The sequence below is a fragment of the Solea solea genome, chromosome 8, assembly GCF_958295425.1.
Source record: "Solea solea chromosome 8, fSolSol10.1, whole genome shotgun sequence".
Taxonomy (NCBI): domain Eukaryota; kingdom Metazoa; phylum Chordata; class Actinopteri; order Pleuronectiformes; family Soleidae; genus Solea; species Solea solea.
In genome coordinates this window covers 148,338-205,081 of record NC_081141.1, presented here as the reverse complement: position 1 = coordinate 205,081, position 56,744 = coordinate 148,338, and the positions used below count along the sequence as shown (strand labels likewise).

At 37.0% G+C, this 56,744-nt stretch overlaps 1 protein-coding gene across 1 annotated transcript; it reads left to right on the top strand.

The window, feature by feature from the left end:
* Positions 1-33,462: 33,462 nt before the first annotated feature.
* LOC131463697 (nuclear receptor subfamily 5 group A member 2-like) lies at positions 33,463-55,897 on the top strand. Its single transcript, XM_058635588.1, has 7 exons — positions 33,463-33,698; positions 35,057-35,175; positions 35,309-35,450; positions 36,423-37,078; positions 49,268-49,387; positions 50,230-50,377; positions 52,341-55,897. The coding sequence occupies exons 1-7, from the start codon at positions 33,677-33,679 to the stop codon at positions 52,592-52,594; spliced, it is 1,461 nt and encodes a 486-aa protein (XP_058491571.1). The 5' UTR covers positions 33,463-33,676; the 3' UTR covers positions 52,595-55,897.
* The last annotated feature ends 847 nt before the right edge of the window (positions 55,898-56,744 follow it).

The following is a 56,744-nucleotide window of genomic DNA, read 5'->3' as shown; positions in this document are numbered from 1 at the left end:
GTCAGTTTAACATTCCATGAGTTAAGGTGACAGTTGGATCTGTTTGATCTTCAATGAAATATGGAGCATACGGGTACGTTTTACAATCATAGACTGGGGATGTATAAGGCGTTATTGCAGGGGAAGGCGAGGGTAGCTAGGTTTGCTGTTTTACTTTTTATTGTTTAGTTTTATTTTTTGACCAAAGTGTTATGCAATGCTTTTTTCAAGCACCCACTGATGGGTACGGGAGCCGATAGCTTCACATGAAAAAAGATTTCTTATCAATGAAGGATCAGGATAAGAAATGAATCAATCTGTGTCAGAGGGGAGCACCCTCTGCTGGACAGAATGTGTATGTTTGCCAGGTTTCATTCTAAATGCTACTAAACATGCACACATTCTTATGCACACATACTATATGCGTAATTCCCAGCCTTTGCTTTTTTGTCAACATGGTCTGATCCACAATACTGATGATTGGTTAACGTATTAGTCCGTGTAATGTTGAGTTAGTCAGGACATTGAGAAAATGCAAGGAATCACAAAAAGTATTTGTCCCATGAAGATTTAATAATTTCGGATCTTCATGAAATACTGAATAGAAAAAGTACAACCAACACACACTGGATCCACAACAGAAGTCAGTCCAGTTCACATAAAGCTGCTGTTGCGCACTCACATCGCATTGGTGAAAATCATCCACACTAAAGTTCTGTTGGCCAGGAGTTTAGACTCTTTCTAGGTCTTGTCAAGTCCAATCAAACATTTGCACAGACCCAAGACCAGGAGTAGTTTAAGATAAACCTGATGCCAATCTAAAGGGCAGGCCACAGTGTGGACCCAAGACCTGGTTCAGGTCTGATTCTCAGGGGGTTTATTGTTACCAAAGATATGGTGGATTAAACCCAGGACTGAGTGTGATTGATGATGAATGGCGGCTAGTTTTAGAGAATTTAGGTGACTTACCTGGGCTTTCATACCTTCTGTGACAGATATGCACATTGTTAAAAAGAAAAAAAAGACAAAAAAAGAAGAAGCCATAGAAAATGGTCTCTATTTTTGAAGTATCAGATGATCATTTCAAAACCACTTGAAGTGTCTTCTTGGTTTCTTCAAGTGTTTTTTTTAGCTGTTTCACGTGTAAGAACAATTTTTGAAATGCAGACAAAATGCAGTTCTCTCAACGACTCTCTTTTTTGCACACTGATGGTGAGGTACAGAGACCTTGACCTCGGCCATTGCCCACCCAGTGTGTTCCTCTCTCTCAGGTCCCTGCTGACCTGGATCTAAACAGGGTAAAGTGAGTGTTATGTATTGCATTCAGGAGTTTCCTCAGTGACCATTGCTGATGTACTTGTAGTATTAGTATTAGTAGGTTCCAGGACATTGTAGGTCCTCTGTAGAAACAAGTGTTTTTCTTTTTCCACTTTATTCCCCCCTGAGGCCCCCGCTACACTTCATCTAGTGAGAATGGGTGCAATTTGAAGGCCAGGCATGCAGAGTGTTTTTTTTTTTTTTGATAATGGGTGAAGCGAGAGGTGGCGGCTTCCATCCACCACTGTGTGCAGCCTTAATTACACCACCAATCCAATGCAATGTTTCTCTTTCAGGACTTTCAATTAGCCCCTTCCATCTTTGAATGTCTATACATTGTCATGTACCTTTGTAGTTATGTTTGAATTTTTGGTTGTTGTTTTTTTTTTGGCTGTTATTGTTTTTTCCTTTTTTTAAAAAGAAGATAGACCCTACTGTTTTCTAATGTTTCAATGGACTTTTGACTTTTTTGGACACGATTATTAACAACTCTTTCCCTTTTTTCCACGGTGGTTTATGGAAAAAAACGAAACAAAAGTATTACTCAGGCAACTGGTGTCAGCCACATTTTATATATCGAGACTGCTGACAATTTTACAACGTGATGTTTTGGTGCCATTGTTGGTTCTCAACTTTAAATTACACCCATTGCGAGTGTTGTCAGAGCAGCTGTGGAGAAATGTGTCTCACTGCACACAGGAACATGTTCATCACACAGATTTCCAATATTAAAGGGTCATTTTACCTAAATTACAACAAAGACACTTGCGTACATTTTCTCAATCACCTATCGTAATAAGTGGCGATGGCATGACACCACTTTTTAGTGTCTGATACCGTTACCAGTCCGATATATTTCATCACTTTTGGCCATTTCAAGCTATTTCAACTGTGTAAAAACATTTTTACAGTCTGTGCGATATAGAGCAATTTTGGAAAGTAGCAGATTCTGACCAGTATCGGACCCATTCTGATACTGAGAATTATATAAATAGGCTCAACCCTAGTAATGAGTCACCATGGAAGTTTCTGCTAAAGATATTTGAATTTTAACATTTTCATTTCTTGTTCAAACAGCTGCCGCAAATTATTTTTTTCACGATCAATCAACAAATCAATTATTTTCTTGATTGGTAAAATATCAAATGCTCTTTCCCAAACATCAAAATGATGATATGCAAACTAAAAATATTCTATTTACTGTTATAGAGGAGAAACAAAAACATGACATAGTCACATTTAAGAAGCTAAAAATCACAGGACTTGCTTTTATTTTATATTTTTGTAAATGTGGTATTGTGACCCTTTAATTAACATACTCTCAGGGACTGATATTTTATGAAGTGGAAATCTGAGTGATGTGATGTTACGGTAATGGAGAAAAACCTGCTAAAATGTTCTTCCACTGCAGAATAAAAAAAGAAAAAGAAACTGTTCAGGGTGGCCAACAACAAAGTGGCTTCATCTTAGAGTAACTCCAGGAATGTAGTGAACATCACAGGCCGCTGAGATCTGACGGTGGAAGAGGATCTGAGGTGGGATTTTTTTTCCCTTTAATGTAGCAGCAAATGCTAATCACCATTCAAAAGAAGAAGAAAGCTACCTTACTGCCACACGTGCTGATGAAAGTGTTCTTTTTATTATTTTCTGTATTTGTGTTTTTTTTGTTGTTGATGTTTTTATTTTGCAGACAAGGGATGTCATTTGCAATTTCTGTACTGAAACTACCTCTATTTGTCTTCATGTTACTTTCAAATGGGTGATACTTTTTTTTCTTGTCTTATTTATTGGTTTCATTGCACCAATGTTCTGTTATGATGTGTCTCTTATTCTGCTCGCTATCTCTCAAGCTTTGGAAAGAAGCATTGCGATGCCTGTTTTGTTCTAATTCTCCTTTTTCATATCCATCTCTGACTCACACTCGTCTGCTGTTGTTGGCAGCTTTTATTTTCATATTCTCCTCTCCAGCTGTTACAACCACACCAAACACTCCTGTTTCAGGGATCCTCTTCTTTTTTATTTGATTTTTTTTTACATTGAATCGCTGTAGTGTCATCTTTTCTTTCACTTTCACTCTGTTGTCCATACCAAAGATGAAAGAATGTCAGTGACAATGTCAGTCTAGTGATTACGCATTCACATGATGCTTAATTTTGCTGCGCTGACCTTTTTCGGAGTCTATCTTTGTTATCTTGTGACTGGTTGTTTGTTGTGTACACTATATTCACCACATCATGATATGTGTGTGTGTGGCTATGTGTGAATGTGTGAGTGTATGTGCATTTTCGTTTCTTTTTTTTTTATCATGCTTCATGGTGTTCATTGGCAGAGGCCTTTCAAGGTAACTTGAAGTGATAAGAATGAGACTGCTATCATATCTGACTCTATCCATGCTGCTTGTGATCGATTATCAATCATCGGAGAATGTGACTGTGGTCAAACTGACATTTTACATGCTTTCGCTTACCTGGCGACCCTGACACTGTGGCACATGACCACAGGCAGTGTCATCACTGGGGTTGGACTCCTATGGCCTTTTTTTAATAGAAGCTAACAGACGTATTAAGTGATGGATGTCATAAATGACCTAAATACACTGGTTTATTTAATGCCTATATTTTATGACTATTGTAGAGACCTGATTAAACCTATCACACATTTTTACAAGTAATGTAGTTTAGTAACCATCTTCACTGGTTATCTATAATCTGGTCATCTGATGGGCGCAGACTATGGGTCCCAAGTGGGTTTATCCGGGTTTTGTGGCAGTCCCACCTGTGTTTGTTACTGAAACCATATGGAACCTGCATCATTTGACCACTTCATGCCCATGCCCACTATGGCTATGGGCTAAAAGTGGGCAAACATGGGTGGAACCATCATGAAAACCAAAGACAAACCTGCTTGGGACCCATATTGGCAGCTTGAATATAACCCTCATAGGGCCCATATGGACATTGTGCCTAGGAAGTCATAGAAATGGTTGGTCATTGACATTATAGCCAGGAAGAATAACCATTTAATAATCCACTGTTAATAAGCTGAAGCACCATGGAGTGGCTCATTAATCGCCATATGTGTTGAACCCCAGTGCTGTGACACTGTTGTACAGGAGCACAAGATGAGAAGACTTTGGGGAAGTGAAAGAGTTAAAAAGAAAAATAAATCTTGATGTATCTCAGGGAAGAAATAGATTTACACACTGTCATCAGCTGTAATCAGACAGTTGAAATGCCTTTATGTTTTCCTCTTTAACTACCTGTGAAGAATGTGACCCATTACGTGTTAAAAGCATGTTTAGAATGTTTTAGGACTTGAAACCAAATAAATGTGAATGTTATGCAACTATACACAGACTGACTCTTACTTTGGAACCTTGTGTATCTACATTTGTATTGCATGATCATCTACTGCATTAGAATTAGAACAAAGGTTCAGTGTAGTAAATGGACATAATGTTTACATCACACAAACACCACATCACAACATTTCTGTCTTTACTTGAATTTGAATTTCAAAAATAGCTGTTTTGAGATAAGAGATCCAGACAACACACTTCTTGTTGCTGGTGTGCCTTCCATGTGTCCAAGGTCATGAGACGTTCCTTACACAGGAACCTCTTTGAAGTCCAATTGCCAACTCACCAACCCCAACATGGGAGTCCAAGGTGGCTGCTAACATATAAACACTGCTACGTTTACCGTTAATAGTACTTTTTGTACAATTTGGTGCTTTTCCATAATACAGTTCTAGCACTACTCAGTCACAACACTTTAACACTTTTTTCACACTCAGGGTATGAATATGACTTTTTATATGTCATTAACCTTGTCTCTTTCTCTCCCTAGTTTGAGTCCTTCCTTCCTTCCTTCCTTCCCTCTCTCCCTCTCTCTCTGTATTCTCATCTTGCAGGTTGCAGGATCAAGATCCAGTTTTCGAGGCTATCCATATCACCATTATTATTGTGCTATAATTAAAAGTCAATATCATTGACTGTATAAACTTGTAACTTGATGAGCCTGGTTCTGTCAGAGATTTCTTCTTCTGTTAAGAGGGAGTTTTTTCTCTCCACTGATGCCTAGTGTTTGCTCATTGTGTGAACTGTTGGGGTTCTCTGCTCTCCTTGATGTTGTCTATGTACAGTGCCTTGAGATAATGTATGTTATGATTTGGCGCTATACAAATAAAATTGAATTGAATTGAATTAAAAGAACCCATGAAACACAGAAACAGCTGATCCAGTAAGAATAAGTCTTGTAAGCCTGAGCTTATGAGTTCCAACCCTGTGGTAATGCTAGTTTTCTTGAGTTCAATATTCAGTCAAAAGCTGTAAGAAAACATGGAGACCTGTAGGACCTGGTGGCTCAGTGGTTGAGAACACTGCTGTCAACTGCTCATATCATATATTTGTATCATAGAGTTTGTGGCAGTGTGCTGTTGTCCTGCTCCACAAGGTGGCAGACTCAACTGTTCTTTATGGGTTTGAGCGTGTGAGAGAGAGTAAAAAAGAGGATGGGCTGAATGAATGAAAGCTCTACTCACACTGCTTTAACATGGAATAAGATTAGAAGAAGGAATAAATTAACAAAAGATGAGTGGATGTCATATGAGTAATTGGTCTCTAATGGGTCCCTGATTATAGACTGTATTCCTCTATGTATTCACACATCCTCAATCATTTAATATCCGTTTTGCTTAGTGCTGTCTATGTGATCAGATCACACAGGCCAGATATTCTTAAATATTTCATCAGTCTGAGGTCTTTGAATTCATGGGTTCTATGATTAAAAGACTTCTAAAGTCAAGGACAAAGCACATGAAGACAAATAGCTCACGTGATTAAGAGAAACAGTTCCTGAGGTCAGGGGTTCAAATCTTAGATGAAGTGAATTTCTAAATACAATATTAGACGCAAAGGGTAAATAGGTCTGAGAAAATGTGATGAAGAGTGTGGAGAGTTAGCTCAGCTGGTTAGAGCTAGATGTTAACGAGTTCAAATCGTTTATACATCCAAGTTTAAGGTTCGACATCCAAAGTGAAGACTGAAAAGCAGCAAGAGCTTCTCAATGTGCCAGGGTTTCGTGGTGTGGTGGATTTGTTCACAACTGCAAAGTTGTTCCACTCTGGGGGTGGCTGGTTCAATTCCACCACGCGCGGTCAAAAAAGTCATGGTATAGTATAACTATTTCGGACGAAATACTATAACATGATTTTTTGGGTGATTTTGGAGGACATACTATACTATTACTTTTTTGACAGATTTTGGACAACCTACTATAGTATGACTTTTTTGACAGATTTTGGACGACATACTATGCTATGACTTTTTTGACAGATTTTGGACGACATACTATACTATGACTTTTTGGGTGATTTTGGACGACATGCTATAGTATGACTTTTTTGACAGATTTTGGACGACATACTATACTATGACTTTTTTGACAGATTTTGGACGACATACTATACTATGACTTTTTGGGTGATTTTGGACGACATGCTATACTATGACATTTTTGACAGATTTTGGACGACATACTATGCTATGACTTATTTTTTTACATATTTTGCGCGACATACTATAGTATGTCTTTTTTGACAGATTTAGGACAACATACTATGCAATTACTTTTTTGACAGATTTTGGACAACCTACTATAGTATGACTTTTTTGACAGATTTTGGACGACATACTATACCATGATTTTTTGGGTGATTTTGGATGACATACTATACTATGACTTTTTTGACAGATTTTGGACGACATACTATACTATGACTTTTTTGACAGATTTTGGACGACATGCTATACTATGACTTTTTTGACAGATTTTGGACGACATACTATACTATGACTTTTTTGACAGATTTTGGACGACATACTATACTATGACTTTTTTGACAGATTTTGAACGACATACTATAGTATGAATTTTCTGACAGGTTTTGGACGACATATTGTACTATGACTTTTTGATAGATTTTGGACGACATACTGTACTATGACTTTTTGACTGATTTTGAAGGACATACTATAGTATGACTTTTTTTGACAGATTTTGGATGACATACTATAGTATGACTTTTTGATAGATTTTGGACGACATACTATACTATGACTTTTTTGATAGATTTTGGAAGACATACTATACTATGACTTTTTTGACTGATTTTGGACGACATACTTTACTATGGCTTTTTGATAGATTTTAGACGACATACTGGAGTATGACTTTTTTGACAGATTTTGAACGACATACTATATACTATGACTTTTTTGACAGATTCTGGACGACATACTTTACTATGGCTTTTTGATAGATTTTAGACAACATACTAGAGTATGACTTTTTTGACAGGTTTTGGACGACATACTATAGTATGAGTTTTTTGACAGATTTTGGACGGCATACTATAGTATGACTTTTTTGACAGATTTTGGACGACATACTATAGTATGACTTTTTTGACAGATTTTGGATGACATACTATAGTATGACTTTTTTGACAGATTTTGGACGACATACTATACTATGACTTTTTTGACTGATTTTGGACGACATACTATAGTATGACTTTTTTGACAGGTTTTGGACGACATAGTATACATGACTTTTTTGACAGATTTTGGACGACATATTGTACTATGACTTTTTGATAGATTTTGGACGACATACTATAGTAAGACTTTTTTGATAGATTTTGGAAGACATACTATACTATGACTTTTTGATAGATTTTGGACGACATACTATAGTAAGACTTTTTTGATAGATTTTGGACGACATACTATACTATGACTTTTTTGATAGATTTTGGAAGACATACTATACTATGACTTTTTTGACTGATTTTGGACGACATACTTTACTATGGCTTTTTGATAGATTTTAGACGACATATTGTACTATGACTTTTTGATAGATTTTGGACGACATACTATAGTATGACTTTTTTGACAGATTTTGGACGACATACAATACTATGACTTTTTTGACAGATTTTGGATGACATACTATACTATGACTTTTTGACTGATTTTGAAGGACATAGTATAGTATGGCTTTTTTTGACAGATTTTGGACGACATACTATACTATGACTTTTTTGACTGATTTTGGACGACATACTAAGTATGACTTTTTTGACTGATTTTGGACGACATACTTTACTATGGCTTTTGATAGATTTTAGACGACATACTAGAGTATGACTTTTTTGACAGGTTTTGGACAACATACTATAGTATGAGTTTTTTGACTGATTTTGAACGACATACTATAGTATTACATTTTTGACTGATATCGGACGACATACTATGCTATGACTTTTGTGACAGATTTTGGACGACATACTATAGTATGAATTTTCTGACAGGTTTTGGACGACATACTATAGTATGAGTTTTTTGACTGATTTTGAACGACATACTATAGTATAACTTTTTTTGACAGATTTTGGACGACATACTATAGTATGACTTTTTTGACAGTTTTCTGACGACATACTATACTATGACTTTTTGATAGATTTTAGACGACATACTATAGCATGACATTTTTGACAGATTTTGGACGACATACTATAGTATGACTTTTTTCACAGATTTTGAACGACATACTATACTATGACTTTTTTGACAGATTTTGGACGACATATTGTACTATGACTTTTTGATAGATTTTGGACGACATACTATAGTATGACTTTTTTGACAGATTTTGGACGACATACAATACTATGACTTTTTTGACAGATTTTGGACGACATACTATACTATGACTTTTTTGACAGATTTTGGACGACATACTATACTATGACTTTTTGACTGATTTTGAAGGACATACTATAGTATGACTTTTTTTGACAGATTTTGGACGACATACTATACTATGACTTTTTTAATAGATTTTGGAAGACATACTATACTATGACTTTTTTGACTGATTTTGGACGACATACTTTACTATGGCTTTTTGATAGATTTTAGACGACATACTGGAGTATGACTTTTTGACGAATTTTGAACGACATACAATACTATGACTTTTTTGACAGATTTTGGACGACATACTATACTATGACTTTTTTTCCAGGTTTTGGACGACATACTATAGTATGAGTTTTTTGACTGATTTTGAACGACATACTATAGTATAACTTTTTTTGACAGATTTTGGACGACATACTATAGTCTGACTTTTTTGACAGTTTTCTGACGACATACTATACTATGACTTTTTTGACAGATTTTGGACGACATACTTTACTATGGCTTTTTGATAGATTTAAGACGACATACTATAGCATGAAATTTTTGACAGATTTTGGACGACATACTATACTATGACTTTTTTGACAGATTTTGGACGACATACTATACTATGACTTTTTGACTGATTTTGAAGGACATACTATAGTATGACTTTTTTTGACAGATTTTGGACGACATACTATACTATGACTTTTTTGACAGATTTTGGACGACATACTAGAGTATGACTTTTTTGACAGGTTTTGGACGACATACTATAGTATGACTTTTTTGACAGATTTTGGACGACATACTATACTATGACTTTTTTGACAGATTTTGGACGACATACTATACTATGACTTTTTGACTGATTTTGAAGGACATACTATAGTATGACTTTTTTTGACAGATTTTGGACGACATACTATAGTATGACTTTTTTGACAGATTTTGGACGACATACTATACTATGACTTTTTTGACAGATTTTGGACGACATACTATAGTATGACTTTTTTGACAGATTTTGGACGACATACTATAGTATGAATTTTCTGACAGGTTTTGGGCGACATATTGTACTATGACTTTTTGATAGATTTTTGACGACATACTATACTATGACTTTTTTGACAGATTTTGGACGACATACTTTACTATGGCTTTTTGATAGATTTTAGACGACATACTATAGCATGACATTTTTGACAGATTTTGGACGACATACTATACTATGACTTATTTGACAGATTTTGGACGACATACTATACTATGACTTTTTTGACAGATTTTGGACGACATACTATAGTATGACTTTTTTCACAGATTTTGAACAACATACTATACTATGACTTTTTTGACAGATTTTGGACGACATATTGTACTATGACTTTTTGATAGATTTTGGACGACATACTATAGTATGACTTTTTTGACAGATTTTGGACGACATACAATACTATGACTTATTTGACAGATTTTGGACGACATACTATAGTATGACTTTTTTGACAGATTTTGGACGACATACTATACTATGACTTATTTGACAGATTTTGGACGACATACTATACTATGACTTTTTTGACAGATTTTGGACGACATACTATAGTATGACTTTTTTCACAGATTTTGAACAACATACTATACTATGACTTTTTTGACAGATTTTGGACGACATACTATACTATGACTTTTTTGACAGATTTTGGACGACATACTATACTATGACTTTTTGACTGATTTTGAAGGACATACTATAGTATGACTTTTTTTGACAGATTTTGGACGACATACTATAGTATGACTTTTTTGATAGATTTTGGAAGACATACTATACTATGACTTTTTTGACTGATTTTGGACGACATACTTTACTATGGCTTTTTGATAGATTTTAGACGACATACTGGAGTATGACTTTTTGACGAATTTTGAACGACATACAATACTATGACTTTTTTGACAGATTTTGGACGACATACTATACTATGACTTTTTTGACAGGTTTTGGACGACATACTATAGTATGAGTTTTTTGACTGATTTTGAACGACATACTATAGTATAACTTTTTTTGACAGATTTTGGACGACATACTATAGTCTGACTTTTTTGACAGTTTTCTGACGACATACTATACTATGGCTTTTTTGACAGATTTTGGACGACATACTTTACTATGGCTTTTTGATAGATTTAAGACGACATACTATAGCATGAAATTTTTGACAGATTTTGGACGACATACTATACTATGACTTTTTTGACAGATTTTGGACGACATACTATACTATGACTTTTTGACTGATTTTGAAGGACATACTATAGTATGACTTTTTTTGACAGATTTTGGACGACATACTATACTATGACTTTTTTGACAGATTTTGGACGACATACTAGAGTATGACTTTTTTGACAGGTTTTGGACGACATACTATAGTATGACTTTTTTGACAGATTTTGGACGACATACTATACTATGACTTTTTTGACAGATTTTGGACGACATACTATACTATGACTTTTTGACTGATTTTGAAGGACATACTATAGTATGACTTTTTTTGACAGATTTTGGACGACATACTATAGTATGACTTTTTTGACAGATTTTGGACGACAAACTATACTATGACTTTTTTGACAGATTTTGGACGACATACTATAGTATGACTTTTTTGACAGATTTTGGACGACATACTATAGTATGAATTTTCTGACAGGTTTTGGGCGACATATTGTACTATGACTTTTTGATAGATTTTAGACGACATACTATAGCATGACATTTTTGACAGATTTTGGACGACATACTATACTATGACTTTTTTGACAGATTTTGGACGACATACTATACTATGACTTTTTGACTGATTTTGAAGGACATACTATAGTATGACTTTTTTTGACAGATTTTGGACGACATACTATAGTATGACTTTTTTGACAGATTTTTGACGACATACTATACTATGACTTTTTTGACAGATTTTGGACGACATACTTTACTATGGCTTTTTGATAGATTTTAGACGACATACTATAGCATGACATTTTTGACAGATTTTGGACGACATACTATACTATGACTTATTTGACAGATTTTGGACGACATACTATACTATGACTTTTTTGACAGATTTTGGACGACATACTATAGTATGACTTTTTTCACAGATTTTGAACAACATACTATACTATGACTTTTTTGACAGATTTTGGACGACATATTGTACTATGACTTTTTGATAGATTTTGGACGACATACTATAGTATGACTTTTTTGACAGATTTTGGACGACATACAATACTATGACTTATTTGACAGATTTTGGACGACATACTATTTTATGACTTTTTTGACAGATTTTGGACGACATACTATACTATGACTTTTTGACTGATTTTGAAGGACATACTATAGTATGACTTTTTTTGACAGATTTTGGACGACATACTATAGTATGACTTTTTTGATAGATTTTGGACGACATACTATACTATGACTTTTTTGACTGATTTTGGACGACATACTATACTATGACTTTTTTGACAGATTTTGGACGACATACTATACTATGACTTTTTGACTGATTTTGAAGGACATACTATAGTATGACTTTTTTTGACAGATTTTGGACGACATACTATACTTTGACTTTTTTGACTGATTTTGGACGACATACTAAGTATGACTTTTTTGACTGATTTTGGACGACATACTTTACTATGGCTTTTTAATAGATTTTAGACGACATACTAGAGTATGACTTTTTTGACAGGTTTTGGACGACATACTATAGTATGAGTTTTTTGACTGATTTTGAACGACATACTATAGTATAACTTTTTTGACAGATTTTGGACGACATACAATACTATGACTTATTTGACAGATTTTGGACGACATACTATTTTATGACTTTTTTGACAGATTTTGGACGACATACTATACTATGACTTTTTGACTGATTTTGAAGGACATACTATAGTATGACTTTTTTTGACAGATTTTGGACGACATACTATAGTATGACTTTTTTGATAGATTTTGGACGACATACTATACTATGACTTTTTTGACTGATTTTGGACGACATACTATACTATGACTTTTTTGACAGATTTTGGACGACATACTATACTATGACTTTTTGACTGATTTTGAAGGACATACTATAGTATGACTTTTTTTGACAGATTTTGGACGACATACTATACTTTGACTTTTTTGACTGATTTTGGACGACATACTAAGTATGACTTTTTTGACTGATTTTGGACGACATACTTTACTATGGCTTTTTAATAGATTTTAGACGACATACTAGAGTATGACTTTTTTGACAGGTTTTGGACGACATACTATAGTATGAGTTTTTTGACTGATTTTGAACGACATACTATAGTATAACTTTTTTTGACAGATTTTGGACGACATACTATAGTATGACTTTTTTGACAGTTTTCTGACGACATACTATACTATGACTTTTTTGACAGATTTTGGACGATATACTTTACTATGGCTTTTTGATAGATTTTAGACGGCATACTATAGCATGACATACTTGACAGATTTTGGACGACATACTATACTATGACTTATTTGACAGATTTTGGACGACATACTATAGTATGACTTTTTTCACAGATTTTGAACGACATACTATACTATGACTTTTTTGACAGATTTTGGACGACATATTGTACTATGACTTTTTGATAGATTTTGGACGACATACTATACTATGACTTTTTTGTCATGTCCCATGTCCATGTATGTCGTCCAAAATCTATCAAAAAAGTCATAGTACAGTATGTCGTCCAAAATCAGTCAAAAAAGTCATAGGATAGTATGTCGTCCAAAATCATTCAAAAAGTCATAGTACAATATGTCGTCCAAAATCTGTCAAAAAAGTCATAGTATAGTATGTCGTCCAAAATCTGTCAAAAAAGTCATAGTATTGTATGTCGTCCAAAATCTGTCAAAAAAGCCATACTATAGTATGTAGTCTAAAATCTGTCAAAAAAGTCAAAGTATAGTATGTCGTTCAAAATCTGTGAAAAAGTCATAGCATAGTATGTCGTCCAAAATCAGTCAAAAAAAGTCATACTATAGTATGTCGTCCAAAATCTGTCAAAAAAGTCATAGTATTGTATGTCGTCCAAAATCTGTCAAAAAAGTCATACTATAGTATGTAGTCTAAAATCTGTCAAAAAAGTCATACTATAGTATGTCGTCTAAAATCTATCAAAAAGCCATAGTATAGTATGTCGTCCAAAATCTGTCAAAAAAGTCATACTATAGTATGTCGTCCAAAATCTATCAAAAAGTCATAGTACAATATGTCGTCCAAAATCTGTCAAAAAAGTCATAGTATAGTATGTTGTTCAAAATCTGTGAAAAAAGTCATAGCATAGTATGTCGTCCAAAATCAGTCAAAAATGTAATACTATAGTATGTCGTCTAAAATCTATCAAAAAGTCATAGTACAATATGTCGTCCAAAATCTATCAAAAAGTCATCGTACAATATGTCGTCTAAAATCTATCAAAAAGCCATAGTAAAGTATGTCGTCCAAAATCTGTCAAAAAAGTCATAGTATAGTATGTCGTTCAAAATCTGTGAAAAAAGTCATACTATAGTATGTCGTCCAAAATCTGTCAAAAAAGACATAGAATAGTATGACTTCCAAAATCTGTCAAAAAAGTCATACTATATATAGTATGTCGTCCAAAATCAAAAAGTCATACTATAGTATGTCGTCCAAAATCTCTCAAAAAGTCATAGCATAGTATGTCGTCCAAAATCAGTCAAAAATGTAATACTATAGTATGTCGTCTAAAATCTATCAAAAAGTCATAGTACAATATGTCGTCTAAAATCTATCAAAAAGTCATAGTACAATATGTCGTCTAAAATCTATCAAAAAGCCATAGTAAAGTATGTCGTCCAAAATCTGTCAAAAAAGTCATAGTATAGTATGTCGTTCAAAATCTGTGAAAAAAGTCATACTATAGTATGTCGTCCAAAATCACCCAAAAAATCATGGTATAGTATGTCGTCCAAAATCTTTCAAAAAGTAATTGCATAGTATGTCGTCCAAAATCTGTCAAAAAAGTCATAGTATAGTATGTCGTCCAAAATCTGTCAAAAAAGTCATACTATAGTATGTCGTCCAAAATCTGTCAAAAAAAGTCATACTATAGTATGTCATTCAAAATCCGTCAAAAAACTCATACTATAGTATGTCGTCCAAAACCTGTCAGAAAATTCATACTATAGTATGTCCTCCAAATTCTGTCAAAAAAGTCATAGCATAGTATGTCGTCCAAAATCAGTCAAAAATGTAATACTATAGTATGTCGTCTAAAATCTATCAAAAAGTCATAGTACAATATGTCGTCCAAAATCTGTCAAAAAAGTCACAGTACAATATGTCGTCTAAAATCTATCAAAAAGCCATAGTAAAGTATGTCGTCCAAATTCAGTCAAAAATGTCATACTATAGTATGTCGTCTAAAATCTATCAAAAAGCCATAGTATAGTATGTCGTCCAAAATCTATCAAAAAGTCATAGTACAATATGTCGTCCAAAATCTGTCAAAAAAGTCATAGTATACTATGTCGTCCAAAATCTGTCAAAAATTTCATGCTATAGTATGTCGTCTAAAATCTATCAAAAAGCCATAGTAAAGTATGTCGTCCAAAATCTGTCAAAAAAGTCATAGTATAGTATGTCGTTCAAAATCTGTGAAAAAAGTCATACTATAGTATGTCGTCCAAAATCTGTCAAAAAAGACATAGAATAGTATGACTTCCAAAATCTGTCAAAAAAGTCATACTATATATAGTATGTCGTCCAAAATCAAAAAGTCATACTATAGTATTTCGTCCAAAATCTCTCAAAAAATCATGGTATAGTATGTCGTCCAAAATCTTTCAAAAAGTAATTGCATAGTATGTCGTCCAAAATCTGTCAAAAAAGTCATAGTATAGTATGTCGTCCAAAATCTGTCAAAAAAGTTATACTATAGTATGTCGTCGAAAATCTGTCAAAAAAAGTCATACTATAGTATGTCGTCCAAAATCTGTCAAAAAAAGTCATACTATAGTATGTCCTTCAAAATCAGTCAAAAAGTCATAGTATAGTATGTCGTCCAAAATCTGTCAAAAAAGTCATAGTATAGTATGTCATCCAAAATCTTTCAAAAAAGTCACAGTATAGTATGTCGTCCAAAATCTGTCAAAAAAAGTCATACTATAGCATGTCGTCCAAAATCCTTCAAAAAAGTCATAGCATAGTATGTCGTCCAAAATCACCCCAAAAAGTCATTGTATAGTATGTCGTCCAAAATCACCCCAAAAAGTCATTGTATAGTATGTCGTCCAAAATCACCCAAAAAAGTCATAGTATAGTATGTCGTCCAAAATCTATCAAAAAAGTCAGTCAATAAAGTCATATTACAGTATGTCTTCCAAAAATAAGTCAAAAAAGTCATAGTATATTATGTCGTCCAATATCTGTCAAAAAAGTCAGTCAATAAAGTCATAGTATAGTATGTCGTCCAAAATCAGTTAAAAAAGTCATAGTATAGTATGTCGGCCAAAATGGAGCCTGGTTACTGAAGGTTCATTGGCCTTCTTCTCTTGTTTTGGTGTAATTATGTGGTGTTACAGCGTCACATAGAGGCCTGACATATGTACTGCAGCATTTAGACCAGTTTGTATGGATGAGGACATTCCTGAATGATGCCGTGCTTACAGAAAGCTTTTTTTTTTTACAAAATTACAAAGTAGAAGATCGTCTATGTTTCGCTTGTGTCTGTATGGATCAAGACTAAGCCTTTGCAGAGGTTTTTGCTTTCTGTGCTTATCATGACCAACACAAATGTTCATCAAAGGGTGTGAGTGTTTTTAATTAAATAACTTTGAAGTCTAATTAGCTCTCACCCAAAAACAAAACTCCAATCTGGTTACACTGACATTTGCAAAGTCTTGACTCCAATTAGCTTAAGTTCATATTATTATACAAGGGGTTAACGTCCTTTCTTTAACCTACACTGTGAATGACTGATTGGTGTATTCACCGTGAAGAAGAAAACCACCATTTGTGTGATATTAATCGAGATACATTATTATTTATTCATAATTGGATTAAAGTTTTAAGACAAATTCATACATAAGGCCTGATTCTATCGGAGAGGTTACTTGTACGCAGCTGTATGCTGATGATCTCTTCTATTCACTGATAGAGTGATACTGAGCTCATTGAGGGACAAAGGCAGAGGGTACAGAGCTGAAAGCTGTGTGGAATGAAGCTGTCCCTGACCTGATACTCAGCACACTTTCTCCACACACACGGACACTATCATTAAAATAAATATTCAAAAAAAGTGTGTTTCAGCCTGTTTTAAACATTAGTCCATTTCAAGTCATGGCAACAAAAAGATGTTTTATCTTGATGGGTTAGTGCGCAGAAACTGCTTTAATGTTTACACTATTTTCACTTTTTTAATGTTTACACTATTTTCACTTAATTTAGCTATAGTCAAACTGACCGCCCGCATGTTTCACTGCGGCAATAGTATTATCAATAATCAATTTAAATTTATATGAGAATGTAGACAGATGGACAGACAGAGAGGTATGATGTTACAATACAAAGCTCATAATTAAATAGATGGAAAAAAACAACAATTATAATGACTAAAACACACAAATCAAATTGGGGAGAATAACAATGACAACTAGATCTATTGACAGGGATATATCAAAATAATATAATGTACACATGATGTACTGTGTGTACAAATTAATTACATTTTCTGCAAAGTTGTTTAATTTTATGATTTTGTATCTTTGAAAGATGGTATACAAAAATAAACATAACCTAATACTTAACTGATAAAAAATGAAAACGTCATATTCACATTTAAAAAAGCTGAAAAATCAGAAACTTGTTTTAATTATTAAAAAAACAAAATACTTCAACTGATTAATACACATCCACACAGTATGGACATAAAGACACACAGACAGACAGACAGACACACAAAACCATTGTCTCACTCTCTCTTGGCCACACACTGAATTTATAGAAATTTATAAAGTGTAATAATAATAATAATAATAATAGTAATAAATAAATAATTTTATTTTCAAGCGCTTTTATGAATACTAAAGACACATAATAGAACATAAAAGCAGCTAAAACAACATCAAATGGTAAAAATCACAAAGAAAAAAGATAAGACACAATGGACTGAGCTAAACATTAAAAGCAATACAGTCAAAAAATACAAATGAGGAATTGACAGAACAGTGACAGAAAAAGACATTTACATTGAGAACATTTTTGTTTACAGTTGTGGCTACCAGTAAAGCTGTTGACAGGTTGGCACTGATTTACATTTAGAGGCTTCAAAAACACAAGATCTTTTTAAAAACAAATGAAGCTTAACAGTGAAAATTGAATGACACGTATACACATCTACACATGTTTGCGCAGCATTCATAGTGAAGACACGCATAGATAATGCATACTACATTCTTTAGCCCCTTACCCTACCCTTAACCATCACAACTGGGTTGTATGTTATGTTACCCTTAACATAACTCTAACCTTAACCCAAATCTAAACCCAACCCTAAAACCAAGACTTAACCCTCAAAAAGGGTTTTTTTAAGAGGTAACAGAATGTGAGGACCAGCCTAAATGTTTATACACACAGTATTTATACATACAGATAGACAGATGCATAAAAGCACACACTCGTGCTTGTACATCTTGTCAGTGAGTGATGGTTGTCAGTGTCGCTGCTGATTGCATCATGAGTGCAGCCCAGGTCAGAGAACCAGGAGGCATCACTTTATCTCCTCAAGGTTGACTGAGTGGCTTTTGACAGGCCGTCCTAACTATCACCCCCCCCCCCCCCCCCCACCCCCCCCCCCACACACACACTCATTCCCCACCTCACCAAAGAAGCACTAATCAGATCAGAGTCAGTCAAGGCTGGCTGCAGGTCCCCCTGGGCACAACAACACAGCTGAGTAGCTGAATGGCTGAGGGTAGGAGATGGTGGGCGGGGGCTCAGAGGATGGATTTCGTACACGAGTACAGGACCTGAGTCCTCACTATCAGCTGTGAGATAACCATCTCACAGGAGAACACACATGTTATTATCAGTGCAAAGTGAAGGGTGTACATTTGCCTGATGTATTGGTGGTTCTGGTCTCACCTTGGCACATGGCATCACAAGCTGCCCTTGACAAGTGCTAACCACTGCACTGATTGTGTTATCTGTACCAAAAGTCCAACATCCTCTTTTTCCTAGATAAAATACATTGATGTTTTTTAATACAGTGATAATTCTAAACAGTCAAAAGGGGACCACACACCCTATAACTGACAGGGAAGTCCTAACTGTGGAGCCACATTTCCACTTCAAAAAACTTTAAAACCCTTTTTTTTCCACCATAGTTTTATGGAACTTTTTGTTTGTTTCGGTGAGAGACATGGAACGATTAGACAATTTAACATCATGGTGTCAACAATACATGGCCACAACAAGCTGTTCCTCTCCAGTCCACCAGGAAGCAATAATGTAAAAGACGATAGAACAACGTCACTATAAAGATCGAGCAACAGAACCTGACAGATTGAATATATCTGATCCTTATACTGCCCCCTGGTGCCTGGTGATCAAGTATGGAAACAGCCAGAGCTGTTGGATGGTTCCAGACCTGCAGTATTACATCTTCAACTTTCCCTCATTTTACTCCAGAGAACGCTTACACATCACAATAAAAGCATGTAAAATAAACAAGATATTTAATTTAATTTGTGAGTCTGAAACAATGCTGAAGTTTGCATCCAGAATCACAGCTTCTGTATAACGCCCCAACCCGTACCGAACTGTACCATGATGGACACATGCCATAATACATACATGGGCACATGAATGACAGATCGACATTGTAATATTGGCAGTTGTGATGACAGAATCGGATCTAAGATGAGAAGCAGCATCAGAATGTCATTTTTCTAACCAAGAGTGGACATCTAAACATGTTTTCCACAAGAGTCAGTTCAAAGTGTGATATAATGAGACATATGAAGAGACAATGCTCAGGATATATGGAGCGCTATACAAATTTGACTACTTTTTGAAAAACTCCCAGGAAAGGAAATGTATCACTGAGGTCACATGTCACAACATATAACAAGCAATCATTTTGACTTTATTCTTCACCTGTCTCATTTATGTCTGTGTGGTCCTCTGGAAAAAAGAATGTTGCCCACCTCTAATCTAAAACAACTGTCACATTTTGGTTAGAGGCACAAGAATAACTAAAGGGGATTTCAACAAATAGAATAAAACGTGCTTGACAAACCAATTACAAACCCTTATTTTAAAGTTGTGGAAGTCATTGATGAAATACACAACCAGACTGTGAAACAAACTCTAGTCTTCCATGTTAGACAACCTCAAGGATTTCATTAACCCAACTAATTAAGCTACATCACCTGTGGGATGAGTACAGACACATGCATGTATTTCATATGTGACAGACGACCCAAGGCAATCTCTCCATCTTACAAAGGGAGCTTTGCCACATGATTTATTGCAATTATTCTCTCACTGTGTGTTTTTATGCTGCTACAGGCCTAGACTCCTGTGGTGGACTCACACTCACCCTCCTCCACTCTGTCCCCCATTTTTCCTTTTAACTAAGCTGGCTGAGGCAGATACCTGCACACCTTTGAGGCAGGCGAGATTTCTTCCTGTGAAATATGATTTTTTTTTTACTGATGCACATTTTGTGAACTGTATGTTGTAATTTGCTGCGATACTAGTAAAAATGTATTTGATTTTTTTAGGTTTCTTTGTGGCATAGGCATTTGTTACCTCTGCTAGAACAGTAATTTTCCCCAATTTTGACAGGCTGTGTATGGTTATCTGGATAGAACAAGAGCCAATAGGAGCCACCCCCTCTCTGTGAACTGTTCTGTGATTGGTAATTGTGATATCTCCTGTCACAAACCACATTTGCACAGGTCAAAACACAGAGGTGCAGAAGTGTAGTTTTCTCTCACTTGAGTAACATTATGGCCAAAGGTTTTAATTGAATTATTGATCAATAAATCAAATCATATCCTGCCTATCTTTGTTTTATATGACAGGAAATTTGAGAAAAAGTGAAAATTCTACATTTATAAACTTATAAACTATGATTTAGGCAGATTAGTCTTCAGGACTAAATTGTGAGGCTTATGTTCATGGTGCTTTTGACACCATTGAAATAATAACAAATAATTCAAAGAAACACACTAGGAGGACAAGTCGTAAACTGTCCATTCATGTGACACAATATACAGATTACCAGCATGCACAACATGCACATGTTATTACTACAATGTTTATTTCGCGTAGAGGCACTGTGTCAATACTATTGCTTGTTATTCAAATAAAACGACCTTGTCCTGTTTAAAGAAACAGCTCTGACATCAAATCGGTGAATTGTCCAAACAAGAAAAGCGTTGTGTCAGACTGTCAGTGGGGAGTGGGGAGTAAGTATTTTGTACTGCTAGATGAAAAGACATCACATTGTACTCATGCTTGACTTATATCAAGTTATAAACCATGCAGTGCCTCCTTATTTTTGACTTTGCTTACACTTATTTATGGTGAATTATGATGCTGAAGGCCTGCATCATTTAAGCTGATGCTATATATAATCTTAAATTTCTTCATCCATAAATAGATAGATTTTATTTCCATGTTATCTAGATGCTGATCACCATACACAGGCAATTGTAAAATGTAACACTTACCATTAACCTATTATACCTCAAAATAAATGATATGATAATGTGTTGTCTTCTTCTACAACAGTACATGTTGCAGTGAAAGTAACACAAAAAAAGGCTAGACTGTTGCCTCACACCAAGAAAATTGCCAGATCACTTCCTGGTCTGGGCCTGAGTTCAGACGAGATTTATCAAGAGCTAGTCTGCACAGCAACGTTAACGCAGCAATTATTTACATTACACTTCTCCATGCTAACGTGACATTTACCCTTCCAGTGACAACAACACTATCACTAACACAAAGCCAGATTGCGTCCATTTGTTTCCCTCCAGGCCCTTATAACCTTTCAGCGACTCCCTGGAGTAAGATGAAGGGAAGTTAATCCAGAAGTTGAAGATGTCAGGATACTGCAGGTCTGGAACAATGCCCTCTCCACCTGTGTCCAACCTCGTAAAAGGCATGTCGGGGACATTGTAAGGATCAGATATATTTAGTCTGGTTTTGCGATATATCGGTTGATCTTTAAGGATTTTAAGTGACAGTGAATGTTGCATCTAATTTCATAAAATTAAGTTTGATATCAGTATCATTTTTTTATCAACAATCTCTGCTTCTGCATGTATAAATTACATTTTAGTAATATGTCATAACTGATTCACAACTGTTGTAGGGGGTGATTCCTCTCAGCTCAGTGGATTCAATAAATTTAGGTTGTGTGTTTTAAAATGATAATAAAACTAATTCTAAATTCTTACTTCAAATTCTGCCTTACAATTTATGTTAGGCCTGTTCTGTATATTAAATAAAAACATACAGCATTAATGTATCCATTGTTGATGAAACATTTAATTTGTATGTGTGTGTGTGTGTGTGTTTTTGTGTGTGTCTGCTTGTGGCCTACAGTAGTTACGTCACTCAAGACACATGTCAAGGCTGGAACTGGCTGTGCAGCTCTGCCTAAACTCTCCCACTTTGGCTTCTCCTGGCTAGCGTTAATCAGAGCGTGTGCTCCACCACGTTCCTGGAGCATGGCTGAACCAGGTGTGGTCCTCCTCCCCTTGCACGCCCGTGCTTCCCCCCTCTCATCTCCCTCTGCTTGACCCTGACACAATGTGACCGAGACACTGATAATAGGACAACAGCCCCGCCATTCCTCACCTCTTGCCAAATGACACACTTCCAGAGGGGGATAACCTTGTTCTAGCACATTTGTAAAGAATAAATAAATAATATAATAATATAAAAAATCCTCCGGATTCCACTGCAGCCTCATTAGGATGTCTAAATGTTACATCCAGACTTCAGTGTCTGAAATCCTTCATGCAGCATCAGTAAACCAGTAACTCCCGTAACCCTGAGCTGTTGCTTTTCTGTGGACTTTGGTGCCAATGTGAACACTTAAACAATAGCTTACATTTAATTATTTAATTATTTAAGACACTTTTAATTTATGTTTTGGGAGCAAATGTTTCAAAAATGAAATGATCTTTAATATACAAAAAATTCAAAAAAATCTAAGCAGGAGGAATAAGTACAAACCTTCAAATGCAAGAAGCCAAAACATGAGGAAGACGGATTAGGACAGAAATGTGGACATGGGGCAGAGCATGAGACATGTTAATGATTAAGCCTCACTAAAAACAAACGTTAATTCAATGCTTGGGCCTATACTTTGTACCTTATGTATGCTTCCTCTAGGGAACATTATTAGAAAGCACAACATACACCTTCATTGTTATGCAGATGACACATTAAGTCCTGGATGACCTGTAACTTTCTACTTTTAAACCTAGAAAAAACTGAGGTCATTATACTCGGCCCTAAACACCTTAGAGAAAAACTTTCTGATCACATTGTCACTTTAGATGACATCACCATGGCTTCCAGTTCCACTGTGAGGAACCTTGGAGTTACTTTTGATCAGGAAATGTCATTTGATTCACACATAAAACTCATTTCCAGAACAGCCTTCTTCCACCTGCGGAACATTATGAAAATTAGAAACATTCTGTCCTTACAGGATGCTGAAAAACTAGTTCATGCTTTTGTTACATCTAGATTAGATTACTGTAACTCCTTATTATCAGGATGTTCCAACAAGTCTGTTAGAACCCTTCAGTTCATTCAAAATGCTGCAGCACGAGTTCTGACAGGAACTAGAAAGAGAGACCATATAACTCCAGTGTTAGCTTCTCTGGCTCCCCGTACAGTTTAGAATTAAATTTAAAATCCTCCTCCTCACGTACAAAGCACTTAATGGTCAACATTTAAACCATACTCTAGGAAGAAGTACAATATAAAATAGGAAACTAACAAGACACAACGAAAACAGAAAGGAAACTAACAAGACACAACGAAAACAGAAAGGAAACTAACAGACACAAGGAAAACAGAAAAGCAGAGAAAATCAGGAACAAAATACTAAAAAACCCAAGGTTTATGGAAACAGAAAGTTCAATAAAAACTATAACAAAAGACATCATTACATTTCCAAAAACAAGTGTGTGGAGAAATTCTCCTCTTGGATGAGAGGTGAAACATCATCAAACTCCTGAAAACTGCAGGAGAGAATGTACTATGCATGCCCAGTGTAGCTGAACGATCATGTGGCACACGTGTTTAGGTATGTTAGAATGGATGCAGATTACTTCTGACATGGAGCTGAAACGCTTGTTTGAACGCAGATAGTTTTTGTATGAAAACACCATTTTCAAATGAAAATGTAGAAGTATGAATTTAGCATGTACAACAAAACTATCCCTTTATATCAAGTACCACAATCAAAAACTGAATTCCATAGACTGGACTTATAGATGGGTATGACACAGGTCTACAAGCTGCAGAATTCAGCCAATGAGTTGTATTCACTGACAAACTGGGGATAACTAGACCAATATATGCCCTCTGACCACCAGACTGATAATTTAATGTGCATTGGAAATTACAAGAAAAGAGACTCAATTGATTTTAATTGAGTTGACACTCTTGCTACTGTGTTTTGTACGTAAATGCATTCAGATATGCCTTCCTCTCAGTGTTTTGGTGGCTTTTCAGTCTAATGTCTCTGGTTTTCTAAAAGCCTCTATTCTGATAGCTAATTACCAACCAGCCTGCAGTGGCCTTGAAACTGAATGTGATTCTGGCATAAATCTACACTTGAACATCTGGTGTCCAGATAATACAATATCTCAGCACTCATGGTCATAATGCAATAAATTAATGTATCGCATAAATAGTGATAATAATTATCTAGTGAGGAAAAGAGATTTAAAAAACTCAAAAGGAGTCCATTTTCATCCCAATGTTCACTTGTTATGAAATGTATGCAGAAACATTTAAGATCTCTCTCCAAATTCTAAGAGGGGAGTATGGGTCAAGGATTTTTATTCAGAAGGGTTTGGAGAGAGTTTGGCAAGGTTTGTGGCAATATTTGTAAACTTGCATTTTTTCCCCTTGACAGTATACAGAATACTCATAAAACAGGTGATGAAAGAATGGACTGTGCTCCACAAACTGTTGAAACACACCAGTGAGCAAAAACCCAGTCCCAAGGATCATATGTTCTGGAGTGTCTGTAAACCACAGATGGGTGTTAGCTCATTCACACCAGCCTGGTTTAGTGCGTGCCCAAGACATCTGAATGAGTATGAAAGATGTGTGATAGAAAATGTGCTGTACATACATGCGCTTGATGAAAGGATGTGAATATGTGAATGGCAAAACTGTAATGAAGACAAGAAAAGCACAATATAAATACAGACCAATTACTTGTCTTGCCCAAGGACACATCTGCACATAGACCAGAGAAGCTGGGAATGCAACCCACAACCTTTCCGTTGAGAGACAACTTGCTCTATCATTGAGCCACTGTCGCCATGATTGACCTATGAACTGGTTTTCACGTCCTCATCCCTTCTTATAGCACGGTCTATCATCTATGATCCTCCACAAATTCTGACATTGTCCAAAGCTGGTCACAATTGTTAAGGTCACGCGTGGATGCTGCATTTAATCTCAACAAACACAATGCATTCATTTTGTATTACTTTTATTTTAATCCAAATATTTTATGCTCACAACTGCCTGAGTCGTCATTGTGTCAAACAGACAGCATTAAATTAAATAAACACCAGTCTGTTCCTTTACAAGCAGTGACTGTTTTACACATGTGAATTCACTCCGCAGCAGCTGCACACTGTGATGGATTGTTATACGTGAGATATATTTAAGCGCAAGGAAGGTTGCAATTGAGTGTGGCCTTAACTAACAGTGTTCTCTTATTGTTGCGCGAGTACAAAAGCCAATATCTGAAAGCAGCGCTGTCAAGAATAGGAACTGTTCAAAATCAACCTTGTCAAGGCCAAGAAGTGGTGGTCATTTATTTCTACCCGCCCCCCGTCCCCACACACACACATCTAGACAATGAATTTAACCATTGGAAACGCATTGTGAAAACAACATTGAATACAATGTAAATGCAACGAGTCTCTACCCACAGCAACGACGTGAGCGAAAATATGTTTATGAAGGTATTTTGGTAGTAAAACTTCTGTCTATTCAAATAAATTGTGTACTTGTATACCAAAATCAGAAATGTGTATCATAATATTTGATTTGTAAATACAACACAGAAGTTACAAGTTGACAAATTATTACAGCCACACAAATCCCACGCTACACCTCACTAATGAAAATCTTCCTACGTTGCGACATATACATAAATATAAACATACACACACACACACACACACACACACACGTATATACATATGAAATACGTTTATAAAACTAACTAAAATGAATAAAAAGTCGCGAAAAAGTGCTACGTTAGTTGTATCTAGAGCTTCCTGCTCTGTTCTTCAGACCACGTCTCCCTGGACGCAGTCATTTTCTAAGCCCACTTTGTCAGATGCAATCTTTTTTTCCTCGTCATGTAAACGTACATGACATTTGAATGAATCGGGCTCAAATTGAATGAATTTGCAGAAAGAGAACTTCACATTTAGACGATTAGGATAGATGGTGTCACTTGCTGTACAGACTGTTAAGGCCTTAATGGCAAATTGTGTTTGTGATGTTGGGCTCCGTAAATACATTTGACTTGAATTGACCATTGTTAATAGTTGTAGTTCAGTGGTGAAAAAGATAGTGGTAACTCAGTGTTTAAGATGTACCAGCAGGGGGCATGAGTCAAACAAGTTAATGGCAGTGCTTTATTGTCCCCACTTCTTTCTGTGCAGTGTTAACAATTACCGTCAGTTAAGCTGATTTGACTAATTGTGCACGATTCTTTTAAAGGATTCATTAATTTGTGTCCTTGTCAGATGATTTTTTTCCAAATTCCTGAAACAGAAGGTATTCATTGTGAAGTTGTGTTCTGGGGAGATAGATTTGGGTTATTTTAGTTCTGACCTTGTAGGATGACACTAAGGAAAACCCCTGCCATGTCTGCTTTCTCGCACTGCTATTGTCGTTCAATTTAATTTCCCTTTTCTAAGTGGTTTGTTATGGTTTGGTCAAGGACAGACATGAGGACACTGAATGCAGACTGTGAAGCACAAAATCACCATTATTTATTTTTTATATTGTGAAACATGAAGAGCTGGTATACTCTCACCTGTTCGCGTCGCTCACTCTTCTGTGCGTTTCAGATTAACCAATTAGTTCAGTAAAAGGTTGTGAGTGTGTATCACAGGTGAAAGAACGACACAGCATTGTTGAGACTTTGTCTTTTAATTGCTGAGACAAATAATGGTATTTTATAATTTATATCATATTAGCTGACATATGAAAAATAAAGTATACAAAAATACACACACTGGAGCAAGAGGAAACGATTTGAATTGCAAGTACTCTGTATTTTTCAAAATTGACAGTTGAACAGGTTGATAAACAGATTTACGTAAAGCAAAAATTCTAAACATTGTACAGTGGCTGCCCATTAGTTTCATGACACTAACCTAACAATTACAAATATTAAGGACTAAGAACATCACCCATTTGGTTGTTTTTAAAAAGTTTCCCGTAAACAGTGTTACACCGCGGCCTAGCGGTAACCTGAGCATAACACAATAGTGCTCTCCCTTTTTCCCCCCCAACTCCCACAGACCAAGACGACCAAAGTTGCAGTCCAACATAAATTTATTTTTAACACGGTAGTTTAAGTTCAGAGTGAGGACAAAAGGACAAAATAGCAAACTATAAAAAAACAACTTAACTATCCACAAATAAATAGTAAAAGAAACTACAGAAATCGTACCCTCATCCTTAACATAAAATAGGAGAAAAAAGTTCCCAAACAAAATGGCTACTCACCACTACATACCAGGACTGCACTAAATAATACACTTTCTTTGTTGACAAACTTTTAACAAAGATTTTCACTTAACACCAATCAAAACAACATGTCATAATGCAGGTCAGCATGGTCAGAGGCAGAGAGTGAGACATCTGCAGCAGGAATCCTTTTAAAGCTGGCCTGATCAGCATCTTCACTCACCACCTGCAAAAATCAAAAGGGAGACACAACACAACATGAGCAGCACCTCCCACTGGCAGGGAGGATTAACTACATAAACACACTCAAAATACACATGATCATAACAACAGCATAGTTTGAAGAAATGTATGCACCCACATGGCACAGAGGTCAGTGTGACACACTGATATTAACTGGACAATCCTGTAAAATGTGGTATGTTTTTGTTTCAGTGCTGTTAGTTAGATGCAGATGGAAAGAAGTGATCCACACATCAATGGGGTCTGTGTGGAAAGAGTACACTCAGACAGACAGACAATTTTATTACTGTAGAACTTTCTAGCAGGCAAAGCTATAGAATTCTTGCAGGTGCACATCTCTGAAGACCTCTCCTGGACTGATAACACCACAGCGGTGGTGAAGAAGGCCCAGCAGCGTCTCCACTTCCTGAGAGTGCTCAGGAAAAACAACCTGGAAGAGAAGCTGCTTGTCACCTTTTACTGAGGAACCGTCAAGAGCATCCTCTCATACTGCATTTCGTCATGGTATGCCGGTTGCACAGCAGCAGACAGGAGAGCGCTGCAGAGAGTGATAAACACAGCCCAAAGGATCACAGGCTGCTCTCTGCCCAGCATGGACGACATCGCCAGCTCTCGCTTCCTCAGCAGAGCTGCCAACATCATTAAAGATAACTCACATCCCGGCCACCACCTGTTTGACCTGCTGCCCTCCAGCAGGTGCTACAGGTCATGCAAAACACGGACAAACAGACTCAGGGATAGCTTCTTTCCTCGAGCTATCACCACAATAAACATGCACAAGAAGATCCACATAACAAATTGGTTGCTGTACTACAACTACTCTGTATACGCATCCCTGCAGAAGAATGATCACAATGTCATCACCAACAACAACAAATGCTAAGTGATTTTCAACGTGGAAATGGAGCAACTTCAACAACCCCGACATGGGATTCCAAGATGACTGCCACCATACAAACACTGCTACTTTTATAGTTAATAGCAGTTCTATTGTATTTGTGTCAAAGCAAATCAGCCGTACACACAGTATTGTTTAATTTTTAACTGTAGACATGTTGCTGTAGTTTGTGTGTGGAAAATACCATGAAGAGCATTGTTATTGACTGTTATTGCTAACAATGGCCAGCCCAAGATATGTTTTTATTCCCGACCTCTGGAACGGGGTGAATTACAGGTCTAACTTCCGATGTAAATGGTAGGCAGCACAAAAAAGAAACACAGTTAAACACAGAAATATGGTTGGAGCACGTATGAAACCAATGTTTCTGTGCCGCAGAGAGCAGAAAGTTTAGCAAACTACAGTTTGCAGCTTCAATTCTCCATTATATTGCATCTTTTTATATTATTATTAAGTTTTTTTTGTCTCAATGTGACTCATGGTTTTTTTTTTTGTACAAATTCGAGTTATTTCATATGGAAAAAGCATAAAACATCAAAAAAAATCCTTCTCTTTAACCTCAAACCAAATATGTTGTATTTAACTTGTAGCAAGATTTAATCGACTGTGTTTCTTTATAATTTAATTGATTATTATCATTTTCTTTTACTGGTATACTACCTCATGTAGTATTACTGTGTATTCCTCATGAGGACAAGGATCAACAAGTTCACAATCTGAAATTATCTGCAAATGGTGCACAACACAGAAACCGCGTCATACTGCTGCTTTTTACCCAGAGTGATTGCTTCACTATCTCCTTTTATCAATAGAGATCCTGCCATTCAAGCAGAAAATGTTTGTGGGCGGGAGGAGGGCACAACATATAACAAAATATAAATGATGAAGTCAAAACATGAGCGGGGCCCTGGTCCTTCCCCCTTTATTTATTGTACAAATATATCTGGGAGACAGAGCTTGTCTGACGCTGGGGCTCTGCTGACCTGTAGCCACAGCACACTTGCAAAACAAAACTGTGCCAGAGAAAAAACAGCAGATAGGCCATATTTCTCAGCCCTGGTGACAGTCGGGTTCCCCCTCCTCCAGACAGTCAGTCAGTCTGTCTTGTTTTCTGCTCTGTGCTCCCTAATAGTGAGCTGAGCAGACATAGGCTAATCGAGGACCTTGCAATTACTCTGGGAGGTCAGGGGTGAAACAGATTGATAGATAGAAGCTATCTGCCTGTGTGAGCACCTTCTGCTGAGCAAACAGTCTGATGGCTCAGATTTGCTGTGCACGCTTTTTTGGTGTGTGTGGGTTCAGGAGGACCTAACCCTAACCCTAACCCAAGGACAGGAGTGTGAGTTCATGAAGATTACTAATCATTACATTAAAAACTGCTTTAAAGTTTCTACATCCAATATCATTTACGACCATGGTTCGAATTATGAGAGAAAATGAAGGGGAGCTTGTCTCTCCTGAATAGGACACAAGCTCCCCTAAAAGTCTACTACCCATTTGCTTATGTGTCAGTGTCTCCACTACTAAACCTAATGCTATTCCTGTTGTTGCCAACCATGTGTGGCGGCAACTGCACCTAAATCACCTACATTTAATGTTGGAAAATGATCGTTAAGAGGGAAATGAGAGAGGAGAGTGCCATGATTCTCTTGAGCACATAGAGGTTTTTCAACAGTTGAGGCTGAATTAAGTACCAAGACTCACATTTCCTTCTGTAGTACTTTTGCTGAATATACTGTACATATATGTATATATATATATATATATATACATATATACGCATATATACTCATATCTTCATCACCACCAAAGCCCAGCAGCCTATGGCCTATTTCAGCAACACAGCAGCATTCTGTTCCTCTCTTGAAAGTGTTTATAGCAGAGGTCAGGATGGATAGAGGAGCACACATAGCACAATGATGTCAACACTATGGCCAGGATTTATTCAGAATCAGAATCAGAATACTTTTATAATCCTAAAGGAAATTGTTTATATAGTCAACATTTGCCACGGTATGATTGTAAAATAGCAATGTTTCTATTCAGGAAACCCAGCCTCATGTAAGAAACACCTTTTTACTCTTGATGAGAAAAATAGTCAGTCATCATCTATCGCTTTATCCTCAGCCAGAGGGTCGCGGGGGGTGCTGTGCCATCGGGTACCAGCTACATCGGGTGATAGGCGGGGTACACCCTGGACAGCGAATGGTCTGGAAAGTCTTCCCCAGCTGATCATGAGGAAGGGGAGGCTTCACATTATTGCAGAGACTGGATCCAGTTCACTGTCCAAAAAGCAACATGACAACACTTGGATGTGAGTTCGCATTCATGTTTCCTGCCTTCAAATTTGTGCCGTGGCCCTCGGCTTTGTTCGCACGTGTCCACACAATGACCCTACAGGAGCCTTTACGGATCCCCAGCAGCCACCCACTGCTTCCTGCCTCACCTAACAATAGACACTCTGACGCTTCATATACGCTTACCAAGCAAAATTCCCTGCCACACTCAATTGTTATTAATGCCAATATGAGCAGGAACCACTGAGCATGCATGTACTGTACGTGCAGATAAATATAGAATTTCACAGAGTTTTTCCAGTCGGCTTAAAAATAAACCCAAAGAATACAAACAATAGCTCTGTTCCAGATAGAATACTGGAATGAACACCAAATTACTATACTGTTTATTTCCGATAATTGTAACTAATAATAAATAAATAACTTATAAATCGTTATATATACATAATCTAATGTGCACGTATTGTCCCCAGGTGATGGTCAAGCCCCTCCCACTTTGCCCTCTGTCTAGGTAATGGCCGTCTATAAAGACATTTTAAATCATTAGGATCTGAGCACACAAAGTTCTATTGAAATATGTTATTATTATTATATTAATTAATATTTATAATTTTTATTACCTTACCTTATTATTTTCCCCTCAAAAGATGTCAGGGCCTAAACCTGCCAGAAAACTCACAAACGTTTGCTCAGTCGTGGTGAAAATTGAATTCACACGGTTATTTTTAACATCTGCATCTGTCTGTGTGTTGAAATTAATACATTTGTGTTGCTATTGTTTGCTGTTAATAATTACACTGAAAAAAATAAAATACTTTATAAACTTTAAAACATTATATAAATTAGCTATATGAAAACAACATGAATGAACTTAATTTGTTCAACATATTTCAGATGTGATTATATGCAATTGATAGCATTTGTGCGATCAGTTAGCACACTTTAAATAACTAGAGGTTATCATGCTAACTAGCTAAAGTGTTTTGTATTTGACTGTGTTAGCTAAACTCGTGTGCACACCTTATCTCTGGTTTGTGTTTTAAGTTATGTTTGATTTGAGGTGTAACACACTATTTCTCACCAGCTGGCAGTGTTTGTGTGCATTATAACTGTGTATTGAGCAATTGTGTTGGTTGTGTTACAATTCTGACTCTGTTTCCAGTGTTGCCAACTCCTCAGTAAGGAAAGTAGCTATTGGCTGTTCTAAAAATCGCTAGAAGTCGTTCAAACGCCATCACCCATTGCATAATTAACGTGATTTGTATGTAATTGTAATTGTTGCTGTAGTAGATAAGTAGAGAGTTTGATTCGTTTTGAATTGGTAAGTCATTTCCCAGAAACGTTTGCTTAATTCATTCAAACTTCATTTTAGGCCTGTTATTTAAACATATACTAATAAAATCTTTAAAATCTTTAAAAGGTTGAGAATATTGTGACCCATCTGTGGGCCTCAACCCAGTATTAGGGAACCACTGTTACCAAACAAATCCATAATTTGTCTAGTCTAATGTACATTTGGGTATCTGGATTAATTTAAACTAAATTAACAAATAAATCACTTTTTGTTTATTACATCTACTGAGTTTGATTCATTTTTCAATTACAAGTGATATTTGCAAAATTAAATATAAATTAATTTTAGGCCTGTTATTTCAAACATATATTCATAAAATCTGTACTAAAGGCTGGACAATTCTGCAAAAAAACAGAGAGAGAGAGAGAGAGAGAGAGAGACCTCCAATCACACACCGCTCACTGCTCCTCTTCAGTACAAGCATTTTTCAACAGAGGAAGCGGCCACGTCACTCGGCCTCCACCAATGGCAGCGCAGCAGCTTAACTTTAGTGATAAGAGATGAACCGTAAAGGGAGAGCGGACTGAATGAGTTTCACTCGGATCTCCTCAGTGCTCACACACAGTGTCTGTCCAGGATTGGAGTGTTTTATTTCCATCACCTGGGCAGTTCATGCGAGGCTGCGGCAGCAGCAGCGGCAGCAGCAGCACCTCCAACACCACCACCACCTCCACCTGCTCCCAGCTCTCCTCATTACACTGCTGTCAGTGAGTGCGTTGCACTGCTGGTCAGATGTTGGGGGACAAGGCTCACGGTAAGTGTGTGCATCTTCATCTACTGCTCTCTATGCTCTCTACACTGTAGTATACAGCTATTTAAAGCATTTATATAAATATGTAAGGCACCCGCAGATCTTTAAATCAAGATCAAGTTAATAACTCAACTACAGGCATCTTAAAGAATAATTAAAACAAATCAAATGACACAAGAATCTCTAATTGTTTGCTTTATTTTAAACGATGAAAAGTAGCGCCATATCGAGTATTTTTTTTTTTTTTACTTAGCCTATATGGTGTTTTGAATACTGTAGAATAAAAAAAAAATAAACGTGTTTATTATTAAGGAATGTTTTTTTAAAAAAAACACGGGCGCGCATTAATTGTTGTAATAGATTTGTTTTGTTTTTCTGTTTTCATGCACAGCTGTTTTGTAAATCGTGCGCGCGGCATCACTTGTCCATTCTCCGCTGCGAGGGCCCGTGGAACAAGAGCGCGTAAATCTTTGATTTGCGCCGAACTGTGATCGACATCGATTCATATATAAATATGTCATGAAAAATAAAATAAAGAGGGGGACTTAAAGAACATGGTATTAAAAATACAAGTAAAGGTATTTAAATAGGTTTTTTTCTGCCTATGGCGCATATATACATTAGCATTGTATGTCGCGTCATATCAAATTGTCACATATCTCGTGTGTATTTCCAAAACTTTTATTATTATGTTATTAAATTGTCCCCTCTCATAAATAAAGCACACGCACAGAAACATTCCTTAAGGCTGTTACAGGCAGATCCACGTAGTTAAAATAGGCTTTTTAAATTACAAATTTTATTTAATAAACTTTTATAAATAATGATATTGATTACCTCTTCTTTTTTTTTTTTTAAATATGATCATATAGTGAAATGTAATTCATGAGTGTTATTACCATGTAATCTATGAGGCCATATTATATTTTTATACATACATTCATCCTCTGAATTTATAAAAAAAAGGTTTAAACGTACAGGGACAGTTAAATTAGAATGACTACATATATTATTGTTGTAGCATTGCTATATACATATATTATAAATATTTATTCGATTTTTGTGCATATTCGCTTGTGGTTGAGCACTGAAAAAAACAAATAAGACATAGTCATTCATGTTCATTTGAATTATAAAACATAAAATTATTTGTATAATTTACACTAATGCCATAATACATTGCATCTCAGTAAATGTAATAAAAAATCAGGAATACAATCAAATAGCGAGAAGAATAAGAATGAAATACTTCAATCACACCCAAATTTAATAACTCGCAATATATGGCATGTGATTTATGCTTTGTGTGTGTGTGTGTGTGTGTGTGTGTGTGTGTGTGTGTGTGTGGTGTGTGTGTTAAGGTGTGACGCTGAAGGTGATGGAATACACATATGATGAGGACCTGGAAGAACTGTGTCCTGTGTGTGGAGACAAAGTGTCTGGATACCACTACGGTCTACTCACCTGTGAGAGCTGCAAGGTATAACGACACATGCATTTACACAGACAGTCCCACCATGCTATCTATTAATGATTGTTCCAAATAGAAAAAATACAATGATTCATATTATTATAAACTCTTCTGAGCCTCTGAGTGACTCGTGTGTTTCCAGGGCTTCTTCAAGAGAACAGTGCAGAACAACAAGAGGTACACGTGTGCAGAAAACCAAGAGTGTAAAATAGACAAGACCCAGAGGAAGAGGTGTCCTTTCTGTCGCTTCCAGAAATGCCTCAATGTCGGGATGAGGCTAGAAGGTAAACGTGGCTGCATGGACCAGTACTTCAACAATTTGCCCTCATGGGTTCATTTATTCAGAATATTACAGTGCGTCTCAAGTCTTTATGGAGGCCCTGAGCAAAATCGCCTCTGCAACCTGTGCTTGACTATTATTGATAGAAATGTAACTATAAATTCAATTAATTATAGTTGTTGTCACTCTTGTTGTTTTTGAGTCTTTTTCTTGTTGCACGTTCATATTCAAAGTGAGGTGATATTGAATTGGAAAAATGATAAAAAACAACCGCAGATGTTGCATTTGCTGTCAACTAATAAATCAAGTTAATGTCTTTGGTTTTTCAAACTTGGAACACATGTACAAATGTGCACTAAGTGTGGAATCTATACTATAATACCAACATACAGTTTATATACAGAATCAGAATAATCTTTATTAATCATTATACTAAGTACAATGACATTTCTTGAGCTTTCTCCTCATGTCTTCAGTGCTTATTCACAGACAGCAGCACACAAGAGAATAAAAGAGTAGCTGCTTTTATATTTGAATCAATATATCTACATGATTACTGTAGTAAAAAAAAAAGTCTAAACATTTCTTGATTTGTGGCCTTGTGCATGGCTCTCATGCTGTTTCCATACACATGGGATGGTGGGATTAATTCCCAGACAGCAATGCAGGATAACACCTGCTTCCGTAGCAGAGAGAGGACACATTCTTGACTTACTGATAAAACCCGGAGACTCCCCTGTTTTAAATCAAAAGCTCTATTTAGGCTACAAGAAGGAGTGGAGCTGCGCACTCTGGGGATTCTTCTCAAGCCCTAAAAAGGCAAGCAAAAAACATATGACTCAACAAGTGTTCAGGGATAGTTTGGATTTCGTTGGGAAAACATGTAACATTGTGACAAAATGTTGGTTTTCTGGTTGTGTATGGGAAATTCATGGCGTGCAAATCTGTTCTTTACCACTTGTCCTCTGTGTGACAGCGGTGCGAGCAGACCGCATGCGTGGGGGAAGGAATAAATTTGGCCCCATGTACAAGAGAGACAGGGCCTTGAAGCAACAGAAGAAGGCTTTGATACGATCCAACGGCTTCAAGCTGGAGAGCGCCGCTGCCCCGCCGGCCTCACCGCTGCAGGCTGACTACAGCTTCACCGGCACTCTGCATACCCTGCCCGCCATCTCCAAAAGTCTGCTCCCCTCCACCCCGAGTTCCCTCACCCCTACAGACTACGAAGCCAACCTGTATGGACCCCCCTCCCTGGGTATGGCCATGCAGTCCCATGTGCCCCTCACCACTCAGTACCAGTACACAGCCTTCCCCAGCAGGGCCATTAAAGCTGAGTGTCCTGACTACACCAGCTCCCCCGAGTCCCTCACAGGATACCCCTATCCAGACATGTACCCGTCCACCTCGCCGCAGCCGCCCAACCTGCCACCGCTCGTGCTGGAGCTGCTGCGCTGTGACCCGGACGAACTCGCGGTGCAGAACAAGATTGTTGCGCACCTGCAGCAGGAGCAGGGCGGCCGGGCCCGACTGGACAAGCCCAGCACCTTCAGCCTCATGTGTCGCATGGCGGACCAGACTCTCTTCTCCATAGTGGAGTGGGCTCGCAGCTGCATCTTCTTCAAGGAGCTCAGGGTGAGTAATAACAAGCTCTTTATCGCGCGCGCGCGCTCGCTCGCACTCGCACTCGCACACACACACACACACACACACACACACACACACAGACAGGGATACTCATTTATTATACTCACATCAAGAGTATAAGGCATCAGCATGTCGCCCCCGACAAATGTTCACCAAACTTAGAAAAAGTAGAAATAAAAACCTAATGATTTATGTACTATTAGATCTTAGGAAAACGTTGCTACTGTGATATTTGTTTGAGTATTATTACATACATACATAAATACATACATACTATTGTTATTATTATTATTATTATAATTATAATACTATTACTATTATTGATATCTTGATCTAACAAACAAACTGCTGCAACTTTTCATTGGGAGTGTTCAGCATTCTCTTTTTATATTGGATATTCATTGAAATGAATTTTTTATTCAATGTTTTCTTTTTTAAATCTCTAATTTTCACTCTCATTTAGTAAACCTTTCATATATTCAGACAATGAGCATTTTTGATGTATCATAGTTAGCTGTAAAATAGGATTTGGCAATATCACGCTCAGTTTAAGGACATAATGTTTGCCATAGATTACAGTTTTGTGTGGGTTATAAAGACAAAGTGTAATATTTCTATCTATACTCTCGCTCTCTCTCTCTATGTATATATATATATATATATATATATATTTATATATGCTTCATTTGTCCATCTTTTATACATATTCTAAAATATCAATATATTTTTTTATATTACATTGTATAAAAAACATGTCTGTGAATGTTCATGTGCCAACACAGCGACTCACTTTATTCAGTAATCTTTTCTTCTTTTTTTTTCTTGCGCTGCACATCACTGAAAGAAGTAATGACATGAAATGAATGAATTGAATGAATGTTGCAAAGAAAGAAATGAGAGCCACATGTACCCTGCTGCAACGCGCTTCTTTTTTTCCCAATGTCATTGCCGTCAACATCAATCCCTCTGATTTTACTCATTAATAAGTCATATTTGAATAAATGAGCTGGCTCAGAACACAAAGCTCCGAAGACCTGAACACCGCATTCAGTGTTTCTGCTTTTTGTGAATGATAATGTCGTCTCCAGCACCTCCTAATGTTTTTAGGGAAAGATTCACAAATTAAAACAGAAATTTGAAATATCAGAAATAGCACAAAGCCCAAAGAGAAACAACAGAGAATAAACACTGTCTTCCATTTTTTTAAATCACATCTTTTAATAAACAACATATGGAAACAACATACAACACATTTACCCATGCAGGAATACTAAAATCATCATAAATAATAACTTACTGGATAAATTTCTGATTTTGAACATCATGTTCTGCTATTTTGAAGATATTGTGGCTCTCCCATTGATTCAAGCTTTGGCAAGGACATGTCACCTCGCTCTCCTCTCCTTTTGTCAATGCACTTTTTTCTGTTTTTCATTTGCAAGTAACGTGTTAGGGTGCTAAAAATAAATGGAATTATATAACATTTTGAAAATGTGCTTTTTAAGACGAGCTGGCTTGTTTTTAGATCTGGGATAATAGAGTTCACAGAGTTTTCAGTGGCAGTTAAGGTGGGGGAAAAAAAGTCATTTTAAATAGTTGACTCATCACTGTTCACTCATCACAGAGAATGCATCTGAACCTGCCCACGTTAACACACACACACATGTTCCTGTGCAGCATTCTTAATGAGGACACTCATAGATATAATGCATAACCCTAACCCTCTAGCACCCTCTAACTTTAACCGCCACAACTAAATGCCTAACGCTTAACCTAAACCTAACCTAAACCCAGTTCTAACCCAAACCCTAAAACCAGGTCTTAACCCTCCAAAAAGTCCTTATAAGTTGGGAGGACCAGACAAAAAGTCTTAATTTTCCAAAATGTCTTCACTCCCTCTGGTTTATATGTTGTTATTGTGTTGTTGTGTTGTTGTTTCTTGGGTCCACATAGAAAAACACAGACACGAAACATGGTCTGTTTGAAAATAAGAATGCTTGAGTTTATTATATCTATGGCTGATATATTAAATTATGCTTCATCATTTAATTCATGTTGATTTTTGAATGAAAAATATCTAAATATAATGGAGAAATACAAATATGGCATATCATCCTGAAGGTCACTGTAATACTAAGTCATTTCCTTAACACTTGGGCTCTATGAGACAAGATATGCTCTTTTTTTTGGATATCATCATATTGCGATCTGTGAAGACTTTTCCCTGGTTTTAAAGGCTGTTGCACTGGTAATCATCATATTTATTATATTGAATACCTTTCTGAAGTACAATAAATATTACACATATCGATTAAAAAATACATGGAATCGGCAAAATTATATTAAACAGAAAGTCACTTAAAAAATCTAACTAACTAGCTACTTGTGTTAGGGTAATTTCACATCACAGCATAAACCAGTTGTTGATCCACTGTGTTGTCATGCACTGTGTGTATGAATGATCAGTTGACTTTGTTGCTTAATTTTATGCAAATCATTACATTTAAACAACAACAGGGGGAAGGCAAACCAATGACCTTTGGCCCCTGAACTAAAGAGTCATCTGCTCTCACCAAAGGGCTAAAAATGACATGTGCATTCTTCATGTGTGAGAACATCAGCTAGGACTCAGATTAATATTTTCATTAGTTACTTTTCTTCCATCGCTTTCACACAAACAAAGGCCACATTGTCGTGACAGCATGCTGTTGCATCCAGCAATAACAAGGTATCAGCCTCAGTGAAAAGGATACTTAGTTCAAAACGTTCTCTCCATTACTTATAGAGGAGAGGGGAGCTCATCTTTAATTATCTTAAAACCATACTGAAGTTCGTTTATACGGCTGGGTATCGCCACCCATTTCCTGAAACAGTTTCATTCACAAGGTCTCAATTTGATTCGATTCATGATTCAATTCAATTCAATTCAATTCAATTCAATTCAATTCAATTCAATTCAATTCCGATTTGATTTCAGTTACAATACCACTCTTAGTTGGTTAGGAAAACATTTTTAGAGAATTAACACTGTTAATTATACAAAGATTCCTCACAACTGGCACATGGAGAATATTTTTGTTTACATTAACAACAGAATGCAAAGCTGTTACATTAATATACTTTTTATTTAACATGACCAGCGCACTGATCATGTGACATTCAGTGCTACATTTAGTACCGCGGTAGAATGCATCATAAATTCCATTACCTGTATTTAACAAAATACATGTCCCTAAATAAACGTGAGCAGCTGTCCAGTCCCCGAGGAACACAGTAGAAGTCTGAAAATGGAAATAAATGACATATTAACCAGCACATACATTTTCAGTAAGTAACAAACAGCAAGCTGTCATCAGTTGTGACTATTCACATAGATCAGCCAATCAAAAAATAGTAGTTGCTGTTGCTGGGTAAAGTCTGAAAATGGGTTTCCGCTGCAAGCACTCATCGTTGTTAGTCTTGCAAGATTAATGAGATTAAAACAAGATTTTAATATCACATTTGAATTTACTGACGGATCAACAGTGGATCAACAACTCTGGTGCTGGGGAGAAAGAGTTTCACTAACTGTAGATTCCAGTCAGAAAAGGCAGTCTAATGCACTTATCAAAAAAAAGCTTTATAATAGTATAATTAATATTTTAAAGATATTAAAAATATGATTATATTGCAGAGTGATTTTATTAGGTGTGGCTGAAATATGTTTTTGACTGTGTCCCCATCAGCAGCCATGTTTTCAGTGATAGCCTGCCTTTGCATCTCAGTCATACAAAAATTCAAAACTCTTCACTTTAAACTGATTCTGCTCTACACAGTATGCTGAAAACAGAAAGATGATATTCTGACCTCAATTCATAAGTGCCACATTTTTTTTTTAAATTAAAGCGTAGTCCATGTTGGGTTAGGGTTAGGGTTACATAGGGTAACTTCTATGTTAAATTAGGATCACAATGGCCCCCTATACGTCGGAGTGCTGCAAGTACCAACACAAAATCACATATGAAAGTTGAATCATGCTGTCATTGCTGTGAGCTGACACTGTGTTGTAAAGCTATATCTGATATATGAAGTAGATAGTAATAGATTTAAAGTTTCCTCATAATGTGGCTTCAGCTCAAATACAATTACAAATTGTCGGACAGAGAAACCATTAACAACAACATTTCGTGACTTTGTCATAATGTAAACATGTTTTCAGGTTCACTTCATCAATGATGTCACTGTGAGTTATTTGATTCCATTAAAAGACAAGTTTGTGTTTGTGAGAAATGGAAGTGAATGGAAATGATGGTGAAAATTAACCTTGTACCCTATAAATTATTTTGACACACAACTAAACATATTTTCTGAACCAAAATCCAATCCACTTTATTGATAAAGCACATTTGAAAACTACATAGATGACGGAAGTGCTGTACCGTAATAAAGCAAATTCACACTGAGTCGAACACCAAGGAGAAATTATGTGTTTTTAAGACACAATTTGGGAGCTATCAGAATTCATGCTACCTAATTATAATATTTACATGGATATCAAAGGTATAGTAATTTAACTTGTGTGTTTTGGCGTTGACTGGGATGAGTGAGGGTAAGACACTTAACACCAAGTTCCTCCTGGTGGCTGTTTGACAGATGTGTGATAGAAAAAGTCTATGTCAGCTGCCACCACCAACTATTCCACTCAGTCAATCTATCTTTATTTATATAACACTTTTTACACACAAAGTGCTTTCCATAAAAAAGCCCCACCCACCCAGTCACACATTTACCCATCCAGATACATTCACACACCTCGACAGATACAACTAAGACAGGAGCTGAGGAAACGCTGTCTCACCAGTCTGCAGATGAAGAAGCACTACAGGAAATAATAGGCAGTTAGAGAATCAAAAGTATGTGGTAAATGATCTTATCAAATACACAATGCTCAAAAATAAATAAATAAAAGTAAAATAAATAAATAAATACATAAATAAGTAAATACCCAATACATGAATGAGCTTAAATAATTGAAAATGATGTCACTTATGTATACACAATTGATATAAAACATATGAATCATTTCTGCAAAATAATATAATGGAATTTCTTTTTTGAGCACAGGATGTACAAACATAAAACCCCCACACTATACTGCCAACACATTCATCACAGACTCTGATCAAACTGGATGTACAGGTTACAAAATGATTTGATTTTGCAAACTGCGCAGCCTTTTAGGAGATTTGTTCTCCCTGAGTGCTTTCTTCAGTTAAGAGAGAATTTTATTTCTGAAGACAGGAAATAAATATCTACAAACCCTCAGGGATTGAACAATTCAAAATTTTATGCAAATGATATTGTATATAATAATCTCTACAATATATTTATATTTATAGCGCTCATTTATATTTATACTCATATTTATACTAAGAGATCCCATTAATCCTTCTTGCACTTTCTGCTTGTTGCACTTCTGGCGAGATGCAAACCATCATTTCCTTACCCGAAACTTGTATTTGAGTAATCTCATTACTTGTTGCATCAAATATACAGAGACACAGACTTAGAAAGCAAAACATTTAGTTTAAGTTTTACATATTTTATACACCTGATGTTTCTGTATTTCTGCTGCCAGCTGCAGTTTTACCTACAGTGGATGGCTAACATGCACAGTGAGAACAAAGCTGAGCATATTTTTGCAAAGAAAGCCTCCCCACTGAAAGAGCCATTTCCCTGGGCTGGATTATGACATTCCATGCAGACGATAACGGGGGAATGTCAATTCTTTCTCTCCACTGCAGCTCTGCACTGAGCTTGTCTACATTGTTGTTAAATAGTGTGCAGAATGGAAGCTATTGATTGCTGCAGTCTCTCCCAGAGGTGGCCCTTTGTCGTGGCTCATGTTTGACCTTCCATTCATCTGCTGGATGTGGAAGCTGTTGGCACACAACAGACATCATAAATGTGCTGCTACTAGAGACAGCTCAGTGGATACCGTCATTAAATCTTCAAGTAGCATGTCCAAGAAGATTGTGAAGAGTTCCACTCAAATTAAATGGAACATATTCACTCAGCGCCATGAAACAGAGATGCACGATCTGAGACACATTTGAAGAAACAGTTTTCAAAAGAATGCACTTTTAATACACTTTTTAATACACTTTTTTCCCAAATATTTTTATTGAAAAAGATACCGTATGATACTTCAAAGAATCAAAGAAATACAATTACCTTTTCCTTTTGTTTTTAAACATATGCATATGGACATAGTCACATATACACATACAAAAATGAAAATAAAAAAAACAATAAACAACCCCCCACCCACGCCCCACCTCAGCTCAACACGACCAACACACATATTACTAGTTATTTAAGCAATATGAAAGGTACAACAATAACGGCACACATTCATTCGGGTAGTACCTCTAAATTAGTGAAATAAGAAATAAAAGGTTGCCATTTGTGGAAAAATTTGACTGTACATTCCCCATCATAAATTAAATGTTCTCAAGTTTTAAAAAAAACATGATGTCTTTCAACCACCGAGCGATAGAAGGATATTTAGCAGACTTCCAATGCAACAATAAGGAACGTCTGGCTAGTAAGGATGTGAAAGCTATAATGTCCTTTTGTGTAGAGTTAAGTGCAAGTGAGGGGTCAGGAATCCCAAATATAGCAATCAAAGGACAAGGTTGGAGATGTACCCCAAGAACAGTGGACATAACTGTAAAATAATCCGCCCAGAAACCTTTCAGATCAGGACAAAGAAAAATCATGTGGTGAAGATGACAAGGAGAACCGTGGCATTTATCACATTTATTTTCCACTTCCGGATACAGTTTAGATAGTCTAGACTTAGAGAAATGCACCCTGTATAAGACCTTAAATTGGATAAGTCCAAGACGAGCACAAGGTGGTACATTGTATCCTCGCTATGGCCTGTTCCCAGGACCCCTCCCGTATTTGGATTCCCAGTTCCTCTTCCCATGTACACTTAAGTTTAGCATTTGAGTGGTTGCCAAAACCCAAGATAATATTGTACAACTTTGAAATTATTCCTCTTTGATGAGGGACAAATGATAGCATGGTTTCCCATCACTGTTCTGGAGGTAAAGAGGGGAAATCAGGGAAACAGGTGAGTAACAGGGAGGGAATAGCGAGATGACAAATTGGCAAAACTATCAAAGACACCATCTACATACAAATGGTTGAATTGTGTAATACCGTTGTCACACCACACAGGAAATGTCAAGTCCGAAAGTGATGGAGGAAACAAATGGTGGTTATTTAAAGGACCCAAGGAAGATGCAGCTACAAATTTAAAATGCCATCTAAATTGATACCAGATCTTGAGTGTGTTAAGAACCACCTGATTATCAGTATATAGAGAGGATTTTGTAGGTAAAGAGGAATAAAGAAGAGCAGGAATAGAAGATCCTCTATGGGATCATAGTTCCAAATTACACCAAGAGGATTCAGGAAATGTTAACCAGTAGCAGAGTTTACGGGTGTGAGCAGCCCAATAGTAAGTTAGAAAATTAGATAATGCAAGTCCTCCACTAAGTCTGCATCTCTGACGTAAAGTTTTACGAATCCTAGGATATTTCCCACCCCAATTAAAAGAACAAATTATCTTGTCCAGTGAGTCAAAAAAATATTTTGGAGGAATTCACTGGAATAAAAATTGAAATTTTGGTAAAATGTAATTAAATAACATTAATTTTGCCAATTAATGAAAGGGGGAGGTAACTCCATCTTTGAATATCTGACGTAATCTTTGAGATAAGGGGAGTGAAATTAGCAGATGCAAGGGTAGATAAAGAACAAGTCACGTTAATGCCTAAGTATTTAAACCCTGATGGACAAAATTGAAAAGGTAAATCTGAATGTTGAAGATGACAAGCTGCAGTATTAATGGGAAAACACTCACTTTTCCCCAAATTTAATTCATAACCTGAAAAGGTGCTGAAGTTCTCCAGAATACCTAAAACAGCAGGGATAGAAAGTGTAGGATTAGTTATATACAATAACAAATCATCCGCATATAATGCTAATTTATATTCAATTCCATTGTGGGTGATTCCTTTGAATAAGGGGGAAGATCTTAATGTGATGGCAAAGAGCAAAGGTGACAAAGGACAACCTTGGCGACTTCCACGTTCAAGGGGAAAATAATCAGAATAAACATTGTTAGTATGGACACTGGCTTTAGGGGACGAATAAAGAAGGTGAATCCAAGAAATAAATGAATCACCTAATCTGAATTTCTTTAAAACTGCAAACAACCCATCAGGGCCTGGGGATTTGCTAGACTGCATAGCTTTAATTGCATTTGCAACTTCTTCAAGGGAGAGTGGGGAGTCCAGTTGTCCGGCAGTATTAGTATCAATGACAGGATTCAAAAGGTTCTGAAAAAATGTGTTCATTTTAGTGTTAAATTACTCAATGTTAATTAATTAATGACTAAATTACTTGAAATGTTCACAGAATCAGCAAGAGATCATATTCACATGGCCAGACTTAATTAATTTTCAAACTACATTACAATCTTTTCTAGGGACTTACACACACACACATTTACATCACACACTTTGTAGAGAGAACACTCGTAATAGACATAATGCATTCCCGAGCCCCTTACCTTAACATCCATAACTATCACAAATAAACCTTAACCTAAACCTATTTCTAACCCTAACCCTCAAACCGAGTCATAACCCTCAACAAGCCTTTTAAGGGGTGACAGAATGAGGACCAGCCAAAATGTCCTCACTCCCTATGGTTCATAAGTGTTTTGGTACTCAGTAACAGGCCAGCTGACAGTCTGTGGCATTCTCAGTCTATTAAGAAATAAATGAATATTTACTATTTACTGTATTCTGTCTCCTCCTCCACTCTGCTCCTTTGTGTTTTCGATTTTCGATTTTTCCTCCTTCCTTCTCTCATAAGGCCTTTTTTGAGCTGCTATATATTATCCAGTCTCTATCGATTTTGTCCCATCCATTTTGGGAATATGTCAAATACATGGGTAAATTCCTTGGCCTCTGCATCTGCTTGGAGAAATGTGTTTGTTTTGCCATCACACTTATGAGGTTCACTCTATCAAAGTCTGTCATTTTAGTTGGCCATAATGCCGAATCAATGAAATTAAGTGTCTTTGATCCATCCTGCTCAAACTCTCTGACAAGGCAACGAGCCCCTCCCACTCTCTCTCTCTCTCTCCCGCTCTCTCTGGGCTGTAAAATATTTGATTCAAAATCAGAATCTGAAATCTTTAATGTCATTGTATGAGCATATTAACCAAATTAAAGGCAGTCACTCTTGAGGTATTCATAAAAACAAGCCACAACACACAAACACATCTGAGAGCACACCTCTGTCTCATAGCCTAATTCAATAAAATGATGTATCAAAGAAACCAGATGTTTCTGCCTCCAAGTCATTTAAAAATACTTTCAAAGTGTCCAGTGAAACCACATCCTTCATTTTTGGAGACAGTTTTGCATCTTGTTCTATCGGAAGCGGGAGCATAACAGGTTTGTTGAAGAGGTGCAACACACGTCTTTGTTTGCCTATACAGTAGCACGTGTGTCAAATTCAAGGGCCCGTGGTCCACATCCGGGCCGCAATGCAAGTGCATTCGGCCCACGAGATAATATGTTGTCTTTCCTCCTCCATTGACTCGCTTATCAAGTTACCTCACCCGTAAAAGAATTAAACATATGAAATGTGGATTTTGAAAACATAGAGCCGGAACCAGAGGGTTATAAGTGGGCTCAGCCCCTGATTTATTTTTCTGCTCTTGTAGCTTTGTACATCGAGTTAAAATCATTGAGTACAGCAAATTATTGGCCTAGATACATGTGACTAGTGTTCTACTTAAATACAGCAGAGGACAAGCTTGATTTGTTCTGAATTATATGTTATTTGACCTCATTTGGCCCTTGACTAGGACACAGTTTTTAATTCTGGCCCCCTGACAACCCTGGCCAAAAGCAAGTCTATACATTTCCAACTGATCCCATGTGGTGAGTTTTAGTGTCAGACTGTTTTCAGCAGTTCACAGTGACCGACTGCCGCTGTTTCATGTGCTGTTTAACAACAGCTACTGCTGCTTGACACTATTGTGTCTGCATTAACATGATCATCCCTCTGACAACACTATAAACACAGACACCACTTCATATAAAACATGTAAAACTGTCAATTCTCCAAATGAGGAAGCATGCTGAGTGTATAAATGGATTAAAATGGCTGTTCCTGGCTCTAATGAAGTCAGTCTGCAAAGGTATCATCATGATCAAATGTAACTTCTTTGTACGTCTTTAAGCAAATATTCATACCAAATACCACAAGTATCAGAATCAGAATACTTTATTATTGCCCATGGGGAAATTGTGTGCGTTACATGTGCTCCTTCTGAATTAAAATGACACTTATAAATGAATGAATGAAGAACATAAGGAATAGATTAAGAAAACACATTAGCAGCAGATAAAACATGAAATATAAACATGACATACTGTAGGTATTAAGTGACATTTACGTTCTATGACAATAAATATACAGTAACTGAATAATAAATAGATTGTGTGAATATAAAGTATGTTGCAGGATAAGTATTTGCGGAACATTTTATTCAAATCAACTCAGTGGAATTTATAATCCTAAAGGCAAAATACCAGTGCCAACAACCCTAACCCTAACCCAGTGCAACAACAAGACTAAAATTGAAAATTGCTTATTTTATCCAACTAAACTTTTTCTCAAAAATCATGGAAAAGTATAAAGAATAATTTGAGGCAGTGATATACACTGTATACATATACACTGACCACTGCAATCTAACCCTTACTTTTTTCCTCTGTGCTCTAACCATTTCACGTTTGCAACAACAGCAGACAAATGTTGAATGAACATGCCCCTTCCTTCCTTCCTCCTCCAGTGCTGTAAGCAGCTGCTGTTTCATCTCTGAAGCAGGAAAATGATGCCTGCTTTTTAATCCCACTGATCTGTAAGTCACAGCTGTGAGATACAATGTGGCTCTCGTGGGTAAATCATTACCACGACGTGTAGTATATAACCTGACACTGTGTGACACTTGGTCAACCCACTTCCATATACTCTGCTAATGACACAGACGGGCAGGAACAGTGAGGTCTAAAATTCTCTGGCAGCAGCTGAGTGTCCGACTCCTGCTGAAGAGGAAGTGAAGGAGGTCGCTGAGACCTCTTACTCCATACCCCTTCCTTTATCACTGCAAATCCAAAACCCTACCAAGTCTCTCTCACTGTGTATGTGTCTTTGTGTGGTCACCAACACTGGAACACTCTCCTCATGCACTGATATATAGTTTCATTCAGATGCACAGTAATTCTGTCAGCTCTGTGTCCGACAAATGCGTTTGTGCCTATTAGCACCTGCGGAAAGAAAATTACTGATGGCTGCATGTCCTTCGGTTCACTGTGCGGACAATATTACACCCCCACCCCACCCCCCATCCAGAGCAGAGCAGATGGGGGGCATTATTGCGAGAGGTGAACAGGTCCCAGACGATGCTCATAAATACACAACATAGGACAGGACACACACACATGTTGGAAACACACACACAGAGACATAAACATACCTCCAAGCATCACTTCATTTCTCTCCTCTCTTCTTATCTTACCATAGTTTGAGAGTAGGGCGGCTTTGCGAGGCAAGACAGTTTTATTTATAAAGCGTTTCTCATACATGGAGATAGATTCAAGCTGCTGCTGTGCAGACTCATTAAAATCAAGTCCACAAAATACAACCACACAAATTTTTTAAAATAAGCTAACAAAATCAAATATATTTAAAAGATAAAAAGATAAAATAATACAAATAAAACAGAGACAATTATATAATGGAAAAGATAAAACATCGTATGACCAAACACAAAAACACAAAAACAGGGTAAGAAAATGCATTGACAATTGTAAAATGATTAAAGTGAGCAGAATTATATACAGAACATAACACAAGAGATAATAGAAGCTGATGGAGACAGTGAGAGAGGAATAATCACAATTATTAACTGCTCTGAAAAAACATTGTCTTTCAGTGTTAAACCCTAACCCTCAACAAAAAGAGGAGGGGGACATGTACGTGTATGTGAGCATGACCTTAAGATTAATCTGTTTTCACTTGTGTTGTCTCTCTGTGAAGGTCGGCGATCAAATGAAACTACTTCATAATTGCTGGTCAGAACTTCTGGTCCTGGATCACATTTTCAGACAAGTGCAGCATGGAAAGGAAGACAGTATCCTGTTGGTGACCGGCCAGGAGGTAACAACGCTCCATCAATACAGACACACACACACACACACACATTTATAGCAGTACTAATATGTTCATACTCAGTGATTTGTGTTTGTGGCCCAACTCTCAAGAGAATGAACATGTGTTGCTTTCTTCTTCTTTTTCTTTTGGCTTCTCCCTTTAGGGTTTGCCAAAGCAGATCATCTGCCTCCATCTTGTCCTCTCCCTTGTGTCCTCTTCTGTTACAACTCTCCTCATGTTGACCATAATGAGATAGCAAATTATCTTATTGGGAATAAATCTGCCTCCTGCTGACTTTGCTCGGCCTATTTACACCTAATGGTGTTACTTTGAGAGCTCAATATTTTCTCAGGTGGTACTTGGTATAAAAAGTTTGTTTATACAATATAAAGCTATGTCTTTCTGTTGATGCTATTGCTATTTGGAGCTTTTCTGTGTGTGATATGTCCTTTTATTGTTGCAAATCAATTTTGAGGACAAAATATTGGGGACACTTGATATTGGATTTCTGCTGATATTCAATATATTAGCCGAACAGCTGTCAAGTCAGTCTCTTCTGTAGTGAAATTAAGACAATATTTTTCATTCTTATATCTTAGCAGACAGATTTTCTTCATTGTGCAAAATAAATAAACATTAAAAAAAAAAAAAAGGATGCAGCCACAAAAGCTTATTCAACCTACCAACATTACCAAAAACACAGAAGGGAGGAAATCACAACAACAATCTTCAAGTTTACAAACTGGGACGGAATTTCAAAGTGCTTCACGTGAGAGGGTTCACACCCAAGTCTTATAAACACAGTAAAAAAAGGCAATGAGAAATAACCGTGAGTCTGTGTTTTGCAGGTCGAGCTGTCGTCCATCTTGTCCCAAGCCGAGGCGACTCTGTCGAGTCTGGTGCAGAGAGGTCAGGAGCTGGTGACGAGGTTGCGGGCTCTGCAGGTTGACCGCAGGGAGATTGCGTGTCTTAAATTCCTCCTCCTCTTCAACCCTAGTGAGTCCACCTTAAGTTTACTCTCCACAGAAATACCGCCATCTTGTATCAAACATATCAGAGGGTCTGTCAGGCTAAAACATTCAAATAAGGAAAACATAATTAATATTTCATATACAGCCTCTGTAATATTTTAAGTAAGACTGATCTATCCTTGACTGACCAATTAAAAACAAAATATGCTTTGAAAGGCGTGGGGCCTCTACATGTATGGGATGCAAAAACCCATCAAGTCTGTGGTGCCGCTGCATGCGGGGGCATATTGATGCTGTCTTTTGGAAACATTTGAATAGCGACAGTGACATTTTAATGAAAAAAAATGTCACAGTTGCAGATTATGCGCAGTGGCAATTTATCTATAAGGTTACAAGCATTTTTCAAACTGGCCCTTTTTCACTCCAATAAATTCACTTAATTAAATTTCTAGGGTTGACAAAAGCCAATATTAACAAAGACATCCTCCTCCATTGTCCACTAATGGCATTCAAAGGAAGCGTAATGGATGGCTCTGTCACTCGATGGTACGACCAACATTCATGTAGCGGCTTGTGCAGATGGAGAGAGCATAGATGTAGCTTGCCCAGATTCCCAGAAGTGTTTGCTGTTTAGTGCTGGCAGAGCAGGGAACAAAGAGCTTTTGAATGGTGAGAGCACTTGTCATAGGCAGAAAATATTTGCTGTCTTTGCTGGCAGCTTCTTTGCTCGCACTCTCCCTCTCCCTCAACCTCATCTTTAGAGTCAGGTTTGTTGGGGGGTAATTTAATTGCCCTTAAGCAGTTTGAAAAGATGATTCAGAACATTGATTCAAAACATTTAATTACTGTCTGAATGGATTCGCCAAGATGGGCTCAGCTGATGCTGAATGCCGGTCCATCCGAGGGCTTGCCTATTGTCTCACACATGCACACAAACACTCAGCCTCCCACACACCACAGAAGCATAGATACAACATACAGTATGTAGCTGGCATTTAGAACATTACTGAATGCAACTGTCAAACTGATTTCTTTCTTCTGTCTCATATATTTGTACATAGACCTTTTTTAAACATGTAATACTAGAACAAATCGACAGAACGTCTCTGAGAAAAATTGAATACTGAATATTTGCTCTGAACGGCCTGAGTGCAACTATATTGTCTGCATGACCCCATTCTGACATTAAGCCTAACTAGTTTCCATTCAGAGGTGCAACCAGATAAATCTACAAAAACAAACTGATCTTAACTCAAGGTTAGATCCAACTGTGGAGATTTCAATAGCTACTTATGCTCCGATATGATACTCAGTATCAGTATTGGTCAAATAATGGTCAAAACCACTGGATTGGATATCAGAAAAAGGAAAATGCTATTCCAGAAACCCTAAATGCATCACAAAGCACAGTCTATAAAAATGTATTCTTTAATGTTTATTTCTACTTTATGGAAACAGAACATTTGGTAAGCTTTATGTTTTTCAAATGGCTTTCTTGCATGTTCTCCCTGAGTGTGCATGAGTTTTCGGTTCTCTCCCAGCTCACGGGGGAATTGGAGCCAATCCCAGTTGACATAGGGTGAAAGGTGAGGTAGGGGTAGGTAGGTAGGCTGGGGTTCAACCTAGAGTGTGCAATGAACCTCTGCATGTGTTTGGATTGTGGGAGGAACCACTCACTCACTGCAAAGGCAAGAGTGATAACCACTGCACTAATCGCGTGGCCTGGGAGGAACCAGGACACTCTAAAACTGCCATCACATATTAAATTAAATTGACCTTTTTGACAAACCAATCTAATATTTCAAGGATGGGACATCTCACTCAAAATAAGAATCACATTTATTTCTTTTTAATTTCACACTATTCTGCTTATTTTAAAGCTGCCATGTGTAATTTTAGTTATGGGGTTCTTTTGATATTATTCTGCCTGTATTTGGTGTATGTGAACAGAAACAATGTAACTTTATTGCATATGTGTGTGTGTGTAGATGTGAAGCTGCTGGAGAACCAGGCGTTCGTAGAGGGCGTCCAGGAGCAGGTGAACGGGGCTCTGCTGGAGTACACCCTGTCCAGCTACCCTCAGTTTCAAGAGAAGTTCAGCCAGCTGGTGGTGAGGCTGCCTGAGCTGCGGTCCCTCAGCACGCAGGCCGAGGACTATCTGTGCTACATGCACCTGAGTGGAGAGGTGCCCTGCAACAACCTGCTCATTGAGATGCTGCATGCCAAACGAGCATGCGTGTGAGAGAGGGACATGCTGTGCAGGATACCAAGCCCACCCACCATCATCACGTGTTGTTTGTCTAGGTGAGACTGAGTTGGTGAGGGAAAGTTTGACTGATATATGGTAAAAAAATCTAAATGGTTGACAATGGGTTATCTTTGTAAGAGCTTTTGTTTGAATTGGAGAGGAAGAAATATTCTTTTGAGGTTTTTTTTTATATTCTATGTCCCACAGAACTGCCCTGTAAACCCAGCATCCAGCATTATGTGTTGCCATTGTACATTTCTACAAACCACACATTCATTTGATCTCATGTCTCTCATTTACATGTCTACAGATGTACATACTGTGTCAGTGCTTTCATAGAGAGTGAGAGTGTTTCCCAAACTTTCTCTATGGGGACCCACTTTTTACAGATGCCAATCATAACACAATATAAATCATGATATGAGCAGACATGTGCATCAGTCTAATAGCATAATATCAGCCTGAATATCATAATGAATCAGTAAACAAAGCGATCTTTGGTAAATACATTAAAACCTATTTTTATGCGTGTTATTAAAAGCATATAGACATTTTGCAAATTTATTTGGAGACCCCCCAACAAATCTCCTGCAACCCATCTTTGAGTTTGAACACACTCTTTGGGAATCACTGGGATACAAGCATACCGGTCCCTTCAGTGCTCAAACTCGCGGTCCCCAAATTGATTTCATGTGGTCCGCCACTCAATATCAAGTTATAATGGCTGAGTTTCTTATTTATAGAGGAATTCTTCATCATAAATATATTTTTTATCGTGAACCATGTAGTTCCAAATCAAAACAAATTATTTTATTGTGTAATTCTGTGGAATATTGTCATGATATCATTATTGAGATCGGGATATGGAATACTGGGATATCATTTCTAAGTTCATATCACCCACTCCTTCTGAACAGTTATTTTTTCCCCGAAAATCTTTTAAGTTTTATTTTAACTTGACTTGCCCCCTCCTGACCACACTAGACACTCATTGCCCCCCCAGGTCATTTAAGTTTGACACCCCTGCTTTAGTGGAATGATTGTTACACCAGCACCAGCAACTGCCTACTGCCTAGGCTATAGTAAAGATAACCTCCTGCCATGTGTTGTGTATGAAATGAGTCTCTGAGTGTTCATGTGATGATCGCAGCTCAGGACAGAGTGGCAATCACCCAAACATATTTAAATAATAGCAGTCAGAGAGCAAAATTGTGCACTTTTTCTCGTGATTCTGCTCATACAGCCTTTTTGAAACATGCACAGAATCAGTACCAACTGAACTTTGTAGATGTCTTGAAGATGTTTCACTTCTCATCCAAGATGCTTCTTCAGTTTTTAAAGTTAGTGGTGTGAAATGTGGACAGTGCACACTGTAAATCCAGTGTGTCGTAATGACTGAAACTGCCCTTGAGAGAACCCAGAGCTACAGGTTGTTAACAATGGGCTCTTTTGCAGAATGGTGAAATAGCAACATTTTCTGGAAGGCCACGTTTGCCCTGCAAAATATTTGACTTAGGTCAAGAGTCCACCAGTGCAGAATCACTAACATGGGCTGTCCATAGCTGCTACCTGCATACAAAAGTGATAGGAATTTTAATGCTATATCTGGTCCTCAGTGGGCTGACTTTCCTCTCAACGCACAGAATGGGACTATTTGCATGGGAACATCAGTTGTGTAGTTGCCAGGTGAGCTCACATGCACTTTTCATTGTCAGATGAAAACAAAGTTTAGGGTAAAGATTGATAATTTGTTGGTCCAAACATCAGATGCAACACAATGATTCCAAGATTATCATTATTTTAATTATTATCTATCTACTATTTAGATGAAGACAGACAACACACTGTGGCCTCTTTAGACTAAACTGGCTCTGCTTGTATCCCTGCACTTCTTTTTCTAAACGTTCACCATAAAAGAACAAGAAAAAAACTCTGGACTCATGGACTCAGTATAGTTTTGTTCCAATCTATTTAGACGTTAATAGATTGGTAAAATGTGAAAACAATCTTGTGAAATTATTCATCAAACTCTTATCAGTGAAACTGAAAAGTAGAGAGAAATAAGACATAGACAACATAGAGAGGAGAAGGTAAAGAAAAAAAAAAAGAGTGACCTTAGTACACACTGTGCTTTGTGGGCAAAACAAACAAACAAAAAATAAATAGAAAACAGAGCAACGCCAGAGATGCATCTGTTAACATTTATTTTCAAGTGTCTTTAGAGAAGAAAACAAAGGTGCCATGTCACTCTGACATTTGTGTCACTTTTCAACACATTTTCAACAGTGGTCTGGTCATTGCTGCTGCAGAGACAGTGTTGTTCTTTGTTCTTGTCAGGGGGATTCATGTAACCATCACTGGCCACCGACATATTGAATAGATTTTATATGAAGCTTCATCAGACCTAGGCCTTTACCAACCCTACACACCTGATACCAAACCTGAAGTTATTGGTGCCTTCAAATGAGGTGTTGTTTACCGTAATCACATGATAAATACATTTAAATACTTCCCTTATGTCATATTCATAACATTGAACGTAGGACGTTTTTGAGTTGTGGCTTTTTCTTTAAAACCTTCTTTTCCAGTGTGCCCAGAGCCTACTGGCTCATATTCCATCCCAGCTTATGCCTATCCCTAGTTGAGTCTCATTTGAAGGCACCCAATACAACTACATTGCACTGTGATTTTTTTTTAGCAGTCAGTGTTTATCTATGGCTGCAATGAGAAGTAGCATCAGTGTGTTTTGTCCCCACATGTATGAAATCCCTTTGTAAAGGCTTTTCGCCTCCTCATGATGATGACAATGATGTTCAATGCCACTGGACAAACTGTGACAATATTGTGCTGCACAACTTTCACACTGTGGACATTTCTATGCTCATCCATCAACCTTGGCACATTTAGACCATCATTTGAAGGTTTCGTAGACAATCACTCCACTGGCCTTAAATTAATGTCTGTGTCTCTCTGTCACACACACAGTTGAGAGAGCTATGTTATCACTCTGTACAGTATATTTATGTTGTGAAGTGAATATCTACTGCAAGACGAAGATACATTTCAACCCACAAAAAAGTTCTCCGCTTTCTGTCGAGGTCAAAGTGCTAATGTATGGAACTGATTCTCTTGATATTGCCTTTGTTTCTGTTCACTTTTTTTTCCCTTCCTGTGAGATAACAGTATGTCCAATCTTAATTTGACGTGAAGAGACAGTGACCAAGCTTTTTTGTTTTCTTTAAATATATTTTATTGTAATAGCATCAAACCAATAAAACTCAAAGAAATAAAGCTTCACATGTGTCAGCTGTTATTACTTGACAATTAATAACCTTAGAAAAGTTAACTTTGAATTCTCTGGAGCAGCAGGATCATTCACTTATCAGTTTACATTGTCTCATCCTTATTTAGTTGTTTCCAAATCTGTGCTACTTTAGCTTCGCTTTGACAATGGCAGGGGATAAAATTGAGGAGAAACAGGTGGAACAGGTGAAAGCAATCAGGGGCGGGGCAGACAATCACAGTGGCGTGAAGGAGGTCAGTCTCTCAAACGAGAGGGAAAGGTGAATACAAAATAAAACAGGAAGTGCATATGAAAACAAAACCTGAGTGAGTAAACTTAACAAACTTGACGAGACATTACATTTTGCTTTGCCTGTAGAAAATAAAATATCTTCATGGACGCAGAGCCATCAAATCAAAATTATGAAATGAACATATGGAATGACAATTTTTTCTGTCCATTTCTTACACTCATTTGACAGAGTTCCACAACCCAGTATAAATCAGGATTGATGATGTGACCATACACTGAACAACAGCTGAAATCAAAGATCTAAAACATTTTCTATTTACACAAAATCACCATTTATCTCAAATATTGTTCACAAATCTGTCTAAATCTGTGTTAATGAGCACGAGATAATCCATCTCACCTCACAGGTGTGGCATATCAAGATGCTGATTAGACAGCAGTCAGCATGCCGGCTGCAGGAATGTCCACCAGAGCTGTTGCCCGTGAATCGAATGTTGCCATAAGCTGTCTCCAAAGGCATTTCAGACAATTTGGCAGAACATCCACCACATCACAACTGCAGACCACATGGACAACTGCTGCAACAATCGCTTTGAAGAACCAAATCAT

Coding starts and splice junctions, on each gene's coding strand:
- LOC131463697 (XM_058635588.1), top strand. CDS start 33,677: ATGTTGGGGGACAAGGCTCACG. Junction 33,699..35,056: donor GTTGGGGGACAAGGCTCACG/GTAAGTGTGTGC, acceptor GTGTGTGTTAAG/GTGTGACGCTGAAGGTGATG. Junction 35,176..35,308: donor TCACCTGTGAGAGCTGCAAG/GTATAACGACAC, acceptor GTGTGTTTCCAG/GGCTTCTTCAAGAGAACAGT.